The 72,089-nt window shown below is 41.6% G+C and overlaps 2 protein-coding genes across 3 annotated transcripts in view; one reads left to right on the top strand and one right to left on the bottom strand.

The window, feature by feature from the left end:
* Positions 1-36,224: 36,224 nt before the first annotated feature.
* On the top strand, positions 36,225-61,112 carry LOC133136880 (trafficking kinesin-binding protein 1-like). 2 transcript variants are annotated; one of them, XM_061254713.1, is made up of 16 exons: positions 36,225-36,393; positions 42,041-42,235; positions 46,662-46,738; positions 47,435-47,551; positions 47,646-47,746; positions 48,896-49,004; positions 49,820-49,898; positions 50,829-50,959; positions 51,236-51,310; positions 51,885-52,022; positions 52,739-52,815; positions 53,298-53,516; positions 54,426-54,718; positions 56,739-57,023; positions 57,812-57,917; positions 59,203-61,112. In XM_061254713.1, exons 3-16 carry the CDS (start codon positions 46,688-46,690, stop codon positions 59,918-59,920), a joined length of 2,499 nt encoding a protein of 832 aa, XP_061110697.1. In that variant the 5' UTR covers positions 36,225-36,393; positions 42,041-42,235; positions 46,662-46,687; the 3' UTR covers positions 59,921-61,112. The 2 variants fall into 2 exon arrangements, with proteins under 2 accessions (XP_061110697.1, XP_061110696.1); XM_061254712.1 differs by lacking the exons at positions 36,225-36,393; positions 42,041-42,235 and adding an exon at positions 43,691-43,844.
* An 8,271-nt stretch (positions 61,113-69,383) lies between these two features.
* The window catches only part of LOC133137295 (cholecystokinin-like), an 8,577-nt gene continuing 5,871 nt past the window's right edge, over positions 69,384-72,089 (bottom strand). Inside the window, exon 3 of the mRNA XM_061255478.1 lies at positions 69,384-69,781. Coding sequence (XP_061111462.1) covers positions 69,645-69,781 — 137 coding nt within the window. The 3' untranslated portion in view covers positions 69,384-69,644. The remainder of the gene's footprint in view (positions 69,782-72,089) is intronic.

The raw sequence follows: 72,089 nt of genomic DNA, 5'->3' as shown, positions 1-72,089 counted from the left end.
GGAAGGAATGTTCAGTTGAATCATATTTATAGTTTGTCCTGCGCTCCATGGAAAACAGGCTGTAAACTGGTCTAGTGTGACACGGTAAGGCTGTGTGCCTATATGTTCATTATGTGCTGTGACAGTGGGTGACAGCTTTTGTGTAATTGTGATTGTGTCAGCACAATGCAGAAGCACAATTTATGTTAAAGCAATACCAGGCAAATAAAGCCTCGGTGGAGTCTGTGGAAGCTGGAAAATCATGCTTCAATGCAAAGATGGCACTCAGTCACACCTCACTTACTCCAATACAGCAGTCACACCTACAGTAAGCTTAGCTGTTAGTAACAGCACAATAGGCATGTGGGCCATTGCATTTAAATCCTATGGTACCTGCAGGCCACAGTGGGAGTAGGCATCATGAAGTCAGAGACTCAGAACCTCCCAGGTTGGTGCAGGTACTGTCAAATGCTTGATTCTAAATCCTGGAGTGAAAAAATAAAGAAAATTAAATTAAAAATAAATAAATGTTGTAACATTGATGTACCATTAATGAGCTGACTGTGGTCATTAGGGCTTCAGTGGAAGTGGCTGTGTTGTACTGTACTGTATACATTTATCTGTATATGTTTGTACAGCTGGGCAGAATACAGAATCCTCTTGCCACTTCCTGGACACAATTGGATAATGCTTTAGCAGTAAAAGCACAGAAATTGTGGACCGAAAGATTATCTGCTGGCAGTCTGTAGGATGGAGAATACTGTTGGTGTAGGATAACTGGTTGAAATATATTTCAGTATAATGTTTTAACGAGGCGAATATCAGTCCCTCCCATTCTACCAAGTGGAGTTCATTACTGAACCATTAGCTTTCTCCAAATGCCATAGTGATGTCAACAGCAGCATGAGCCATGCTTGTAGATCACCGCAGAGTCAGTTTCCGGTGTGTCTGGCTGCTAACCGATTCGTTAAAATTGTAATTCTCTGTAAGACAATGCATGGGTAAACACGTGGCTTACGGGGCTTATATCCATCGAGGGAATTAGAAGTAAACACGTTTAGCATTTTACTCCCCTGTACATGGAGTAATTGGCGCCACAGCAAAATTTTCTTTTTCTCCCAAAGAACTGTTTTCCGTATTTGAACTGGAAATTTATATGGAAATGAATTCAGGTCAAGAGAAATGAATTAGCTGAAGGTAATTTTATGTAACCTCATATGCACCATTCTGTGCCCATTGTAATGAATTTCATATGCTTCATTTCCCAACTGATTGACCCATTTGACAAAGTGTTAATAGCATTAGTGACATCAGGCGCCTGGCAAATATTGGTAATTATGCCATTCTGTGGAGAGTCATGTGATTGTTTTAGAAATATGATGACAAGATTTAAAAGCCTAGTAAGAATGAGGACACTGAAAACAAAATGTGTAGTTAAGCAAGTGTGTCAAGCTTCAGTATGCTGTGACTTGCGCCTTCAAATTTTTATGACTATTATTTCTCTGGGATAATAGATTCCTCTTGGAAAGCTTAGCTTGCTGCATAAACAAGGTAAAATGACAGAAGAAACTGATCTAATTAAAGTCACAGTGAGGCACACTCCCACTGAAATCCTCCTATTTTTAAATTTTGCATTTCTCTGGTGCATTCTTGCATGCACAAACTTGCCAGCCCCAAAGACTGTTTCCTCAAATTCATTCATTCAAGGTTACTTCTGCCATAAACATTTTTCCAGTCCAAACTGGTAGGCTTGGGACCAGAATCAAAGAGTTTAATCAGTTCGGTATTGTTTCCCATGTTTGTCGAGGTACAATACATTGAGCTCAGTTTCCCCTGACAAGGATTCAGTATCCTCTGGTTTTCGTTTGCTCTACATCTTTAGGCCATTATGAATGAGGTGGAATGTAGCTAATGTTTAGAGGAGATTATATGGATAGTGCACTTGCATAAAAAACCCAGGATATCAGAGGTACTGTAAGACTGACTGAACAGATTACGACAGGAAATGACTGTTTTGGTATGCCAGCTTCATCTGTAGAGTACATCCGCCCCAGAGATATTCAATCCAAGCAAAAAAGCTTTTTAAAGCAAGAAATACCCATTTCCTCTCCTACTACAAAGACAGAGAGAGAGAGAGGGGACATCTGAATGATCTCCCTCCCCAGCATCATTTCATCAGTCTTGTCTGCATTACCTCACACTCAGGCGCCTCCCCAGGGTAGTGGGTGATAGATCATAGCTTGTCTGTGCTTACGAGAGGGGAGAGTGGGGTGTTAGACTCCTCGACTGTGGGGACCTAGGCATCATCACCGATGGCCAATTAAGCCTCGAAGCAGGTATGGGGGGGGGGGGGGGAGGAATGGGGGGGTCCCGTTTCCCCTCAAATGCCTGACACACTCATCTCTCAGCCGGACATTCTTTAACTCCCCCTGGACGAAGCGTTGTCTCATAGCTCTCAACCACAGCGTGGACAGCCGAGCTCTCTCGTTGACACAGATTAGTCGATCATCAATGGAGCAATTTAATTAAACGGTAAGGGGTAGACAGGCGTCACCGCTGTCATGGTGATTAATCTTCAGGCCGCCCCCATCCCTCTTCACGGCGTGAGGGGGAGGAAGAAGAAAACCTAGGTAGAATGTGCCACAGACTGCTATGCCGGTTTCACGAGATTACATCATCTGCAGCCTGTTTTCCAACTTCCTCAAAAACTCGGCTCCATAAGTCATTTCCCGGATCTCCGGGTTTAGATTCTTTAACTGGAGACCAGCGACTGATGAAACTCCAAAGCGTGGTTCACCAACGGAACCTATTTCGGGTGCCTTTCAGCCACTTAATATTCCCGTCTGTCCGTTGACATACTTTTTTCCGTTGTGTGCACCCAAAAATAAGCTTCCTTCTTGATTTCATCCTCAGAGCTGCTGTCAGGAGGGAGGAGGAATTGCTGGCAAGGCCTGATATTTCTAAAGGATACAGTCACCACACCCAAAAGGCTCCCAAAGACTTAAGACAAGAACACATATGTTTTTTATAATGGTACCAGGTGTACACGTGTACCTGTCACACTGCCTTTTGTAATGGTAGAGTTGTTTCTGTCTAGAATTGTGCAATGGAGCCAGAGCCAACTGTAGGCCTGCATCTAAAGTTTACATGTTAGAGAGTTGATTCCGACTGTGCATCACCATCTCAATGTAGCTATGATTCTGAACAATAAAGAGCCAACATATAAACTGTGAAATATAATGAGACATGACATTAGACTTGATGGATTCATGGATAGATGGATGGATTGATTCATTGATTCATTGATGATTGTATGGATTGATTTGCTGTCTTCTACAGTCCTATCTCTCTATCTCTCTCTCTCTCTCTCTCTTTTGCTATGCTTTGCTATGGAACATTACATCACTGAGTGATGATGGTCCATCTTACAGGCTTGACTCAAAAACACTTGCCAGTTTGGCTATAGGACAAATCTAACAAATCACACTTCTTGGATGCTGGTGGGATCAGCTGCCGAAATCATAATGTGTGTAATCCATTTTTGTTTAAAGATTTTCTAATGCTTTTTTGCAAGTACTTACATTTGAATATGTTTATATTAAATTATTTTGTTGTAAAAGTCAGAGATGGACAGCTTCATGATGATGGGCATGGGAATTTGCTTCAATTGCAATTGTATGCTTGAGGTTAACGGCAAAGCACCATGTTGTAGCTGAAATGCAATTCTCTAATAAGCATCAACAGCTCGGATGCATAACGTGGTAAAATCATTCTCGTTCCTCGGCCCTTGCCGGCTGTCACCAGCCACATTGCCCCCTAGCTGTGCAGTACCTGGCCTCCAAAAACACCTAGCAGGGAGCAGTACCATGCTTATGTGTGAACTAACTCTTCATGGCCTACATCTCAGTTATACAGGATGCACGGAGGCACACATTTTCCCACATATTTGGCACATTGATTCTCCGGATTGTATTGCCGAGAGTTGAATATGAGCCATATTTTCATTGATTATGTTATGCTACGCATTCACTGCCTGTGTAGCCACTGTGACACACATCCATCTTCCTACTGTTTCATAAGCCTCATAGGACTGATGAGAAAAAAAACACCACAATAACATGTCCCCAAAATAAAGTACAGTTGGCAAATATGGGAAGCATTGAGACCCTTCCGTCTCAATATGCCGTTTCAGAGGTGACTGGGCTTCTGGGAGAAACAAAAAGGCTCAGGCCGGGGTTTCTGTGTGTGTGGAACTGCAATCACTCACAATGCTGGAGAGCCAAGAAAAAATGCAAGCCAAGGAAGTTCTCACAATCAATCCACTGCACCAGCACCTACTTTTATAGAGTTTTGTTTACCAATCTAGAAATTAAACCTGAATTAATATTCATAGGATTTGGGCTTCTGAAATACAGTGGATGAAGAAAGTATTCAGACCCCTTCACTTTTTGCACAATTTGTTGTATTGTAGATTTTAGTTTAAATTGATACAATTGCTATGTTTGCCCATCAATCTACATCAGTAACTCATAATAACAAAGTGAAAACATGTTTTTAGAAAGATTTGCAAATCGAAAACTCTCTCTCAAAAAAATCTATCATTTATATAGTAAGTATTCAGACACTTAATTGAGTACTTTGTAGAAGCCCCTTTGGCAATGATTACAGCTTTGAGTCTTCTTGGATTAGTCTCTACAAGCTTTGCACACCTGGATTTGGGAAGTTCATCCCGTTCTTCCTGGCAGATCCTTTCGAGCACCATCGGATTAGATGGGAAGTATCTGTGAACTGCCATCTTCAGGTCTCTCCACAGATGTTCTATGGGGTTTAAGTCTGGGCTTTTGCCTGGCCACTCAAGGACTTGTCCTGAAGCCACTCCAGCGTTGTCTTGACTGTATGCTTCGGTTCATTGTTGTGCTGAAAGGTGAACTGAACTGTTGCCCCACTCTGAGAGCAGGTTTTCTACAAGGACCTCTCTGTATTTGGCTGCATTCATCCTTTGATCAATTCTGACCAGTGTCCCTTTCCCTGCTATTGAGAAGCACTCCCATTGTTCTTTAAATGTCGCTTAGCAAACTCCTAGAGGGCTATCATATGCCTTTTACTTCTGACTAGCCACTCTACCATAAAGGCCTGGTTGATGTACTGCTGAGATGGTTGTCCTTCTGGCAGGTTCTCCCATCTCTGCAGAGGACTTTCGAAGCTCTGTTAGATTGACCGTTGGGTTCTTGGTCACCTCCCTCACCAAGGAACTTCTTGTCCGGTTCCTCAGTTTGGTCACATGGCCAACTCTAGGAAGAGTCCTGGTGGTTCCAAACTTCTTCCACTTTGTCATTATTGAGACCACTCTGTTCCTGGGAACACTGAAAGCTGTAGAAATGGTTGTATACCCTTGTCCTAATCTATGCCATGCCACAATTTTATCGCGGAGGTCTACAGAGAGTTCCTTAGACTTTATAGTTTGGTTTTTGTCCTGACATGCAGTGTGAATTGTGGGACCTTATACACTCAGTGTATATTATTAGGTAGACTTGTACACCAGCATGTTAATGCAAATATTTAAAGACCCAATCATGTGGCAGCAACTAAATGCATAAAAGCATGCAGACATGTTTTTAAGACCAAATGTCTGAATGGGGAAGAAATGTGATCTAAGTGACTTTGACCATCAAATTATTGTTGGTGCCAAACAGGGTGGTTTGAGTATTTCAGAAACTGCTGATCTCCTGGGATTTTCACTCAAAACATTCTCTAGAGTGCGAAAAACAAAAATCATCCAGTGAGCAGCAGTTCTATGGGCACAAATGCGTTGTTAACTCTTGTGTAGTCTGAATATTCGGTATACTCCCCTTGTCCAAAAATGACCCGCCTTCACTAAACCCCTAAAATAAAGCAGCTTCATTGAATTTTAAACCCCAAATCTATTTTGCATGAAGAAGCAACCTGTCACTCATCACAAACTTTGTCATCAAATTTCAAGTTGGTTTTCTCTGCTGCTCTCTGCTGTTAAACATAGTGGTGAGTCAATTTGACCCTAAAGACAACATAAGGGTTAATGAGAGAGGTCAGAGGAGAAAGGTGAGACTGATCAAAGCTGACAGGAAGGTGACAGTAACGCAAATAACCTGGCATTACAACAGTGCAGAAAAATGAATAGACAATGCAGCAAACCTCTCAGTGAATAGTCTACACAAAATGCTCACTGAGTGTATACACAGGTGTGTGCCTTTCTAAACTATGTCCAATAAATTCAATTTGTCACAGGTGGACTCCATTCAAGTTCTAGACACATCTGGAGGATACTTAAAGAGAACAGGATGCACCTGACCACAATTTGGAGTGCCACAGCAATGGGTCTGAATACTTATATAGAGATTTCAGTTTTAGATTTTTGATAAATTTGCTTTGTCACTTGTCATTATGGGTTATTGAGTGGAGATGGATGGGCAATTTATAATCTACAACACAATAAACTGTGCAACAAGTGAAGGGGTCTGAATACTTTCTGAAGCCACTGTATGCATATACTACATCTGTCTAACTATGTATATTTTTAGCTTCTTGCTAATACCTAAAAAAAAATATTTAGGGCATTTCTACTGATGTGTTATCTATAAGAATGAATAATTAAAAATAAATAAAAAGCTATTTTTCTTAGAAATTTTATTCTCAGTATAAATGTGTTTATATATTGACTACACAATAAGGCCTACTTTTAAAATAATATATCTCTTCAGGACCTATCTATCCAACTTTCTTTGTCTGCATGTGTATTTGTGTGTATGTGCATACTGCGTATTATGTCTTTCCATCTGCCTATGTGAAATAGATCAAGGGCTCCGTGCCTGTTCTCCATTTCAGGTTGGGCTTAGCCTTTGGTCAGAGCAATGTTCCCTTACCACTATTGGATACTGTCCACAGAAAGGAGGGGAAAAAGACCACCAATCTACTTTTAATTTGAGAGAGAGAGAAGGAGAGAGAGAGAGAGGGAGGGAGAGAGAGAGAAGGAGAGAGGGAGAGAGGGAGAGAGAGAGAGCGAGAGAGAGAGAGCGAGAGAGAGAGAGATGTCTGCCAGGGTGGGACTGTAACTAATTCAGTCAGCATGGAGTACTCCTCCCACCTCTTCCACACAGAGAGAGCGAGAGCAGTGGGATAGCTCGTTACGACACAACGCGGCACACGCAACAGGACGCTGCACTAATTAACACACAAGGGAGTGTTGTCTTTTCATTATACTGCACATACGGCACATTAGCACCAACATCTTTTTTTAAACAGGAATCTGCATCAGTAGAATAATAAAACAGTCCCAGAACTCCACCTCATTAATGTTTTGTATGACAGCTACGTTTCGACCAAATCCATTATTGCGTTTGTTTTTGTAAATACGGGGTGTTTTGCCAAATGATTTCTGTCTCTCCACCGTACATAGACCCCCTCTCCAGCAGTATGCGGTGGAGCGTTTAGGAGTTCTGCAGGCAGAGGCAGACACTCTACAGACACGCAAGTTTTCTACCGACATTAGAAAGCCATTCTCTGGATACTCAGACATTCCACATACAATCTAAATACATAAACAGGCATACTGCAGACATCACCCTGCATTATTTATCATCTTATTAGATCTCTTCATCCAGGGGGAACTCCCTCACAATGGCTTGCTGTTTTTTTAACATGCTGTTCATAATGTATCAATATATACAGCTGGACATTTACTGAAGAAAGTCAGGTTAAGTACCTTGCCCATAGGCACAATGGCTAACTTCTGGTGAGAAGCCCATTTCCCACTAGCTGCCCCGGACTGCCAGCTGACGTAATGCAAATGGGCAGGCAGGAACACTCATGTCGAAGGAGAGGGTTCACATTGCATCATGCATATTTTGTTTGTATGGCAAATCTCTCAAATTCAAACTTTTAAAAGCCTCAGACAAACCCTCATGAATAATGCATGGGAATATCGGAGAGATGAAAACATGAGCGGTAAATAAAGAGATGCATATTAAAATGCGGGCATGAAAGCTCAGAAAGTACCCGCAAGTCTATTTTTTTAAAAGGTCAGGTGTTTTTTTGCATTCGGTCATTGTTGTTTGTACATCCGCAGGAGATGCAGAGGGGCCGGGGGGCTCTTGCCTGCCCTGTCTCTCCTGGCAACAAGTGCCCTGCTGCAATTATTCCCTTTTGAAGCAGCCGCACACCTGGAACAGAGAAAGCAGTGGAAATTCTGACCGCAAGCTGCCATAGCACTTCATTTCCTTCTCTCTTTCCAGCCAGGCTCACTGTGATTTATATCTGATTTCCTCCGCATGTTTCAGGAACAGTGTCAATTAGATTTGAATGTTTTTCTTTTTCATTTTGTTAATTCTTTGTACATTTCAGAGATAAATAATGGGGGACAGTCTCTGACAGCAGCAGAGATACTGTATGTCTTTGTAGCCATTCAAAATGAAATCAACTACAGAAACACTGTAACATCCAGGCCATGCCACTGTTACAATTTATAACAGAGGAAAAAAGGCAATACTTTAGACATGCACAAGCACCGTTGTGACACATGATATCAGAGACCAACCACCATCACAACATAATCCCTGAGTTACAAATAATAAATAAATACAGAAATAAATATTTCATAGCTATACTCTCTCATGCTGTACAATATGTTTCACACTCCTGCTGTTGGCTGCTTCTAGAATATCCCAAAGCACAAAGCTATAAACGAGATGATCGTTGTGTCATGACCCATGCAGAGATTGTAAACTTGTATTATGTCACCAGCACAAACAGTAACCCCGTTTGCCTTGTCTGGTCAGAGTCTATGGGATATAGTGGGTGCTAGTGGGCTGTTACAGTCAGAGCCCACTTGAGAGTGTTCACCCTCAATGACTCCCAATGCTCGACGAAGCGCAGACACATCCCATTTTCAGCCTAATTAACTCCCTGCTATAGAATCTGGTGTAGAACAAATATTTACCCTAATTTATTCATGAGCCCTTTCAGTGCTGTAAATTATTCAGAGGAAGGAGGAGCTGTCCCATCAGGGCTGCCCTTACTAGTTTGGGGACTGGGCTTCAAGCTACGCCCAACACGCATGCGCGCACGCACACACACACACACACACACACACACACACATAGACATACATGCACATGCACACACATACACAGACACACACAGATATGTATAGAGAGTAAAAGAGAGATAGCAAGAGAGAGAGAGCGGAGAGCTGTCAAACTATGAATTTAATATTTATTTCATTAAATTACAGATAGCCTTAGGCAAGGATGCATTTACATCTGGTTTAGCCTGAGAAAAAAAAAGAAAATAACAGTAATGCTGTATTTTCAGAAGTTTGTTTCAGACATTCAATCCCAGTGGTTGGATATCGCTGTACCCTCTTTTCCTTGGATGGCACTGTTCAAGTTGGGCCCCCAAAGTCATTTGTCTGTACATGGGGAAAAAGGCATCACTTTACCCATGAAGGCAGAACAGAGAGGCAGGGCGGTCTGGTATTCATTTAGCTTATTTTATGGTTATTTTCATTTAATTTGGGCGCCATTCATTGTCATTCATTCTAGTTGATCAAGTGCAGTGATCTTCAGTTGCACCTGTTAACATTCAGCTGCTGTTTTGTCCTTTAAATTGTGTGCTTCGTAATGAAAGTCTGTGGTGCTTGTCTTTTTCGGTCAGTTGGGGTCATACCGGCTCATTTAAATATGCTCAAAAATCTAATAAATAATAGACCCGCAATTTATTCGCTGCCTTGTAACACATAATTCTAGTTAGTTACAGTATATTGGTTTGGAAAATGATTTTCAGATATAAAGTTGTTTCACATTTGATAAATAAATGATAATTTATTTAATTAGAAAAATATTATTTTAAAAAGGGTGACCTTATAAAAAGTAAATCTTTATTTGTAAAGCTGATTTGAACATTTCAAATGTTGATGTTACAAATAGGCCACTTTATATTTCTTGTTTAAGAATAAAAGTCTTTATGGTTCATTTGTTTTATTGAAAAGAATGTACTTCAGGCCTATTCAGACATTTCTGTTTGTTATTTCATAGTGTGCTTTAAGAAAAAAATATGTTCCTGCTACATCCAGGATGTATCTGGGGTGACATGGCTCAGGCAGTAAGAGCAGTCGTATGGCAGTCGGAGGGTTGCTGGTTTGATCCCCCGCTGGGGCTGTGTCGAAGTGTCCCTGAGCAAGACACCTAACCTCCAAAATGCTCCTGACGAGCTGGTTGGCGCCTTGCATGGCAGCCAATCGCCGTCGGTGTGTGTGAGTGTGTGTATGAATGGGTGAATGAGAAGCATCAATTGTACAGTGCTTTGGATAAAGGCGCTATATACATGCCAACCATTTACCATCCATCCCCAGCAAGTGTTACAACTCACCCCAGTGGTGTGGTAGGTTGTAACAGTGGAACTCGAACCATTTAACATTAACTCACACATTATGTGTTATTGTAATAGATGTCTAAATGACTAGTATTTGTAACAACAGAGAGCTGCTAAATTTGAAATTTGAGAGCTCTAGCATGAACTCTCATTGAGTTATAGATGCTGGAGCAAAAAGTGTTTCAGTCCTCCCTATAGTCCCCTAGATGTGCACAAGTGTGAATTCAGTTGGCAAAAACAGTATTCAAATGGAGAGCATTTCCTGCAGGGCTAGTACCTTGTAATTAACAGATGGTTAGAACCTGCCATTTAGAGGCTAGGTCAAGTTATGTTTTAACATAGCCACATAATTGCAGAACTCTATTTTCACACAAACAGCTATCTAGCCAACGTCACCATTGTTTTTTTAGCCATCTTGTAAGAGGACTTCATTGCATCATGGACACAGAAAGACTTTCACTTCTCTAAGCTGTTTCTTCAAGTCTTCCAAAGGGTTAAATAACAATATGACAATTACAAGCTAGACTCCTTCATTCTGTACTTTGACAGGCACTTCTCCCAGCTGTAACGGGAAGCAAAGATGCTGCAATAACCCCTGCAACTTTAGCGCTTTCCACCATACCCTCAACTCCACAAAACTGAAAATACAAGTATGAGATTTTTTCCCTTCCTTTGCGCTGATGCCATCGTTAGAGTTGTGCGGAGGTCACTCGGTAACGAAGGGGGGCGGTGGGCCGGGGACGTGCCGGCGTGGTGTTCCGGGGGTTCTTGGGTGATAAATGTTTAATGGGCGTGGAGAGATGTCCGGGAGTTGGAGGGTTGCGACTCCCTGGTAAAGAAGCGGCGCGATCGCTGTGTTCCCGGGCTGAGCTTTTAATCATTGGTGCTGGGAACATCTCCTTGGCGCTCATAAATATTTCCCATAGACAGCCCGAGGCCGCGGTGGAAACCTCTTCCCCTTGCACTCTGAAGCTCAGCTGTTCTGCAGCTGGATCGCGTAGCGCGTTGTACCGACGAAAGAAAATGTTTCTTACTCTCTATCAGTTTGGGTGGTAAACACACTAAATTCCGAGTGGGAGGGAAGGAAAGAATTGATTACATTCAGTACGTGATCGACCACAATCCCAGACCAATTTCAAGAAGAAAAAAATAGATTTCGAAATGATTTCCAAAGCTTGCTTCGTCGCCATCTAGTTACATATAAGTATGCGGGGTGTTCATCAAATTTAGATTCAAAAAGACATTACAATTTGGTGAAATACTTTAAAATATGTTTTGAGCTCCAGAACCTGCCCAATATCCCATATAATTACAGACATTTCCCAAAAGAAAATTGCTTTGGCACTGAAGCGCTGTGTCGCACAGCAATAAGAAATGTGATTGATCATCTTTATGAGGTATAGTGTTGCGCAGAAGAAGAAGACCGATTATCATAAGGCATATCCCTTCACAGATGAATGAGAAAGTGGTCTGCCAAACACCTGTCTCTGTCTCTCTTAGTAGCTCTTTCCCTTGTAATTCATCACTTATGAAACCCTATGCATACCACCTACTGGGAGCGAAATATAATTGTTCAGCACAGTGGAGTCATGAGAACAATTTGAACACGACTGTTAAATACAGTTTTTTAACCTGAAGTGCTGTACTATGTCTTACATTATAAGTGGTATATTTTGAAATTGTAATCAGATTAATGTAAAACCAACATCTGTATGGTCAATAGGCCCATTGGAATGATGCATATTAGGCCTATTTTTTTACATTGCACACATTGGAAACATCGCTTCAATATATCTTCAAACTAAAGTACATTCAGGCAATATATATATTTTTCTCTACAGCAATAGGAGTTAGACACTTACTGATATACAGTAATAAACATGCTTGCTATATAAAATTAAATAAAGTTTTCTAGCAGGCAGCCCTTCCAATATATTTATTACAAGGGTTGTGTATCTTGCAACTCAAAGATTTCAGGTTCACTTAATTGCAGTTTCTACCAAATCCGTGCTCTCTCTGACATTTAATTTGTTCAATTTACAACATGAGGTGAATTATATTGGTTTTAATGAGGGCCATTTAGTACATGGGGAAATTAAGTATCATATTTACAACCACAGCAATATTTCAAGAGAGGAAATAATGTGGTGATCTCTACTCAACATTTGAGTGATATTATTTTCAAATATTGAGTGATATCTGAATGATGTATAAGAACAAAAACTGTGAGACAAACTTTGAAGCATGCACATTTACCATCCTTAAGAATCAGAGGATGGCCTTGATGGGAACACTATGCTTAAACGATAAATATACCCACATGGTAATTTTGTCTGTTAGCTAGCTTGACCTTTGTAAGTTAGCTTGACCAAGGCACCTGTACACATCCAGCGGCGGGTTTCAGTTAACGTCTGAGCCAGGGGAGTCAACGAGGCGACCCCGGCGGCTCAGCCCGCCTGTGTGGCCCCGTGGCCCCTCCTCCCCCCCCCGGGGGAGGTCAGGTGACCCCGTCCCGCATAGTGCCGCCTGGGTGCGTGTATGCAGGGTTGCCGAGGCGATCCGCCGCTCGCCCTCCTTCCGCGGCTGGCGAACAATGGCTGCAGGGCCTGCGAGGAGCATCATTAGCGCCCCCCGCCCGCCGGGCGCTGGAGTCTCACCCTCTCCCACAGGTACCTCATTAGCACCGCGTAGGCAGCAGCAGGAACCAGCCGCAATCCTCCAGAGCTCCGTCTCCTCTCCTCCTGTCAGGAGAAGAGAGGGGGAGAGAGGGAGAGCAGTGCGAGGCACGGGCTGCCGCCGCCACTGCCTCTTTGTGGGGAGCGCGGCTGGGTGGGGCTCGGGGGGGGGGGGGGGCGGGGGGCAGCGGGGCTGCACAAAGCTGTCATAATTACTGTAAATAAATAAGGCAGCCCTGCCCCCCCCCCTTCAGTGTGTGACCTCATTCCATTGCTGGCAATGTCACGCCCCATTATTATCCTAAATGAACATTTAATAAGCAAAGCTTGAAATGATTACCAACAATACGGGAAGAATGACATTGAGTGACTAATGACTGAAATCTCAGAATACAAAAGAAGGATATCTCTAGTATGCTTTCCTTTTTTAATGGATTTTTGTAAAAGTCTAATTTTTTAAATTTCATATGTGTGGAGCTGCTGAAACTCTAAATAAGGGATGTTTTTGTTGATGATAAAAGGATGATGGCTGATTTCATCAAGGTCTGATGGAGCAGTACACACGGGTAAGCACAAACACAGGTCGAAGCTGAAGGAATAAATGTATCGTGGAAGGTCAGAGGTTAGGTTGGCTCAGTCCAACTTGATTGGTCTAGAGTTCATTGCTCGAGATTCCCCACCACCCATTATGCTTGTTAGTATCAAATGTTTCTCTGCACGCCAGAATGAACAATTCATTCCAAGCCTCAATGTATTAAGCAATCTTCATCATTAAGTAATAACCTGACTCAGTTCACCCACAATGGGAATTGTTTACACTACTTCAATAGTTCTGTGTCATTGGGCTCATTAAATAGAGATATTATAAATGCAGTACGATAAGGACTGTGGAAAAATTCAATTGAAGAACCTTGAACTTCTTTGCTTCGCTCATTTGCTTTAAACACGCAGGTAAACTGCATATAAGGTAAAGAGTGTGAGCTCGCTAATCTGTTAAATCAGCTGTGCAAATGTTATCCATAAGCCTATTGATGCATCCTATTGATATCCACCAAGATACACCACATATTCTATTTAACAGGCACTCCCGTGAAACTCATCTTAGACAGATAATATTTAGTATTTCCCTTTATGCAGCTGGGTATAGACTAAAGTAACTTGAGTTAGGTCTCAAGGATGCAGATCCAGACTTTGAACCTCTCCCAAGCTCTGAATGTGCAGCCTTGTGGTGTCAAGGCCTTAACCAACAGGTTATCCATCGCAAACCCCTCCATCCAGCAACCATATCCTCTAAAGACCCAGCAATTTATTGTTGTCCCTTTGGAGTTGCTGGTCTTAATCTGAAGAACCATATATTCTGCTATGCTGAAACCTACATAACAAGGGACATTCAATAATAAAAAAAAAACATAATATTTTTGAAGGTATGTTTCTGTCACCCAAGACGCATACAGTGGGCTCCAGAATTATTGGCACCCTTGATAAATATGCACAAAACATGCAAACTAAAAAATAATAGTTGACAAACGTTTTATTTTCCAACATGCGTAAAGTAGTGTGCTTTAGTAATAATTCAATTAATCAACCAAATAAAAACGTTAAAAAAATATATATATATTTCTGTGTGGATTTTGATGTATGCTTGGAATCATTTTTCCTGATTTCCTGGTGCTTTTTTGGATGAATTATGCCATTGATCTTAAATAGTGTCCCTACACCACTGGCAGCAAAGCATCTCCAAAACACCAATGACCCACCACCATATCTGACAGTAGGTATGAGGTGCTTTTCCTTGTATGAATTCCATTTTGCCGCCAAACATGTTGATGGTGTTTATAGCCAAAACGTTCAATATTGTTCTCATCTGACCATAGCACTCTCTTCCAAGTCCAATGAGGTTTGATGTGCGCCAAACTCAGGATGCTTGGTTTTGTTTATTCTGCTGTCAATGTGCCACCCTTCCAAAGAGTTTGCTGATATGGAGGTGCCATTTTATGTTTTTTTCTCTTACACTTTGTCACCCCAAGACACAACCAATCTCTGCAATTCTTAAACTGTGATCCTTGGGTTACTAATGGTCTCCCTCACCATCCTCCTTGCCATCCGTGGGGATAACATGCACTTGCATCCTCTTCCTGGCAAGTTTCCAACCATTCCATATGTTTTACACTTTTTATAATTGCCATTACACTGCAATTTAATAAATAAAATATTAAAGTGGTATGTTCAACTGTTTATAAATCTTTTTGTACCCATTACCTGACTTGTGATGGTCTTCTGAATTGACAGCTCTTTGGCTTTTCCCATGTTGATGGTTTTTATTAAGGGTGCCTATAATTCTGGAGCCCACTGTGTATGTCATTATGTCAAAAAAACAAAACACTTAAACTTTTTTTGCCAGGAGGACATAGAGGCATTCATGGGTATTTGTGCAGAAGCTGGAGGGAGGCCATCTTGAAGAAGTATTCTGATGGAGAAAGCGGGGAAGGGGGGCCACATACACAAGCCAGTTTTCAGATAGCCACAGCCACAGAACTCCACCTTATTACACCCTGCAGTCTCTCACAGGATCTTGTTCAAAAGGTCGCCCTGCCAGGTGTGTCCGGAAGTATTCACATTCATGGGAAATGGCATTAGGCTTTACATAAAGAAACACCCTCCTATAAACCCGGTGACCCTTGCCAGATCCCCGCCCTATGGCAGATACAGTCTGCAGAGGCCTCGCCCAGCGTAGTCACTCAGTGTCCCACAGCAGCGCTGCGCTCCTGATCTATGGATTACAGCACGAGCGCAGGCGCTTGCCATGTCAGCGTAAATCAGTGACAGGCTGCTCCATCACCCGTGCTCAGATTTATACCGCCACGACACACCCTTGAACACAAAGTCGGACATCCTTCATGCCTCCAGAACACAGGCGTCCAATCTGCTCCGCAAATTACCATCACCCTCTACCTCTAAGTCTCTCTCTTCTCCCCTTTGTCCCTCCTATATCTGTTTATGTCTCTCTTTCCCCGTTTCTGTCCCTTCTGGTTCTCTCTCCCTCTCTCATCTCTCCTTCTCTCTCTCCCTCGCTCCCTCTCCCTCTCTCATCTCTCCTTCTCTCTCTCCCTCGCTCCCTCTCTCTCTGTCCCTCTCTCTGCCTCTCTCTCCCTCGCTCCCTCTCTTTCTCTCTATCTCTCTTTCTCTCTCTCCCTCTCACCATCTTTCTCTCTCTTTCTCTCTCTCTCTCACTCTCTCCATCTCTCTCTTTCCCTCTCTCTCTCTCTTTCTCTCTCCCTCTCTCTCTCAGGCGCTGGTTCACTGCGGCAGTCCTCTCAGCAGGGTGCCATGCAAATTGGCCCGCTCTCCGCCGGCTTCCCGTTGCCACGGTAAACATAAATGACTGCCTTGGATGGAGAATATTTATATTGGAAGGGTATGCTTTCTGATGCAGGGCACGTTTGTGCCACACTGAGAGTGCCTGTCCAAGGGAAAGATTTAAAATTAAACTCAATAAAATGAATAAATAAAAACCACCCCACCCTGAAATGGTCCCCTCTGTCCAACAAATGAGATGCCATTGAATAAAAGACCTGGTTATATCCAGCATGGGGTGCAGGGCATGGGTTCATTACGAAATGAGCCTGAAATGGCTTTAAATCAGGCCATAGCACAGCAAGTCTATGGGCGTGAAATGTAGTCCACCATACACAAAGCTTCATTCAAATTCATTCAAAATTATGCCCATGTGTAGCATCTGACAGGTTTCAGCTTTGAGGACCCCAGGAAGACTAGCCTGTCGCCTGTGCGTCGGCTAATGGGGATCCGAAATAAACAATAAACTGTTGACAAAATACCAAATAATAGCTACGCGGACACACTTTCCTATTAACACTGGTTCAGCCTGTCTTGCCTGCATACACCATTTTAAAAAAGTTTGGCGCACATAAAAAAAGGACTTGACGCATATTAAAAACAGACGGGGAGCCCTGGTAAATCAAAACACAGTTTTGCGCGCTTCCAACCAGGAGCGCGGAGCGTCGTATATCACTGTGAGCACCTCCTCCCCCATCTTTACCGTGAGAGGAGAGTGCGGCCTATCCACCAGGCCTTCCGCATCATTACCGCCCAGAAACGCCTTCATTTGGGAGCGCGTCTCGTTTTACTGCCCTGGCAGAACGACAATCGCGCTTTAACGTCCCCGTCTGCTGCCTCGTGTCCTACGCGCCATCCCCAGGGGGGGAGCGATCGCCCGAATTAACGCTGTTTTTCAGCGCTAAGAGCCCATCACTCCAAACCGCTGATTAAAATGCACATAAATCATACATCTCAAATTGATTTCCTCTGCTTGGCCTGAGCTGGCGCATGTGATTAGCAGCGTATCCTTGACCAACAGACACTGTTTCCATCTCCATGGTTGGCGTTGGTTCTTTCTATTATTATTGTGGTAAATTATTTTCAATCCTTCCCTCACTGATAATACATTTTTACTGTGCAAGACTACTGCAATATAATCTATTAGTTATGAATGAGTGTTATGAACCGGCGTTTGCGTTGCTGTTGCAAATGCCGGTTCCACATAGTCGTCTTCTGGGAAGCCAGACTGGTGTGGTGGACATTCAAGAGTGTGAATTTTGTATCCAGTCTTTAATATTAATTTAGGAATAATGTACATTGACACAATTTCATATATTTGAAAAACATTCAAACACACCTCCGCCAATCCATACACATATTCCTGGTTTTGTATTTGTTTCATATATTAACATATATTATGCTTTTTAAAAGCTAAAAATGTATGACAATGGCTCACAGGTGCAGAGAGAATGCCCTTCCTACAAAGGAGTCTCTATCTTCAATTAAAAAGATATGAATTTAAAAGACATGCTAATCAACAATCCAATTAGATTTCCCTCAAGTGTTTGTTCAATAGACTGCATAACTGCAAGGAAACAGTTTGCAATGAATATCAAAAAATGCAAAGGAGAAAGAGACTGATGACTGTAACAACTGAATTATGGGATATGAAGAAGAATCTGATTGATTGCTACTTACAAATAATTGCTGCTAATTAACAAAATTGATGAAAAATGGCCCTCTGGTTCAACAAACACTAAAGTTCTCTCTTGATTTTTGCAACACACATCTAGCACACATACGGTACAGTATATACAGACAATGTGTTCATGACAGTAGGTGTCCTTTCTGTGTGTGAGAGTATGTGTGTGTTTTTGTGTGTGCATGCATGCTTGCGCCAGACAATAAATGTCACCATTGATGAATGTACATGTTTTGTATACAATATGAACTACAATTAATACATAATGACTGCACACACAAGCACACACAGGCATGCACACAGGCACGTACACACACAGGCAAGTACCCACTCACATACACACATGCACACACACATTCACGCTTTCACGCAGGCACACACAAACACACACACACACACACACAGACACACAGGCCAGCATTTCAGTTCCAGTGTTATGACTACCAGGGGAGGTATTTTGATCACCATGTCTTACATCATCCTTGATGTGTTATTCCTCTACATTCTCAGGACATTGCCATAGCCATGTACCCCCGCAAGGATATAATGTGCATGCCAGGCACAGGGAATGCTTGAAGGCTGTGTACTTTGTAGATAAGCTCCATAATTTTTAGTTTTCATCCTTAAAAAATATCCTATTCATTTAGCAAGGTTAGTTTTGAAAACTGTGAAAATGGAGGAAGTGATTCCTTGAAGTAAAAATCAATAAGAAAATAGAATAGAAAATAGAATTGGAATTCAGCGCCCAGGCCTGAACACTAAATGAAAATAGTCAACATGACTTGTGTGTTCTCAGGCATGATTGGCACAAGCCTGCCTACTGTAAAATTATATTTTCAAAGAAATGCCTGTTAGGACAATTAGTCCCTACAGGCATGCTATTTTGGTTTGCATGCTATTTTGGTTGAAAAGACTTAGATGCCTATTAATAAATGAGCTGACTGCTATACATGTTAGCCTATTCTATACAAAGAAATGTACAGACAATAAATAGTATTCAGCAAGCTATATCTTGCTACAAGTTTGCTTGTTCCCTGATCAAAGAAAGTGGTGTCAAGTCAACTGATCAAAAAAGTTCACTGAAGTGGTGTCAAGTGCTTTCATTTTGATTGACCTTTTGCAATTTTGTTGGTGAAAATGCAAAGGAAAAGCAGTCAAGGGCTGGCAGCTGGATTCTGATCATTCAGACAAGTGAACCATGTGACAATTTTCTGTGAACTGATTGGTTGTCTTCTCAATACAGCCATGCATGATTGAGTTGTGGATTTGCTTGCAAATTAGCCAAGTTAAGCGTACATTGTTTGGTGTAACATAGATCTAATATAAATTGTTGCGATCTCACAGTGTGTCAGTCAGGCGACCTATCTAGCTCGCTGACCTTATTAGTGGAAAAAGGTTTAAGCCCATTGTTTGTCACATTGCTGCTTTCCGGTGGAATACAGAATGGCTATGGTTGTCCGGAAAGGATATAACCAAGGAATTTTCTTTCCAAGTTAGCCTTTGGATGAATATTTGTGAAATAATTGGCTTTAAGAACATGGACGATATTAGTTTTAATGGCTGCCATGACAACTGTTAAGGGTGGTAGAGATAAAATATGCAGTGTTCTCTGCATTGCGTTGCCCAGTTTAACCCATGAATACTCACACGTATAACAATCCGCTGACTGTATGCCAGGATCCAAAGGGCTTTCCTACAGAGCAGACGTGATCGACAGAATTTGACTTCCCTTATTGTAATACAGCCGCCTTTGACAGAGAGCCAAAATGACATTTGAGGCTGGTTCCAGACACTCCAGAAACACAATATATCAAAGACATCCTATATGAAGCCATATGATAGAAAGCCTTCAGGACTCATGGGCATGTGCACCGGGAGTGCACTGGGTTTATAGAATTGCCTACTTGACATATTGAGTTCATTTTCCGGGGTGGAAAATGAGACAGGGCTGTTTGTAGCTGTGGTGATTGTAATTTCCCAGTTTGATGGGACACTACCGGTGCCACATATTGATGGCTTCAGGATGATATGACTCCCTGTCTCTTGCCTCAGCACATGAAACAAACCACCTTCAAAAAATCAAATTTCAGCAACCAGTAGTGCACCGATAATAACGTTCAGTCTAATTACTCGAAGTCCTATTTCATAGACAAACATTCTGCCACATTAGCCACTGAAAACAAACTCATTTGACTCATTTGAAATTGAAATTAGATTTTTTTTTCTTCATTATAATTATTTGCAGAATAATTAGCTAATTAAATTGACCGTGAAAATCTAAATATGGTGCATACAGAAAGCAAGATCCCCCAGACCTCACTCTCTCTTGCTCTCCAGCCACTTGGCTTGGGGAGGGGGGCGGGGGGGCGGTGATGGAGAATTGGCAGGGCCCAGCGCACCACCTACAGGCGGACCTGTGAAACAGCAGGCGCACCATCCTGAGGCGCACACCGCCACGGCAAACAACCGCGGAGAAGGAGCCAGCTCTCTCTCAGGCCACAATTACAGGCAATAGATAAGCAATAATAATTATCATAATTTTAATAGAAGTAGCAACGATTTTGAAAAAGGGCGAATCCGTGGTCCTTCTCTTCAGTGGACTGGAATCGATGGCCCAGTGTGGAGACAGATGGATTTCAATCTTTTTCGGGTTCGGGTCCAGAAAATTTGATTAATTTGACACATAATTAGGAAGGGCTTTTTTAAGTATTCCTGGTCATCCCAAAGATGAAGTCTCAAAGAGGCTTATGCAAATGATATTGAGAGGAGAAATCCATTAGGAAGAAGAAGTAGATGAAAAAAAAAACTTTTTATAAGCATGAAGCAAAATGACTCTAAGCCTGCGTCAGCTTAGTATTGATATGATGCAATATTCCTCAAACATTAAACAACAGCTAAGATAATTTTCAAAAGATGGCAATATCTCTTTCAGTTTTAATAGCTGGCACAATGAACTTCAATTCAACCATCTCTTTATATGGCACAATATAGGCTGCAAAAAGCATGCATTTAATCTGTTGTTTTCATCTCATTCTGGTTTATGTCTCCTATTTTGGCGAGTCCTTTGCTAATGTTTAAAAAGTTATGACATATACTGCACATAAAATATAGTGATTCTAGTTCTAATGGCTTAGATTCAGAGAACTAAGCAACATACAGCAGCAGTCATAGAACCTGGAATTACATATACATGTTTTATTAATCCTTTTTACATTATTACATGTAGGTTGCTTTCCATATACTTACATAACAATTTACCCATGTAATGACCTTCGATCATTAGTATGCCTGGCCAAAACTCAGTAGGGGATGCAGTGAAGATTATAAATAGCTAGCAACAGCTACAAAATACTCTATACTTTTTGTTACCTCAGATTTCACTATATGAATTAGAAGTTGTCCCTGGCAGCTATTCTGTCAGCAATGAGGGGAGAATGTTGCTCTTGTTCACACTGCTACTATGCCTGATGCGTTTCCCTAGAGATGTAGTTATTTCATCTAGCACTACTGTTGGCAAGTGCCTGTCTCCTCGCAGCGCTAAATACCTGAGCGGAAAGGGTTGTTCGCAAGGACTACAAGAACTGTGAGAATTCTGGCTTCCTGGAATGTACCATGTGAGAATGCTTATGTTGATGCCTCCTTGGTCAAGCTATTTCAGCCTTTGGCCCTTGATCCTGAAATGGTTTGATCTCATACGAAAGGCCGGAGTGAAAGGCCCTTAGGGCTGCCCGATCTTATGCCCGTGTCGCTTATTCAACAGAAGTCAGCCCCTAGCATGGAAATAGTTTCAATAGTTGCTCATATGTTTGATGCCACATTTAACCAAACCCTGCAAAAAAATTTCCCTAACTTGACCCACCCATGCTCTTTATCAAGAATGGATTTAAATTTTTTCCTGAACTAGTAGCAAAAAAATTAATTACTATTTGGCCTGTGTCAATATGAAACAGTTGGCAGTGTGCAACTGCAAAGCTGTAGTGACATCCAGTGGGTTTGTCTGATACTGCAGGACATTTATAATACGATTTAACAAATGAGTCGCGTTACTTTCCTGTCATTCACAGTGTGTGTGTGTGTGTGTGTACACAAGTGCACTATAGCTTAAGTAGTATCTATACAGGAATCAGAAATAGTGATATGGATATATAAGGATAAATGGGCAATTTGTCAATGTTAGTCTAAGTAAGCTGAAATCATTTACTCGTCATTTCTTTGTCATTATTAATGCATTCCATAGGTTCTAAATTGATCTGTTTTCTTTCGCTGGCACATGAATGTGGAAGAATTATCTAGTTAGAGCACTCTGAAATTTAGTGTTGTGGATTTGAATTGAGGAAAAGTACAGCTGGTGTGCCCTTGAGCAAGGCACTTACTTTGATTTTCTACAGATGAAAAACCAACAACGTATTTGTCAGTTTAATTGCTAGTAATGTAAGCCTGCACCGACATGCATGTCAGTACATACCCAGGTTTTCAAAGAACGGGGACAGACCTCAGAACCAAAGTACAGTTCCTGAACACACCTCAATTGCCATTGTCCAACTTCCTCAGGATCCTTGCTCATTAGAACATCTACTTCCTCAGGCTTGGGCCCCAGCCCCACCTCTTATACAGCACCCCTCCTTCCTCAGCAGGAAGTAGTACTGACAATGCTACATGCTAGCACATTCTGTGCCATATAACAGCACAATAACAATGAGGGGGAGGCTTGCACACTACTGCACTTTCCCATTTATTCTCAGATATGCTACTGCTGTATAGTGCATATATGCAGGGGGACACTAGAGCTGCCATACGTTTTGGTGCATGCAGCCATTGGAAACAGGCATTACTGACATTTTGTGTTGTAACTTGAGATTTTATTTTCAATGAAAGCCGCATAATAAAGTCAATGTATTATTACTCCAAAACTGGAGGGTTCAGCTAGCATATAAAGATCATGTATTTGTGGCTACATTTATGCTACAAGTAGAGTGAAGAAAATGTGGTCTGTAGTACCTTGTCTGGATAGTGCAGCTAAAGTCTACCACTCAGCACAGTATGGTATTCATATTCAGTTTAAGCACCAACTGAGTAAAACAAAAGAACATAGTTTGTTCACATTCATTCTTGGAGGGGGAAAAGTAATAATCCTTTTTTGGTGCTAGTAGAAACCATAGGCTACTATATAGCAGTGAAACAGCAATGAGGAAAAAGATAAGCCAGGAGAAGATTAATTTCACATGGCATTTTAAATCTGAGTAGGGGCACAGACCAGGAGTATGAGGGAAAGAGTAGAAAGCGAGGGCATTTGGTAATTGTTGGCTTACAGCACAGTACATTCCAGAAACATGCGGCACAGTCCAGCTGTAGTTCCAGAACTAACCAGCAGATGATTTCTGGCAAGGGCACACTGTATAGCACATGCATGCACAGCCACGGACGCACACCCACAGTCTTGTGAGATTGGGTCTCAGGCCAAATCTAATTGCATCTGTTTGCAACACATGTATTGTGTTGAAAGTGGGCTGTTTCGTTCAACAGCTCATAAATATTTCCATCTTCAAGCCTTGTTTGACCCTGTGTGACCTTCATTCAAGAATGGTTGCCAAAAGATTGCTGCCCTAAGAAATGGAGCTATATTGTCAAAACATTTATGCTTATTTTGCCTTATATATTTTTGGAGATATTGCTTTATTTTCTCTTCTAAAACAGAGTAATATGTGCTGTACAAGAAGTATTTGACATTTTTCTCAGAAACCTTCAAAGCCTCTTCATTAAAACAACTAAAGCTGCCATGTTCAAGGCCTGAAAGATCCTTAGTTATTGTGGGCAACAAAAGCTTTCACCATGAAACCACATTATGCTCTAAGCTATGAGTTTCTTATGTTTCAGGCTTTCATGGATAGAGTGTGGTTAGTGTTCCCATCCCTATAATCTGTTGGTACAGTACTATATGAGTCATGCAGATGCCAGGGCCACGCCCTCCGGAAGAGGATTACATCACAAGAGTGACTTGTTGAGAAACCGGTAACCTGTTCGTCCCTCCATACCCCTGTATGGCCTATTTTACTAGATTATCCCTGCTTGTGAATAAACTGCAATGCAATATTTGGATAATTGTAATGTATGTAATCGACCAGTCTGCATCCTTATTGAAACAATGTTTTTGTATTATCGTGGGACCATATCACTAGTGAGGAAGACAGATGTCATTTTACATTAATTTGCATATCCTGTAAAAACAACATCCAAAATTATGAAGAAGAGTGACCAAATTTGAATAAGATGAATAAAGGGCTTGGCTTTTCAAAGAAAGATTGCATGTAAGCCTATCGGACTATGCGATTGCAGAGAGAGTGAGAGAGACATTATAAACAGTATAATTAATATAAATTCATTGACACTGACTAACTGAATCGACATCTCTTTGTCATTATAGTCCGATGTGAACACTCGGTGAGCAAATCATTCAAGGTAAGCTCAGACTGTCACCGAGGTGGAGTAACTCTATTTGCTTCACTTATTCACATCACACCATGATGTCTCTCAAGGTCACACATTATGTGTTCACTCTTAGTAAATTCAGTCTGGAATTAGCATCAATGCCTTAGCTGTATTACATGTGTTGACTATTACATAGAAAGACATTTTATGGATCTGTATGATTCTGATATAGACAGCGTGGATTTTCCTTAAAAATGTTCCTTTCCTCATCATCATATGAGTTCACACACACAGATATTAAATAACCCAGACCACAAAATCAATCAATACAAATATATAATACTCATAGATGGACAGACAGCAATTTACACCTGGTAGGCTACACCACTGTTTCTTTTTTACAGCACATTGAGTTCAGTTTACAGTGGACAGTGTTATGGAATGGCATATTTTCCTCTCATAAAATTTGCAGCTACGATGATTGGCCAGAGTCTTCTAACAGACATAATACAGATGACAAGCAGACACGATAGTTGCTATTCTCCTCCAGTTGAAAAAACAAAACAAAAACAATGCTGCCTCTGTTTCTAAGAACATGGTACATGTCTGCTTCTATCAGGAACTTAGGACTTCAGCGCAGAGAGACCTGGTCACCCTTTTGCTAAATTTTTTAACATTTTTATCTCAGGCTATAAACCACATCCAGTGTACTATCTTTGTTATTCAGCCCTGTTACTTATGCTGCAGTAAAATGGGACAATGATATTACCATTTTGGTAAGATTGCACGTGTTTGCATAAAACATTAAAAAGGTGCAGCAAATTATGATTACATATAGTATAAAACAATAGTATAAATAAATAAATTGGACAGCACAAAGTGAACAAGACTATTTACAATGTTGAACAAATAGTTGTTTGTCTGCAGTCTCCTTTCTGCAAATAGATGAATAAAAAAAGAAACATTATGCATACTGTACAAGACTCAGACTCGGTTGTACCCTACATTTTTTCGCTTTGCAGGCTTTCTCCAGCTGTGACCGTGAGTGACGTCATTGACAGTGCCTTCGGTGTGATGCAGAGCAAGCAAAACAGAGAGGGCAATGGCTAAAGGAACGTGCAGTGGGTCTGAGACCGGCCTCTGAATCAAAACAAGCCCATGGACTTCAGTTCGGCACGACCGTCAAGCTTCGCTACAAAGTTTCTAGCTGGCTTGTTTGAACGGGCACAGTTGGGCGCGATTGTCGCTGCATGTTTAACGTTACTGCATTGTAGATAATTTGTAGTTCGCATTATGCAGTAAAACAAATCTCTCTTCTTACGTGTAGCTCAAACGCCGAAAAAGACCAACCTTTCAGCTAACATGCAAAATCACTTGACTTGGCTTTAGGATCGCGGATATGCTGTGTATCTAACTATATAAATAACGATTTATCATCGAACTTCGTGTGGTAAGTAAAAAAAACTAACATGTTTCTTATATCGAACATGCACCTTGCCGAATGTCACCTTCTATTTCATTGCCCATGACTATAGCAGTATCGCAGGCTAAATTAGGGCATGTGCAGTCAATTAATGTTTTTGGATTTCACTGAGCATAATTTTAGAATACAGGAGTCCTTACGTGTGACCAATGTGACTTTGCCATATTTAACAGTGGTTTTGCTTTTCAAGGTGAGCGGCATCCGTGACATAGCGTCATCATGATGTGATGTGCATATAGTCACACCCCTCTGCTCTGTGCTAACTGCTAACCCCGCAAGCACATCACTGCATGAGCGAAACTAAGCTTGAATAAAATAATTGACAGTTATGACATTCTGGTTATTGTGTTTATATGACACAATTGTGTTTATATGACAATAACCGTAATGCAATAGCGGAATACTTCTGCAAACATGTTTTAAGAAGTCTCTGACATGAAATTGCTTGATAGACTCTAATTTTCGAAGACAAGCAGAGTGCATTGATGTTGGACTTGGAAATATTACTGTGCTGCATAATTGCTGACGTGAGCAAGCCAAATGCATAAGGCATTTGCCAAATACTTGCCAAAGAACCATCTTAAGTAATAAATTACAACACAGCTTGTAACACAGTATGGTGTATTATTGCATTGTAACTGTTATAGCATGTCAGTAAACAACACAGAAAGAAATACATACCAACTATTAAGTTTGGTAGCTGGTGAATATCCATTCTTTACCATGTAAATAGTTTTTCAACTTTATACAACAACAAACTGTTCTCATGCTCATTGCTCATCATGTGCAAGTGGTCACCATATTCCACTATAAGAGCTGGGTGGGCATGACCTCACTTTACTTACAGTTATAGGTACTGAAGTAGTTACTGTGTAAACATGAAAGCTTGTATTGAACAGGTGCAAAGCACAGATTGCGGTTTTGGTTTTCTTTCTGTCTTTATTTATTTTGTTGTCTTTGTACAGCCATTTCCTGAGGTACTGTTATGGTAGGTCTTTTCACATAGGTATTTCATTGGCAACGCAATTGTTGAACCCAAACACAAATGTTGAACCCAAACTGAAAGTAGTTCTGAATTAAATCATACTATTTAATATATTTAGTTTGTCCTTGTCAATCTTTCCAAAGTTAGCAGAATCATTCTAACGCAAACTGCAGACCCACCTCTCCTGACTGCATCTTATTCCCACTTCATAGCAATCTCCCTTTTGCACTAATTTAGGTTATAATAATAATAATAATTATAATTATAATAATTATAATTATAATTTTTTGCACTTATATACTGTAGCGCTTTTCTCACCAGCCATCGATTCAAAGTGTTTTACAGTGATGAGTGGAAACTAGCCTCAATCCCCACCAATGTGTAGCACCAACCTGGGTGATGTAAGCCATTTTGTACCAGAATGCTCACCACACATCAGCTGAGGTGGAGAGGGAGATAACTATTTTTCAGCCAATTAAATCAGGGTATGATTAGGTGGCAGGTTGAGTGAGCCAGGTCAGAAATTTAGCCAGGACACTGGGGAACCCGCTACTCTTTGCGAAGAGTGTCATAGGATGTCATCAATGTCTCTCAACATCTCATCCAAAAGATGGCGTCTCCTACAGCACAGTGTCCCCATCACAGCAATGCAGCATTGGGATGTATTTGACCAGAGGGAAGACCGTCCCCTACTGGCCCACCAAGACCACTATATTGCTTATTATTTTATGTTGGCTGGGTGTCTTATTGTGGCTTCGCTGTTTTGTAGAAGGTCTGAGGTGGCACGGCAAGCAAGCCTGCACATATTTTCAGAGCAAAAATGATTTTTGTAGAAATGTTGTGGAGAATGGTAGGTGAAACACAGTTGAATAGTGGCAGGAATACACTGGGGTATGGTAGGGCACACGCCATAGAGGAACAGTGCAGGAAAAAGCATAAAAGCATACCCACTATGGCACTGTGCAGCCAGCATTAACCAGTTGGCTGTTCTCTTAATGCAGAGAATTTGCTGTAGTGAACTTTTTTTTATACTGCTGTAGCCTATGCACTTAGAGGTTTCACGTATTGTGTGTTCAGAGATGCTCTTCTGCATACAACTGTTGTAATGTGTGGTTATTTGCATTACTGTCACCTTCCTATCAGCTTTCACCAGCCTGGCCCTTCTCCTCTGACTTCTCTCATTAACAACGTGCTTCTACCCATAGAACTGCAGTATCTAAGATACTCAAACCACCCTGTCTGGCACCAACAATCATTTCATGATCAAAGTCACTTAGATCACATTCACAACCTCTTGACCATGTCTGCATGCTTTTATGCATTCAGTTGCTGCTACATGATTGGCTGATTAAATATACGCATTAACAAACTGGTGTACAGGTCTACCTAATAAAATGATCACCCAGTGTAGTGTCACTGTGTGCTGTGTATTTGCATATAGTAGAACCTGTGATGGGGCACGTGTGATGTTTAATCTCAATGTTTAATCTTCAACAGATTGTAGCCAAGCTGAACTGTATTTTCATCAAGCAGACATTGCATTTGTGTAATCCCACGCGGTGGAGCGTTATGCTGTTTCGGTAAGCTGTCGTCTTTTGTCTCGCTGTACAGTGGGCACTGGGCCGGCGCATGTCCAAGCCCTCGCAAGACAAGGACTCCATTATCTAGCTTCTTATTCCTGTCTTGGGACAATGAAGCCCTGTCTGTCACTCGTCCCTTCCCGATTTCCAATGTGTGTGCGTTTGCTCCTGATCTGCACGGACAACTGTATCCAGCCTATGCTAGCACTCCTGTCCCCATTCTAATTCATAATGCATATCTCCTGCTGTCATTCGCTGCCTGCCTGCCTGCGTGTCGGGTCCAATCACCTTAATGCATGCGAGATTGATTCGTTTGGCCTTCCGCATCCATTCTGGACATGGTTCAGGCATAAGTAATGGTTGCCGGGATGTCTGTGTCCTTTAATGGCTTCTGGGACCATTCTCACTTTTGACAATTTAAGGATTATTGGATCACCCGTTCTAGTTCCTTATGATGAGTAAGTGGTGTACCTATTGAGTATGTATAAGAACCTGAGCGGGAGAGTAGTTTTAAGTGAAATACATGAAGACAACTTAGCAAACCTCTTTAATGACTGGTGTTTATTATATACCATGTAGCTAATGGCATTTCTAACAAAACAAAAGCAAAACACCTGGAAATGAATTGAATATTATTCAAATATTTTATATATTTTGTGTTGCATATAACCATGCTAAAATCATGTGACAGTACTAGAACATGATATTCTAAACATTTTTCCAGAATTAGAAATAAACACATTACTGATGTTGCTGAGCATTTTCCTTGATTCTTTTTAATTGAAAAAGATCTAAGTTGTGGTGAATAAATTCTGTGATTACCGTTTTTTTCTTATGTCAGGAACCGTAATGTTTCAGACCCTGCTTCTGTAAGTGTGACAGGGGCTACTATCTTTCCCTGCAGACAGAGTTAAGGCCTGGTCAGAGCCCAGGATATGTGCTTGAGTGGATAATGCCTGATGCACTCTTGAGGCATGATCATAATTTAATCTGTACAGTTTTCCATTGGGAGAGTGGGGGTTTACTGCTGTGAGAGCGGTGGGGGAAATTCACAGGATCCAGCCTCTTCTGTTATGGTTCATTCCTGCTCTGTCAATAAGAGCCACACTCACACAGAAGTCGGTGCTGGAGCACTTTCCAGCAGTATGCTTCTGGACATAGGGTGTCTGGGGTTGACCTTTGCACGTGGGTGTTCAGTATTGGTTTGTCAGCGGTTAAACTCATTAGGGATGATGCAGTGGTGCTGCATTAAGGGCCATGAGCCAGAGGATAATGGATACACCCCATCACTGCACTCGCTAGTAGACTGTTCCCACAGAGAGCAATGTTGCAAATAACATATCCTTGGGCCGTTCTGTCACTGCCTCCCTCATTTTAATAAATGTTTTTATACACGTTGACCTGTATGAGAGAGTGTTACAATGCTGTTTGATGAACCAAAATAACCCATCATTCAGGAGGCAGGGGCCCTCAAAGTTGACCCATATTGGACCTCCAACCCTGTAGATATCATCTTCAAAAATGAACATAATGGTTTGGTTCTCTTATTATCGGAAAGCTTACAAACAAATTTATCTGCAAAGTCAATACTTTTGGTCCAAAGTAAATAAAAATAAATATTTTTGTATGTTTGAGGGTAGACTCTTCTCCTGAAGTTGTCATTCTGCTTGTTAATGAAACTACTTTCTAACGTTATCTCATATAGATTAACATTTTTCAAATATAAGGGTGAGAAAAAAATGGATTGATTTCTGATGGAATGCCCCTGCTGCATTCTACTAGTTTGGACATTTAGCTGTGCTATTCTGTCTATTGTGAATGGCAAGTTCATGTTGTCCTTGGAAAATGCATGGAAAATCTGTAGGCTAACGACTTTAGGAGTTTTTGAATCTTGTTGGGAAAAACACAATTGGTTATGAAGAATTTGTTTTTTGTGTTTTGAGGGACTGAGGGTGGGTATATTGTGCTTGTGTAGCCAAAAGTTCCATTCTCTGTGCCTGGATCCATATTTAAACAGCGATGTTGGCTGACTTTGCCTGACTGAGGATGTAATTAAATGCCTCCACTTTAAACAGGAGTAGAGGGCACTGCAAGGGTGGTGTGATTTTTTTTCTATTTACTGGAATGGCTTTGATAAGACAAGGCTGTGTAGATGCAGTGATACTCACTGGTCCCTCTTGTAGCATCTGCCCTTATTGTTGAGATGTCTAGACAGCATCAAGTCCTGGATGGTGGCCAATGTTCTCATGCAGAGTGGCAAAGCAACTGAACAGTCTTTGGCTTCAGTTCTACTAAGCGGCTTTGAACCCACTATATTGTTGAAAACGTTACATTTTTGAGAAAGTTGCAATGAATTCTGTGTTAAATTTAACTACCACATAAAACAAAATCTTTAAAGTCAACTGGTATTGAAGATGGAGAAGACAGCTCGACAGTGCTTTAATTAGTGCTCATACTAGGTATGGTGTAATATACTGCTGTAGGTGTCTTGTTTGATATGATAATGTTAGAATTAAAACTCAATTTTAAACATCAAGAAGGTGTAATTTGGACTGTGTAAAAGCTCTGCAGTTACAGGTACATATCACTTTGTGTCAAATCTGTGTTTAAAAAGATCTCCAAATCACAAGTTTATGTTGTTTAGACTCTGTACTCCAGGCAACACATTGGACTTGAAATGAAACAATGACTATGAGTTTAAAGTGCAGACCAGCTGCTTTAATTACCCGTATCAGGTTAACCAAGTGGGAATTTCAGCCATCTTTAATATAGCCCCCTCCCCCAGTTGGCTGCTCAGCTGTTTCTTGGCCAGCTGTGTGTCATTGCATCAGAAGTTCATGCACAAAACGAAGCTAACAAAGAGTCTAGAGATGATTCTATGATTCTATGTAAGCCATTTGCATTTGTTGGTATTGTCTGTGAACATGCGGACCAAAGACGTGTCAATGCCAGTAAAGCAAGCCATCGTAAGGCTGAGAATAAATAAATCAGAGACTTAACCACAAAATTGAATGTGTCAAAATCAACTGTTCAGTATATTGTTAAGAAGCACAAACACACTGGTGAGCTCACCAAACATAGCAAACAACCTGGTGGATCAGAGAAGACCATTGTAGTGGATGACCGAAGAACACTTTGTGAAGAACACCCCCTTTCAAATGGATCAAGAACACTCTCCGGGAATTTAGCATAGATTTTAGAGCATATGTGTACAGCTTGACCGAATCCATTCAGGTTAAGTACCATGGTACACAATTACAGCAACCTATCTTAAAACCAAACTTGCGTCTTTGTCAGAAGTCAAGGTGAATTTATAGGTTGGTCGTGGTTGAGGGAAGTTTAATCATTTAAAAGCTCTATGAGTCATTAGCTGGCAAGAAAAGTGCTGTATTATTGCAAGGAATAAATATAATAAAATAATGCTGTAGTACCGTAGCCTTTTGTTTGAAGTCATGGATGCCAAACAGGGTGAGTTTAAGCTGTATTGTGTTTTACACTGCAGTAATTCTGCTGGTTAATACAGGTTCCAGAGGGTTCTTGTCCTGCAGTGTGTAGGAAAGGTTACAGAGTTGGATATCCTGCAGTGTGCTGTGCATTGGAGGTTACAGTGGAATGGGTCATGTATTGTAGTATGGATTGATTTTTAATGCAATTGAATTGAATCTTATTTATTCATTGTTATAATATTTTGTGACATAGTATGTACTCTATGCAGACAGCATTGTCTGTTTGCTGAAAAAGGAATCTTGCACGCTGTGTTGCCTGACTGGTGCCCAGGTAGAAGATCTCCTGTAGTATGTGGACAGGCTTCTAACCAGGGAGGGATCCAGAGGTCATGGTCCACGTACAGACCCATGACATAGCAAATTTGTGGAATTAGCAGAAAAGATTAGGAGCAGAACCTCCACGGTAGTCTTCTCCGGAATTCTACCTGTACCATGTATGAGCAGAAGGCCACAAAACTTTATCTGGAGGAATAACACGTGGCTACAAACTTTGTGTAGGAAAGAGGGGATTATGGGATATTGGGACTCCGTTTGGGTCAGGGGTGAGCTGTACAAGCGTGATCGGCTGCACCTGATACATATAATGGTGAGAGCTGTAATAAAATATTTGTAATTTTACAATTTTAGTAATGGTGGCTTGGTACAGCAGGGAGTGATGGAATGGGAGTGGATGTGTATAAGCAACAGTCTGAAATGTCTTCGTTTAAATGCTAGAAGTATAAAAAATACATACTTATTTAGTGTGGGGGTTATAACATAGTAGACAGTACAGATACATGGCTTGGGCATGAAGATAGGGATGAATATAATATAGAGCGGTATAAAATTATTAGGAAGGACAAATCCTGTAAGAGAGGTGGGTGTATGGCTGTTTATGTAAGAGAACATCTTAATTTTCAAAAAATTCCAGAAATTGACCAATTCATGCCCAGTGAGGATATTTGGATTAAGCTTATTGAGGAACAAGAACTGGGTCTGAAGGTGAAGGTTAATTTTCAGAATTACTTTTGGCACAGTATGTCAATCAGCCTACAAGAGGGCAACTGATTCTAGATCTGGTATTTTGTAATGATTCTGACAGAATTTGCAGTATAGAGGTAATGGAGCCACTTATGATCATTCCACAATAATTTGGTTGGTAGGCTGAGTATATCCCTCCTTGGAAGAATAATAGGAGATATAAAACGCCACCATGGATGGAAATTTGTTGGAAAAAGTGGGGAAAGGTACTGGAACCATAGTAAGCCTGACTGTTGCCCAGAGGTAGCCTATAGGCATCAGTGCTGGTCAGCATATCTGCGTCTCAGAGTCCAGGCCTTGGCGCCAACACCCCCCTCTGGCTTTTTCTTAGAGGTTTGGGCTCTTGTTCCTAGCTTAGGTCTGGGATTTGTTGCTGGTAGTTATTTCACAGCTCCAAATTGCCAGTATATTGGAAATTCTGAGGCCTTTGGTCTTGGCATCAGATTCTAGAAATCAGGGGTCATAGGCTGTGTAACTGACTCAGAGGTTGGGTGATTTGTACACAGCTCAGAATTTGAAAGTGGTGGCCAGGCATCTGAGACTGAAGTATGTACCACAGTTCCCAGGATGCTGTTGCACCTCATAACATATGCACTGCCTCAAGTAACTTCTTACAGTATAGGTCAGGTTCTAAGCATTTCTGAAAATGGGCTAAAAGGAAAATGAAGATCATTAACATAATGGTTAGTTAATTAACATAACCACCTGTGGATCAGGTCTGTGGATTCTAAAAAAAGAACACATTCAGTACCTCAATGCCAATGGTTTAACACAAGATTTGGCTGGTTAAGGCTAATAGACACTCATGAGTTTATGAACAGAGCACTTATCCATGTGATTCCAGAGTCAAACCTTCGGGTCTGCAGAATAGAAAATTCCGCCTTACAACGCCCAAATGACATAAGCTATACATTGTAACAAAAAGGGAATTCTCAACAGAGACTGCAAGCTCCTCTGGGTCTATGAAAATATCTTGTAGGGTACCACTGCTCTCTGTTAACATTGGAGCTATAGTCAGAATGGTAACTGCATCTATTGACTTTTACTGTATTGTTGAATTAATAATGCAATATATGCTTTATAGTATGTTGTTTGCTAGCATACATTAGGCTTTACTCCTTGAATCCTCTTAATGGATTTGCATTTGAGTGGTTTCCTAACTGTGCAGATATACAGCGGCTTCAGAAAGTATTCAGACCACTTCACTTTTTACACACTTTATTGTGTTGTAGATTTCATTTAAAATTGCTGATCTATACTCAATAACCATAATGACAAAGTGAAAACATGTTTTTATCATTTTTGCTCATTTATTAAAAATCAAAAACTGAATTTACAGTGCCCTCCATAATGTTTGGGACAAAGACATATTATTTCTTGATTTGCCACAATTTTAGAGTTGGAATGAACAATTAACATGTGGTTAAAGTGCACATTCTCAGATTGTATTAAAGGGTATTTTTATACATTTATGTTTCACCATATAGAAATTACAGTGGTGTTCAAAAATAGTGTTCAAAAATATGGTGCGTTTCAGGGCACCATAATGTTTGGGACACATGGCTTCACAGGTGTTTGTAATTGCTCAGGTGTGTTTAGTCTTTTCTCTAGTCTTTCAATGACCTTTGGAAACTATTATTGCTTACCAAAGTGCCAATGAAAGTCAATGAAGCCATAATTAGACTGAGAAACAAGTGTAGACACATCCTATCTGCTCAATTTCAAATGAATGCCTAAAAACTCATTGGCCAGAAGTACATTCAACAGCAAGACAATGATTCCAAACATACTGCTAAAGCAAATGCGTTTTTCAAAGCTAAAAGATGATCAATTCTTGAGTGGCCAAGTCAATTTCCTGATCAGAACCCAATTAAGCATGCCTTTCATATGCTGAAGAGAACTTAAGGGGACTAGTCCCAGAAACAAGCATGAGCTAAAGATGACTGTAATACAGGCCTGGTAGAGCATCACCTGAGAAGACACCCAGAATTGTGTTCAAGCGGCCATTGTATGCAAAGGATATGCAATAAAATACTAAACTTTATGGTGTGTTCCAAATATTATGGTGCCCTGTAATTTCTCCATGGTGAAACCCAAATGTATAAAAATGCCATTTATAAAAATCTGACAATGTGCACTTTAATCACAAATCTCAAATTGTGGACTACAGAGGCAAATAAAGAAATATCCCAAACATTATGGAGGGCACTGTGAGTATTGAGACCATTTGCTGTGGCTCTCCAAATTGTGGTCAAGTGCATCCTGTTTGCTTTAATTATCCTTGAGATGTGTCTAGAACTTAATTGGACTCCATCTGTGGCACATTGACTTGACAAATTGATAGTTTAGAAAGGCACACATCTGTGTACAGTGCCCTCCATAATGTTTGGCATACCCATCATTTATTTATTTACCTCTGCACTCCACAGCTTGAGATTTGTAATATAAACAAAAATGTGGTTAAAGTGCACATTGTCAAATTTTAATAAGGGCATTTTTATAAATTTTGGTTTCACCATGTTTGGGATCATCGTCTTGCTGTACAATGAACAGCTGGCCAATGAGCTTTCAGTCATTCGCTTGAACTTGAGCTGATAGGATGTGTCTATACACTTCAGAATGAATTTTGCTACTACCATCAGCAGTTGTATCATCAATAAAGATAAGTGAGCCTGTACATATATGACTATGTATAAATACCGCTGTAATTTCTACGTGGTGAAACCAAATTGTATAAAAAATACCCTTTAATAATATCTAAGAATATGCACTTTACCACATGTTAAGTGTGTGATTCCAAATATAAAATTGTGGCAAATCAGACCTAATGTGTCTTTGTCCCAAACATAATGGAGGGCACTGTATACTGTATATGGTACCACAATCCACACAATGTCAGGACAAAAACCAAGCCATGAAGTCCATGGAACTCTCTGTAACTCTCTCAGTATCCCTGACTCTTGTGCAGGTGCGTGCACACATGTGACGCTCCTCTGTCTCTCACCCTCCGCAGGTAATTCCCAGGGACACAGGCTGGCCCAGGGCCCAGACACGCTGCCACTCTGCCCGCCTGACCCCAGTTGATTGGCACTGCGCCTCCCATGGCACGCGGTGCCCTCCTCCTATGAAAAGCTGCCAAGCTGGACGTCACCGCCTCGCTCCACTCCTCCACGCCCCCCTCAGAGCCCGGCGGTGAGCAGCCAGAGCTCGCCGGGGAGGAGCAATATGTGAGCGAGGGCGTGCCATTGGAGGAGGCACCTGGTGACATCATCTACAGGGACGCCGGGACCATTACAGGTACTTGGTGCCGGATCTTTCTCTCTCTCTCCCTCTTCCCTCTGTGTACACTGAGCTGGCTGGGCTTGCAGTGTTGAGCAAGCGCTTCGGTGTACAGTTGTTCAGTACAAAAGAGTGACCCATCAGAATCCAGAGGTCTGGATCTCATTGCCCATTCCCTATTGTATGTGTATGAGTGGCCCATACATGTCTAGTGCATTTCTATTCCTGCTGCTCTCCACTGCATCTCTATTGCTTCTTCTGCCTACTGGTCTCAGATTAGGAATACTACTGCTATGGTACACAACATCTACAACCTCCAAAGAAATTACAAACAAAGAAAATGTAAACTGACTGTGATTTTTATGGCTGTTGTAAAATCTATGGTAGTGTTAATTAACAGATTATTCATTATTATTAATGAATCAATCTGTTTGAATGTGTTTCTGTGTCCCGCATTTGCTCACCTTCATTGTTTCTCTCTGCTGGTTGTCTCAAGGCATCTTTACAAATAGCCCTGTTGCACCATCTTCTGGTTTTTCAGTGAAACCGCACCGTCTGATGAAAGGGCTTGAATATTTATTGGCCTTTTTTATTTCTGAAGGACGTAGGACTCATTAGACCTTTTTGGCAATTTTCAAGTCAAGTCAAGATAAATACTGACTATTATATTTTGATGCTCAAGGTTAATTGTGTTCCTGTCCAAAGTGACTTCTATATGTTTGTACTGTTCAAATTCAGTAGGAAATGCAGTAACCCAGACTCAATGCCATAAACAAAGGCTTTAGGTATTTGCTGCACATGTAGCAAATGTATTTTTCAAGTAATTGTATCCCCTTAAGTCTCAGGGCTGGTCCAGTGTGGGTTTTTCTGAATTCATTCCTTTTTTCACAGTGAAATTTCAATCACTATGGCAGCTTGGTGTCTACACTCAGTGAGCACTTTGTTAGGTCATATTCAACTTATTTTTTAGACTTATTATGTCTTCTGCTGCTGTAGCCTATCCACTTAAGTGTTGTGTGTTCAGAGATGCTCGTGTGCATACCAATGCTGTGTGATTATTTGCATTACTGTAACCTTCCTGTCAGCTTTGACCTGTCTGGCCATTATTCCCAGACCTCTCTCATTAACAAGGTGTTTGTGCCCACAGAACTGCTACTCCCTGGATGCTTTTTGTTTTTCGCACCATTCTCTGCAAACTCTGGGGACTGTTGTGTGTGAAAATCCCAGGAGATCATCAGTTTCTGAGATAGTCAAACCACCCTGTCTGGCACCAACAATCATTTCATGGTCAAAATCAGTTAGATCACATTTCTCACAAGTAATTTTCTCAGGGCTGGGCAGGTGTGGGTTTTTCCAAATTCATCCTTTTTTCATAGTGCAATTTTCAATCACTATGGTAGCAGGATATACGGTTTGAATGGTAAATATAGAATATACATGTAAAATAGTTCGGAACATAATTACCTTTGTTTTAGTATTTAGTATTTTAGTATTCAGTAATTCTGACTCTTGAAAAACGAACCCCATAGGGGTTCATTTCAGAAGAGACCAGAATTATGACTGTAGTCAAAAAGGTTCAAGAATAGTAACCATTTCATTTTGGGTATGTCATTTTCAAGCTTGTGTCAAGAAAAGGGGGCGATACTTAAAGGTACACTAGGTAAGATTTTTGTGTTAAAATATTGTTACAATCCCTTCCGATTATTGGAAAGGAGTCACTGACGTGTTGACTCACCCTCTGCCTGTGTTTATAGTCTTTAATGACTATAAACGACAAATTTACATTTGTCGTGCCCTCACTCTGTATCAAGACATTGTACAGCTGTACAACAATTTAAGCTCATTGGTTGAAAATTGCAAATTTGGTGGGGGCTTTAATTGCTTATTATCCAAGCGAAGACTATATATCTAGTTATAAAACAATACCAGTTCGCTATCGGTAGCAACAAGCAAAATAGCTATAGTTAGCTTGACAAATTTACAAATATCCACTTACGATAAAATAGCTATAGGCAATACGAACATGCATAGTGCACAAGCGTTGTGCCTCTGGTGGACATTTGTAAATTCGGGAAGCTAACTAGTAATAGTTAATTTGCTTGTTGTTATTGATAGCGAACTGGTATTGTTTTCTAACTAGATAAGCAATCGTATACAGAGTTTCAGTGATCGCTTGTTTGGTGTGCAGTTTGGGCAGCTACACGTTCCTTTATTTATCTATTTACGTGTTCAGTCATCCGTGTTGAGCTAAACCTTTATTCCTCTCAAATGATTACCGTATATACAGCATCGTTTGTGGTAGACTATCATATCTTAGTTTTATAGCCAGGTAGTTACATAGCCAAATAACTTGCTTCCTCATAATATAGTTGGTTAGTTAAAGTGAAAAAGACCAAAAATATAAATAGTGTTGTGTAGCAGAACAAAGTCAAGATTTTATAAATCTTTCACCCGTCCTGCGAACATTTTCTTAATAGAGCACTACGAAAGGACGGCAGGCTCTGTTGCGTTTGTCACTGTCAGCCTTCCAAAACAGTGCATGAGTACACAAGAACGCTTTATATTATGCGTTATATTCATAGACTGTGGGAACAGTGTTGTGGTTTGAGGTTGTTTGCTGCTGCAATTCCTATCTTGACCTTTATGAGTCCAAAATGACCTATTGTACCTTTAATGGGTTAACGTTTATGGTTAGCCTTTAATTAAGTTAGTTATTTGGACCTAGTTTAAATCATTTCCAGGCAGTGTATGGGGGATGAATCCAGAGGAAATATATATATATATTTTTTAAACAAATTGTACAACAGAAATAATAGCATATTATGGTATTTCAATTATCAATCAGCAGTTGGTAAAAACTTTAAAATGACGTTTAGACCTTTCCTCTGACATACTTTTCCATCTTGATCCCCTGGGTACAGAGATACAGGACAGTGCGGCAGGCCAGCCTGCTCACTGGCCTGGCAATAACCAGTCTGCACTTAATCAGGGCGGCTAATCATGTGACCGCTTTTGCTGGAATACTGGGCGACTGCTGCTGATTCCCTCTCTGTGCCTGTTTCCACACCATCTTCCATCCACATACTGTATGCACACAGACACACACTCACAAGCACAGAAACACACACCCACACACAGACACACTCACGCACCCACATGCACACACACACACACACACACACAGACACACATGCACACATGCACACATGCATGCACTCGCACATACACACACACAGGCACCCACCCCCACACACACACACAAACACACACACACACAATATCTTTGTGTGATGCTTCCTGAGTGATTCCCCTTCATTTTTCTTGTATGTGCCATATTTGTGCTGTACATGCTATATAGGACCATTAGATTTAATGCAGAAAGTAATTCATCTAATTGTTAAAACAGTGTGTGTCGAGTTAGTGTGGAGGTGGGAATAATGCAAATAATTAACCCGCTCTCTGGACTGGGTAATGACTCTTAATGGTGTTTTTGTGAAGGAGAAGAATGAGCTGTGTGCAGCTGTCCACCATCATCAGTGTGAACGAATAGGACTGGGATAACATCCTGTGCTATTACTTTAATGACAGGGATTATCCTGTTTCCTTTTATCTGACAGCACTGAGGTCAATACAGCTGTGATCTCCTGAAGCCAATAGCCTGGGCCTTCTAATTCAGGCATCGCCATTTGCAACCCCGATCACCATCTCTTCTTTTCTTTTAATCTCAATTAATAAAAGTACAGATTTTCTATATTCTATCTCAGTGTTTTATCTGTTTCTCAGAGAAGTGTAAAGAAATTACTCTCGGCCCTATCTGAAGCAGCTGTTTGTTACTATATTGATACTATGCCAATTTTATCAGAGAGGTTTATAACAATGTTTATCGCCTATCTCCTCTCCTGCATAAATGTCTGTAATGGTCCTCGTTAATAATGTTAATATTCTCCCAGATGTACAGTGAGGTTTGGGCAGTGGTATAATTTCTGTTCTTTTGGTTCTAATCCAGCATATTGGAAATTAAACATTGAAGATAATAATAATAATAATAATAATAATAATAATAATAATAATAATAATAATACACTTTGAATTCAAAGTGCTTTACATTAAGCCGATTACAAAGAATTACAGAGACAAAACAAATGAACATAATAAACACTTTGGAAATATATCCACATAACAAAGAAGACAAACACTTTGGGGCTTTTCCCCTGTGCCTCCCTCAAGTGAGACGACACTGATTGTGGGAATATATACGGTAATTCCACACAACAACCAGCCAAAAAAAGACATTTATTTGACTTTAAAGACCACCAAGTTCTAAAGGCCTGCTAGACAGTTAAGAGCAAGACATAAAAATAAGCTGCCAGATATAGCTCAAAGCTTGACTAAAAAGGTGGGTTTTCAGTTTAAAAATATCCACTGAGCTTGCTATTCTGATATTAATTGGCAGGCTGTTCCATAATTTAGGGGGGGCAATGATTAAAAGCAGCATCCCCAATTTTCTTTTGTGAACCATGGTGAACAATTAATAAACCAGCTGCAGATGACCTGAGGGCTCGTGAAGGGACATAAAACAACAATGAATCTGAAATGTAAGGAGGAGCTTTCAGAGCTTTGTAGACAAGTAAAATAATCTTAAAATTCTAAAAGATACAGGGAGCCAATGCAGTGCAGCTAAAACAGGAGTAATATGCACTCCCTTCCTTGTTTTTGTTAAAGGTCTCGCAGCAGAGATCTGAATTAATTCTAGTCTTTCAAGATGGGGAATTTGTCAACACAAACTTGTGCCAATGACAGCCAAGCCATTATGAGGCTGAAAAATAAGAACAAAAAGCAATAATTTTGGTAAACCTATTTTGGCAAACCTATGTTTCATAGGTTTGGTAAACCTATGTTTCATAGGTTTGGTAAACCTATGTTTCATAGGTTTACCAAAATAAACTGCGGAACATCATTAAGAAGAAAGAGCACTGGTGAGCTCAGTGATTGTAAAGGTGCTGGTGGGCCAAGGAATACCGCAATAGTTGATGACCAAATAATTCTTACCATAATGAAGAAAAAAACCCAAATGTCTAACAGATCAGAAATACTCTTCCAGGCAGGTGTGGAGGTGTCAGTGACTACTGTCGGCAGAAGACTTCACACACAGAAATACAGAGACTTGTCCGGAAAATGCAAACCAATAGTAAGCTGCAAAATCAGGATGGCCAGGTTACAGCTTGCTAAGAAGTACCTGCAGAGTTCTGGAAAATGATCTTGTGGCGAAACTGTATAAGACCAAGATTTACTTGTATCAGAGTGATGGCAAGAGCAAAGTGTGTTGCCAAAAGGAACTGTCTAAGATCAAAAGCACCCCCAGTGAGGCAATAATCCCAAACATACACCAGATTGGCTAATTCACTAAGCCTATTGTTTGAGATGTGTCTCTGACAGTTTTTTCTTTGCCTAATAATGGCTTCCTTGTCTTTCACTGGCACAACTCTGGTCCTCATGTTGACAAACAATCAACATGGCAATCAAAAGCACAATTTGACCTCATATTTCATTTCAAATCCACTATGCTGGAGTATAGAGCCAAAAGAACAGAAATTTAGCTACTGTCCAAATACTTACGGACCTCACCGTATGTGACAGCACTGATGCTTTGTTAATTCCCCCTTAGATGTGTGTAATAGTACTGACCTTCCGGAGGTGGAAATCATCAGTCTCCTGGAGGAGCAGCTGCCTCACTACAAGTTGAGGGCGGACACCATTTTCGGGTATGACCACGACGACTGGCTCCACACGCCCCTCATCTCCCCCGACGTCAATATCGACCTCACCACAGAGCAGATCGACGAGACGCTCAAGTATTTCTGTGAGTCCTGTCCTCTTTGTCTTTTCCCAGCGGACACATACAGTAATACTGGGATAATGTTGCAGTTAGCTGAAGATGGTGAAGGTGCATTGTTCCTGTAGTAATTCTTCTACAAAAAGTGTTGTATATGGCTGTAAGACTCTTCTGCTTTTATTTTTGAGGTGAGTATATTTATTATTCATTACATCAATGTTCTGGCCATTTTGGACATCTGTATTTAATTGGCTTTATTGATACCTTTCTGATGGATTGAATGCATTTCTGATATGGCAAAATTTTCCTACATTACAGTTTTTAGATAATTTCACTTGATATATTCCTTGGCTGGTTGTCTGCAGTGTTTCCTTGGACAAAACAGTTAGAATAAAGTCTGAGAAGCCAAGAGCTCTCCACTCTTCTTCTATAGTAGATTTCCCTGTAATGAGTCTCAGCATTGCTTTCCCGAATATGGCTTTTGGCCACCACCTTACAATTAGTTTCTTGAAGAGAAGCTATTAAAAATGTATCTATGTGATAATTAAATATATTCATTCAGACTTGTGTGTGTGTGCACACCTATTTTCGAAAGAAGGATTTTCATAGCTGCAGCTATGCTGTTAGTTGCAGCTTCAGAGGTTAATGCATTCACAGGAAATAGTTGCTGCTTCTGTTGCTCTCAATTTGGTTAAAACGAAACAAAAAGATTTAAAATAGAACACAAAGAACTTTGAGTAACAGCAAAGACAGTGTGACTAATGTGGTAGGTCTCTATCGAGTCAGCAAAAGAGAAAACGAGTTTTCAGGTGTGAATGCCATTGCTTTCCTGAGATACAACATTTCTCACGGTTCCAGTAAGTCATCTGCTATCATTTATGTACAGACTATTTCCTCACACCCATTCCCATGCCTGGTTGGAAGAGAATATTACACCTGGTCAGCAGCTTTTTCACAGCTGCTTTGAAGAGACAAAGTGCTTGTCAGCATTCCTGGTCTAAATTGAATAGTGGAAGGTATATAACTGCTGCCTATTTTCCAATATTTTATTCCACTGTCCCTCCATGCTGTAAATCCAGGCTGAAGTAAACTGCTCGCTGAAAGTTAAAAGGAGCGTTGAGCATTCATATCCTTCAGCTGGAAGCAGGAGTCAGAGCTGGTCTCCATAGCAACCAGAGAGAGGGAGGGATGGGCCGTGTCCTCGGGGAGAGAGGGAGAACGAGGGCGGAGGGGGGAGTGATGGTGCCGACAAAATCTCAGGAAGGCGGGACTTTCTGTGACACAGCCCTCCCAGATTGGTTTTGTCTCCCCTCTAACCCTCCTTGGGCGGTCTGGCCTTGAAACGAGAGCTGCTGATTTGGGAGCCGCCTAACCACACCCCCCTATTCTAGCCAGTAGCTGCGCATTTGCGAGAGTTTTTATTTTATCCGGCCCCTCCCGCCTCTCCTCCTGTCTCCCACACTCGAGCTGGAGTACCAGGGATGCGACTCCGTGCCCCAGGCTCTGTTATCGTTAGACAAGCATGAGGTGTGTGGGAACCGAGGAGCTCCTCTCTACCGAAGAGCCCTGAAGATGAACAGATTCGTGGAGGCGGATTATTACGACCTGGACTGGTACTATGAGGAGAGCACCGATGGTAACGCCCCTGGTTTTGCTCTTATGAGAGAGGGAAGAGTGCCTTTCTGATGGGAGAGTGTGTGAGTGCCTGTAATCACGCCACGGTGCGTGAGCTGCTATCTGAGGCCTTGTCTTGCTTCTGTTGCTAGCCCTGCTTTTATTCTCGGGGGAGAGCTGCTAGCCAGCTGGTTTCTTATAGCGATAGCAGCCTTGTTCCCTGTGAGCGTTGTGTACTGTATGTGTGTGCTTGCATGGTTCAGCAATAGGCCTGCAACACTGAGCACCCTGTTTCAGTTGCTCTTGGTGGTTATGGTGAATATTTAATGAAAGAACTGCTTCTGGGGCTGGCAGAATTGTGAGGCTGGCCGAGTGGAGATTAAAATGGGGATTATTTTGATTTCTAAAATCATGATTGGGCGTTCTGAATGTCTGTAGAGTAAGAGAATCCCTGGTTTTGAATTCATAGACAGAGCAGGGAGGAGAGCAGGTCCCAGCATGCAAAGTCTCCTGCCGCCCCCGTCCCCACACACTGCAGTTTGGTTATGTCACACTGATGCTTTGGGACTCAGCAGGGATGTTTAATAACAATCGACGCCAGGCTTATCGTCTACCTGTGCTAAACGCTGTGGAGTCAGTACACAATCCTACCTAAAAGTCCTGGTTACTTTGAAATGACCTTCCTCATTATATAATGCAAATGAGTTGTTGTTTGAAAAAAAGCAGGTCTCAAATTAACTTTAATTGAGGTGTAGATGTTTTTACTCATTTATATTTGAGTTGGGCACAAACTGAGTTCCTTTTTATGGAAAATTACAGACCAACCCTGGCTGATAGGGTTATCTTCAGTGCTATAATGTCTTATAATTACACACTGTGTGTTTGTCTATGTCGTTGAATATGTCACTGCAACTCATTTGCAGTTTGAAGATAGTAAGAAGTTACAGAGCAGTTGTGCATGTTGTCCTTTGGTATGTTTTGCAGTTTTTTCAAACTGATTGATCTAAACATGGGCGTCAATACTTGCTGCAGGCACACAACACCAGTGTTAATGGTGCATGAAAGTGTGCGGTGAAAATTACATCCAGCACCCCCTGCCCTCCACCCCCACACTACAGCTCTTATGTGCTCCATTAAAGTCAGTCCCCCCCTGGACCAACAGTGCCCCCCGCTTCAGCTCCTGGGGAAAGGTCAGGCCTGTGTATGCCAGAGACCTGATTCTTTATTAATGACTTGCTTGGCTGTGATGCAGCACTGTGTTCATCATTGCACTGGGTGTTGGGTAGAATATTGATCACTTTCTGGCACTGCGGACGGCACATGTTCAATGTGCTCAATATTCTAGCACATTCTCAGCATGCATCTACATGCACTCATACCTAAGGAGCCACACAAGCCTGCAGTCATTTCCTGTTCTGTCCGTTGTCTTTCGAACGTCCTTTGTCAATATCAGGACAATATGCCGTCCTGCCTGGCCTCGGTGTACGGTGTCACTGCCATCTTTAGTTTAGTCACTCTGCCTGTAAGCGATTCTTGCCGTCATACTCCCTCCCTTGACTCACCTCAAGTTTCTGTAAATGGTCTGAAGATGGAGCCCAAACAGTGCTGCTGGGAATTGTAGTTTTGGTTCCCGGTGGCATTTGTACAGGGATCATAATGGTGTAGTGTATAATTGAAATTCTGACGTTTGCTGAAATATAGTCCATTGGAATCCGATTGACTTATTTCTTAACCCATTATGGACTAAGGTGCCCTATAGAAAGGCCTAGGAATCACAATGCATTTCAATGGTCTTTAAAAATGGTTATATGATCAAACACTGGCATCGCATCCGTCTGTTAATGGGTATGTAACGCGCAGGTCGTATCCGTCTGTTAATGGAGATTTAACATGCAGGTCGTATCCGTCTGTTAATGGAGATGTAACGCACAGGTCGTATCCGTCTGTTAATGGAGATGTAATGCGCAGGTCTTATCCGTCTGTTAATGGAGATGTAACGCACAGGTCGCATCCGTCTGTAAAGGGAGTTGTAACGCGCAGCTCGCATCCACCCAAAAGGGGTTTGCTTTCCTTTGGAACCCCTGTGCAGAACCATTGTCAGTGGCTGTTGTCTTAGTCCATATTGTTTGCCTTGAGGAAGTCCAGTGATAATTTCTCAATGAGCTGTTGGCACATTCTGTCCATCTCTGTGGGTTCAGAGAGGTTTTCTTTTTTTGATTGCTTGATGCTGTATCTGGAACAGTTTTCTTCCACTTTACTGTTCCTGCTGCTAAGACATTCTGAGGTACTGAGATTGGGTGCAGTACTGCAGATCAGTATATCAGACTGGTTAGATATGTCTACCTTATGCAGGATTAAACATACTGTTGCCATGGGGCAGGAAATTGCAAAGGTGCTGTACAATATTATGACCTCAATTTATTAACTTAATAAATAAAAGAAATCATGCTCAGGACTCAAACTTTGACCCCTCAAAGCTCACAAGCCAGTAAATGTTCCTGTCTGGCAAATGTCTGGCCACCCACCTTCTTTCGATTACTGGCGACTCTGGACTTAGGAGCAGTGATTTGTGACCAGATGTTGGGTGACTCGGAGGGGTGTGTCACCATGGTAACAGTCTCGTCTCATCTGCGAGGGCAAATGGCATCCAGGCTGCAGTTTAAGAATGTCACTGTGTTAGCGCTGCTGTTGTGTGTCTTCATCGTCTTCATTCTCCAAATGTCAGCCTTGGGCAGAGAGCCTCAGGCTCCCTTCTGCACCCAGCATGCACCTGTAATTCGCTGTGATGTACAGAGAATGAGCTACAACTCACACGATCCCCCCCCCTTTCTCTCCGCAGTGCTATGTGCTGAACGAGTGGGCCAGATGACTAAGACATACAATGACATAGATGCTGTCACACGTCTGCTTGAAGAGGTAAGCTTGCGTCAAAAGACGACGATGACAGTGAGCAATAATGCGACTTATCCGGAGAAGCGGTGCAGCTGTAAATGTAGTGCCATTTTTCAGACTTAAAGCTTTGTGCGTGTTTCGGAAAGCGAACCCCGCACACGTAAGGTGTGCAGTGCAGTGTCTTCTCAAAGTTGACAGCTTGTTACAGCACTTCTGCACGAGAGCCTGCTCCAGTCCCTGGAGGAAAAGAGTACTGTGCAGGATAACAAGGAGTAATTAAAGCAAAAACTGAATGTTCTTGAGCTCCGTTTCAGTGCCCACAGTCATTTCCTTACAAATGAACAATGTTTTGTCCTTAATCATTCTTCCTCAGGATTGTTTTGACCTATTGTACACAGTCTTCATCAAGTTTGTGTTAAACTATGTAATCTTTATTATTTTTGTGTTGACCTACACAGTCTTCATTAGGTTTGTGTTGAACTACGTAATCTTCATGAGGTTTGTGTTGACCTACATAGTCTTCACAAGGTTTGTTTGGATCAGCACAGCCTTCCGCCTGATGAAATGCATGCATGTTATTTGTACATTAATCACTCTTGGCATTGTGCAGGTGTATTCTTACTTTTTCGCCTCCAGCCCATAAATTGTATCGCTTTTAAGTCCATATCTCTCAGCAATCCTGTCTGCTGACTGAGACCCCTTGACCTGTTTCTCCTGCAGAAAGAGCGGGATTTGGAACTGGCCGCTCGGATCGGCCAGTCGCTCCTGAAGAAGAACCGGACGCTCTCGGAGCAGAACGAGTATCTGGAGGAGCGGGTGGGGATCGTTCGGGATGAGGTGAGCGGGAGAGGCATGGCCAGATGGGACGCGGTGGTTTGAAACGCACCTGGGTGACCTTGTTATTAACTCTCTCTGCCTCTCTGCCCTGCAGATTGCACAGCTGCGTCACGAGCTCTCCATGAAAGATGAGCTCCTCCAGTTCTACACCAGCACGGCGGAGGAGAGTGAGGGAGACTCCGCAAGCTCCACTCCGTGAGTGCTCATCCCCTTCCCTCCAACCCACCTCTTCTGTACCTCCAACCAACCTCTTCTGTACCTCCAACCCACCTCTTCTGTAGCCTAAATCCAACCCTCCTCTTCTGTACCTCCAACCCACCTCTTCTGTAGCCTAAATCCAACCCACCTCTTTTGTACCTCCAAACCACTTCTTCTGTACCTCCAACCAACCTCTTCTGTACCTCCAACCCAACTTTCTATACCTCCAACCCACCTCTTCTGTAGCCTAAATCCAACCCTCCTCTTCTATACCTCCAACCCACCTCTTCTGTAGCCTAAATCCAACCAACCTCTTCTGTACCTCCAACCCAACTTTCTATACCTCCAACCCACCTCTTCTGTAGCCTAAATCCAACCCAACTTTCTATACCTCCAACCCACCTCTTCTGTACCTCCAACCCACCTCTTCTGTACCTCCAACCCACCTCTTCTGTACCTCCAACCAACCTCTTCTGTACTTCCAACCAACCTCTTCTGTAGCCTAAATACAACCCTCCTCTTCTGTACCTCCAACCCACTTCTTCTGTACCTCCAATCCAACTTTCTATACCTCCAACCTACCTCTTCTGTACCTCCAACCCAACATTCTGTACCTCCAACCCACTTCTTCCGTACCTCCAACCCACCTCTTCCGTACCTCCAACCCACCTCTTCCGTACCTCCAACCAACCTCTTCTGTACCTCCTACCCACCTCTTCCTTTCCTACTTTTTTCCCCTGCCACCTACCTGCCTCTTACCTCTGCCTCCTACTCTCCTCTTCCTCCTGTGTTCACCTCTCCCATCCTTCTTCCCACTGTATCCATGTCTCCCCCCTCCCTGCTATATTCTGTACATGCCCTTATTTTCTTTTACAGTGTGCCTCCCTTGCTTGGCCCGGCTTCCTGTTAATACTAATGGTGTCTTCTATTTATACTGACACTATCAGACTGACACTGCTGCCATCTCATGGCTCTGCTGGCTGTGGCAAATGGATGATACTGCTGCCATCTTGTGACAGTGCTGTGTGCATTTCATCTGGATGACGTAAAGGCCATCTCCTAGCTACATGGCTTCTTATATTCCCTGGAGTCTTCTCTAGTCATCCGCTGTTCTGTTTCTTGTTTGTCTCCTTGGGGTTGGTGCAGATTACGGCGAAACAAATCCATGTCCTCTGTCCCAAATTACTTCCCCATGGACTCACTGCAGAGGAAACTCAAAGACCTGGAAGAGGAGAACATTGTACTGAGATCAGAAGTAAGGCTTGAGTGGTTGTGCCCCTGCGGGTGATGCACGTGGCATTTGGGATATTGTATGTGAAGCTGCACCCACTGTCATATTTTATTACCGTTGCTTCTAGATTTAAGGCCTCTGTGTCAGTTTATATAACTGAGGATCCCCTAGTCACTCATTTTTATCATACAATTCTGCCTCCTTGGGTCGTTTGAACCAGCCAGATTAAATGTGTCTGTGAAGGTAAATTCTGGTGAATGTGAGTTTGCACATTTAATGTTCCTCTTGTGTGCAGTATTAAACTATAATTTTCTACTGCTCCGACTATTGAATGTATATACTGTATTATAAAATTCTTTAAAAAAATTATAATTAAAAAAATATTATTTGGGGAGAATTATTTCATTCTTCGTTAGGTAGACCTAACGAAGAATGAAATGCATTATGTGCATTCACTCTATCCTAACTTATCATTGTATTACACTCAGTGATCACTTTATTAGGTGGGCCTGTGCATCAGCTTGTTAAAGCAAATATTTAATCTGCCGATGTGGCAGCAACTCAATGCATAAAAGCATGTAGACATGGTCAAGAGGTTCAGCTGTTTTTCAAACCAAATGTCAGAATGGGGAAGAAACCGTGGAATGATTGTTGGTGGGCGGTTTGAGTATCTCAGAAATTGCTGATCACCTGGGAGTGTATGTCGTCGGTGTCCTGTATAAAAATGTTCACCCGTTTAGCAGAATGACCTAGTGATAGTTTAGGCAGACACTTGTAGACTGTAATGTTACTGCTGTGCCTTGTGTTATTTAGTAATTTCTTCACATCACTCTCCTCAGGCATGTCACCTGAAAACGGAAACAATCACATACGAAGAGAAGGAGCACCAGCTTGTGAACGACTGTGTGAAAGAGCTCAGTGAGTAATAACACCTAGTGAGCAATAACTCAACTCGGTGACTAATAACACCTCAGCCAACATTTTCCCAACATCTATTTAACATGTCACTGATGTATAATTCATGCGCTTGTATTTTTTCATTCTTCTTTGTGCTTTTGTCAGGGGTGTCTTTATATGCTAATTATGTAGTTTTAAATCTTTTTTAAAATAAATGAATAATCTTTCACAATCAGTACAGGTCTTTAGGCCATGATGTATTTTAGAGTAATAAGTAGTGAATGTTTGAAACTTTGTACCTCATTTTTATCTGATTTGTTGGTTTTCAGCTGCAAAACACCCTCTTATTATTGCATTAGACTATACGGGATGTTTATATTATTTTTATCAGGTACACTGTGTACTAGAGATGAAAATATGATTAAAGCCTTATACTTTCAATCTGTGATTTTAGGCACACAATTCAGAATTTGATATTCTGTGCGGTAGCTTCTACATGGATTATATCTTCATGATTGTCTGTTATCTCTTTATAATCATGAACAGTACACATTTCTGTGTTTTTTGGAATCCATCTGGGATCCAATGTATTCTCTCAGAATTGATTTAACACCGAAAATTCTAGCGTGTAGAAATCTAGCAATGTTTCCAAAAGTGGGTGAATCTTCACTGCACATTTTAGTCATCCTAACCCTTTCAGTCCATATGGCACTCTCGATCTTATACCTTTTCTACCAATCTGCAATACTATTGTTTTCAGCCCCTATTAAATTTTCTCAACTTTCTCAACCAAAGCCAAAATCCCATGGTATTTGAGTGGAGCCACTTCATACTGGGCTTGGGACTGAAAGGTTTAATTTGAGAGGCCTGAGATGGTTATCGGTCCCAGTGGAACTGGCCTGCCTCAGCCTGACAGTTTGAACTCCTTTCTCCCTTGTTCACGGCCTGAAGGACAGTCTACCCTCCAGATCTCCTCCATCGCAGAGGAGCTGGCCAGGAAGACGGAGGATGCTGCCCGCCAGCAGGAGGAGATCACGCACCTTCTGTCCCAGATCGTGGACCTTCAGAAGAAGGCCAAGTCTGTGAGTGTCCCATTGCTGCTTCACCCTAGTCATGTGATCAGGGATCTCATCGTCCACTTCATCTCTGTTAGAAATTCTGCAATCACTTCCTGTGCTTTGATTTTAGTAACTGCATTCAAACATTTAAATGCTATAACATGTCGTAAAATGCATTTTCTGGTAACAGAAATGCCTCATTTGCCCCAGGCATTATGGTTGTTCTGGGCATTGTTTTGCTTTGTGTCTAGTCTTTAAAAGCCTTTTCATTTTGTTGTGTGATTTCCTGTCTCTCTGCAGTTTTCAGTTGAAAATGAGGAGCTCAGCCAGCATCTGGCGGCAGCAAAAGATGCCCAGCGACAGCTCACCGCTGAGGTAAGCGATGAGGCATCAGAGGATTCAGATCTGGCTATGGAGAAATGGGCCAATCAGGGTTTCCTTTAGGGCTGCTGTTATGAAACTGCTAAATGCCGTTGCACTGTGTTGCATTTTGGTGTGCATTGTGTGAGCTGAGAATTAGAAGGTTCTGAGAGTTTTGAGATGTTGAGCTTCAAAGATTCCTACGTGAATGGGCTCCAAGCAGATACAATTTTAAATGTAGCATTTTTTTCATACTTTTAAACAGTATTTTTGAATAAAACACAGTAATATAAACAACATATTTATGACACTATTTTTTTCAAAGATTTCAGTCAGAACCTTCTCACATAATTCTCAGCTCAAAAGTCTCTTTATCTTACTCCATTTCCTTGAGTCTGTTTTTCTCTCCCCTGTATAATTACCCGCTGTATGGCGTTATGATTTGTGTTCACGCTCACTCTGTCTCCCCCCCTCTCTTCCTAACTGCGATAGAGCTGAGAGACCTGGAAATAGCAGTGGGGGCAGTGTTGTAGAAGTGTCCGGAAGGTGAGTGGCTCTGGTGTGATGTGTCTCTGTTTCCCTGGAACAGCTGCGGGAGCTGGAGGAGAAGTACGCCGAGTGCGTGGAGATGCTCCACGAGGCTCAGGAGGAGTGTAAGAACCTGAGGAACCGGGCGTTCCCCCACAGCACCTCCCGCCGCTTCCACCCCCTGGGACTCTTCCCCCTGGTGGGTGTGCGACCCCTTCACCTTCCGCTGTCAACACTGCTGCGGTAACCTAACACAGTCAGGTTACAGTGAAAGACTTCACAAGGACTAGCCCGAAATAAGGAACGCTGGAGTGCACAGAGCTCAGAGTGATGCACTTTAATAGAGAGGGGAGACTGTCAAGGTGACATTTTACATGTGTGGCTAGTATTGTAGTTATAGTAAAGGCATTCAGACCAAAATCTCCAAAATCAAAGTTTTTTAGTTTTTTTTTCCTTTTTATAATAGGATTTGTGCTTGAGTTTCTTATGCATTGAGCGATATCATATACTCGATAATGTGGATACTGTTGTAACAATGATGTGAATAATGTGAATAATGTGTCTGTGGTACTGGGGGTAATAATAGATGCCATGGAAACTGGTATGGAGACTGTAACTGTTTTTTTATGGGGTACTGTGAATACCATGGTATCTGTGCCGTTGTGTTACCGGGGCGATACCATATTAACTGTGATGGTGTAAACTGGATAATATGGATACCATCGTGACTGTATGCCGACATACTGTATGTGGTGCTTTTACTACCATGGTATTGTGACTACCTGACTAATGTAACCCTGAATTGAAACCTGTGTGTGTTATAGGGGTAATGTGAATACCGTGGTAACCCTGAATTGAAACCTGTGTGTGTTATAGTGGTAATGTGGTTGTAAAAGTCCTCTTCCTGTGCCCCAGGACTCGCTGGCTGCAGAGATTGAAGGCACCATGAGGAAGGAGATGCAGCTGAATGACCCTGACATGGAGGAGCAGAAGTGAGTAACAGGTCTTTTAGGATCTGTCTTTTACATACAGTACATTTCAGAACTCTGCTATGCTGGAGTAGATTCAGTGTGTTTCAGGTTTGGGTGTTTCTGTAATTCTAAACAACTAAGGTGGTATCATTTTCCCTGTGTGCAAGGGAATAGTTTAGGCGAGTTCATGAGGCCATGTTGATAACAATAGAGGCTACGCCATAGTCAAATGTAGCAATGTTTCCAAAAGTGGGTGATTTTTGACTGCACATTTTAAGTCATCTTAACCCTTTCAGTCCCAAGAGTACCATCTTATACCTTTTCAGCCGATCAAAATGACTGCTATACAATTGTTTTGAGCCCCTGTTAAAACCTTACTAAATTTTGCAAATACAGTGTAGGAGTGTGTACAACAGAAGGTGCCAGTGCAGTGTGCAAAGCCAGGCATCGCCTCTCCTGATGACTGTATGAGAGAAAGCTATTCATGTTGTCTGTTTTTTGAGGACCCACCACACACGTGTGTTCGAGACTGTTAAGAACATAAACCAGACAGTGAAGCCACGTTCGCCGGCCCCTTCGACCGCGAACATTCCCGGTTCGAACCAGTCGTCCTCGCTGAACTTGACCGGCACGCCCCAGTCCCTCGGTTACGGCAGTGACTTCAGCAGCATTGGCGTCGGCAACCGATCCAGCAGTACAATCCCGGAGTCACCCGAGAGCAGGTGGGCAGAGCAGAACTGGAACTTTCTCCCACTTCCTTATCTTTTTCATTTTCAATATTCAAAGTTGTTAGGGTGTTTAATCTCTGAGTAAATGTTTCTATAATGCACCCAGCATCACTCCTTTAGTATGGTCATTTGTGCTAGTGTTTCAGTACTGTGAACCAAATCTGTGGCATGGCTAGCAAAGTTTTATGGAGCCAATGGTTATATTTTTCATGTGCACAGTTTGTAATAATCAGTCTATTTCTTATGGTCTAGTTTTTCTGTTTACAGTGTATGTGAATGTGTTTGAAGTTAGTCAGTCATAGTCATATTCTTCATGTTTTTCTTATTCAATATGGAATAAAGGAAATGACTGTATCTTTGAGTTTGGCCTCATTATGCGGGTGATAATGAGTGAGAACATCTTTTTCACACAATAACCGGAAGACTGACTGAAAAAATATAATTTTTCATTAACCTTGCAAAAAGGCGACCCTGTATTTTACGCGATTGAATTTTCTTGACCCCATTTATTGCATTATCATTGGGTTCATGAAAATTGCATTGCTTGTACTGGTGGCAATTCAAGATCAAAGTTTTTTTTTTTTTTTTTTTGATGAAAGTATATCACCACTGTTAAATGTATCTGAAATTAGGGCTTCGTATGTACTCTGTTATGAAACCGAGGAAAGGTTTTACTTGATTGTTTTGTTACTTAAAAACTGATGAGTTTTTCTATAAGTTACAGTTAGGGAACTAAGTTTGGGGTTCTAATGTTAGGTATTGAATTTACATTTTGAGTGAAGCATTTTGATCCCAAGAATATAAATTGACAGTTATGTTTCCCATAATGTTTGAATGTAAATATAAATTTTGCGACATCGCGTCTGCATGTCTGTCTGTCTTTTTGTCCGTCTCTTCGGACAGCGGCATGGACGACTCCAATAAGAACCCGAAGTCCCCCGGGGCGCAGGGCTCCCGCGACCTGGAGCTGGCGCTGCGGAGGCTGTCCCTGCGGCGGGAGAACTTCCTGAGCGAGCGGCGCTTCTTCGAGCAGGACCGCGAGCGCAAGCTACGTGAGCTGCTGGGCACCGGAGGGGGGGGGAGCGGCAGCCTCACCCCCATCGAGAGCATCATGTCCCTGGGCACACACCACACCTTCTCCCTGGTCAACCGCTCCTACCTGCCCGACAAGCTGCAGATCGTCAAGCCCCTGGAAGGTGACTGCGGCAGCCCCCAGCGTCGCCCGTGCCCTCAGCCCTTCTCCCTCCACCTCTTCCGCTCTGTCTGGTCTCTCATGCACCACAGGAAGTCCAGGGGAATGTCCGCACGGCGCTTCTGCTTCAGAGACGGCCAGCCGCACTGCTGGTTCAAGTCTTGAAGTTTAGTTTGTGTACTTGAGTATATAAACTACCTTCAACCTCATGTTTATGTGATCCTCTTTGCTGTTAGGGCCGTCCCCAGGTCTGTGTAAATAGGCTAGGCTAACGCTAACGCTAAAGTATATTCAGCCAGACCCTGACTCCATTTTTAATTTTCCTTTTCTAATATTTTCAGTGTTTAAACTTAAACATCAGGTTTTGAAGTCTTTTATCATCTGTGTCACGTAAACCAGTTTTATTTAGTTTTTCCGTACGCATGTTTAAAGACATACTCATTCAGCACTCTATTATGCCCATCTCAGTATTCAGCCACTGTTGGCTCAAAAATCCATATGACTGAGCCATACAGTTGTGTTAGTAAATGACATATTTCTGATACTTTGTAGTTGATACTGTAGTTGACCTATCAGCTTCACAATGGCAGATATAAGGCCTCTAAACCTCTATATTTAGAGATTTTTTGCCTTAAGCAGCAATTCAATGCTCCAGAGTATCTCCAAAGAAGCTTGTACAAATCTGGACCTCAAATCCCGCCCTGGTTTTATTTTCTCTTGCGTAATTAAGTGAACTGTTAGTGCTATTGATTCTTCATACCTGACTCCCAGGTAAAGGGAGGGTGGAAAACCAGCAGGTCTTTGCCCTGGAGAACCGTGATTTGATGATCCCTGTTGTACAGTGACATTATGTTTCTGGAGGTCCTATAGGGTATATATAAGCAGATTTTGAAGTCGGGTTGCATACATCATTAGAAATGGCTTCTCCTGAAAAATAACTTCAAATTAAACATACGTTTTTGAAGAGTAATCAGGTAATATACAAATGTACAACCTCTGGAGACATACTGTTACAAACAGCTTTGGAGTTACAGTACTTATACAGTACTGTATTTCTTTGCTTAAACACAATACCTGTGTCCAAGTGCCATATTATTTTTTTCTAGTTGATATCTTAGATTAGGGTCCTTATTCTGATTTACTGTTATGCATTTACCTCTCTGTGCTCTGGAGGTTAGGTCATTTTTCATATTTCTGTTCTGTTCTGTATTCTCTATTATATATTCTCTGTGCATCTCATCTCTAACCTAAACATCTGCATTGCTCTGCTTTTCTTTTCTGTCCCTTTTGGTTTTATATGACAAACAATAAAATTCTCTGTCTCATCCTTTATTTCTTATTCATTTTCTTTACTCATTGTTTATGTTCGCCTAGAATTTTGAGTGTCATAACCAAGATATATTATTACTAGTACTAATACTAGTAGTAGTAAAATGAAAAGGACAATTAGATGTCTTTAACAGACCTGTATTAACATGCTGATTATGAATTATACATATGCTGGGAAATCCTCATCCTATTCTCCATGTTTTAAATATTATTTGAAGTATTTGAAGTACACTCAGTAAGTCAGAAATCTCATCTACATTCAGAAAATGGAATGGCGATTCCATTAATTGGATAAATATTCATATAATTCCTAGAATTATTACTCTTATAATCTGAATAATATATTCAGTCAAATGTAGGCCAGATGTTTTAAGATTATGTATTTGGCTAAGGGTAGTACACATACACAATAATTTGCAGTGTCCTTGAAGACCTCTGAAAATTCTTGAATGTTTTCACACAGGTTATGGAAAAGCTGTAGAAAGTGAGAATCAACCAAGAAGAGCTATTATTAGCTTGCAAATAGACATACTCAGTTCATTTTTACTTCATTTAATGTTTTTATATTTATTGTAAATTAAATATAATATGTATGAATGTATGATTTAAAAAGGAATCTCTGTGGTGATGTCACTGCCAGCTGGCTGTGGACTGGTCTAACTCGCTGTCTGTCTGTGGTTCTGCACCCCTGATAGGCTCAGCCACTCTGCACCAATGGCAGCAGCTGGCTCAGCCCAACCTCGGTGGCATCCTGGACTCCCGGCCGGGCGTGGTCCCCAAGGGCTTCCGTCCGCTAGAACTGGACCTGGAGGAGGTCTACCAGTTCTCCGACTTTGAGGAGGACGAACCTGATGAGATGTTCTTCCAGAACCTTCCGACCTCTGGCCCCGTTCCCCCGCTCTGCCGCAGCCGCGCCTCCTCGTGCTCCTCCTCCTCCAGCAGCATCAACAACAACCTTGCTGTTTCTCTCGAGGCTCCAGGTAAGCAGTTACCATAGGAATACCTAATCCCCAATCACTCAAATCTCCAGGGCCGAGAACTGCTGCTTTTCTACCCTCCCTTTACCTGGGAGTGGGGTGTGAAGACAGACTGGCCAGTGAGGAGCTCTAATGTTTCAGTTAATTACCTGGGAGAAAAGAAAACCAGGGGCAGATTTGGATCTGAGGGCCAGATTTGAGTATCCATGATCTAAAGAGAGGCAAAATGTCTCCCTCTACTGGCAATTCTGCTAAACAACCTGTAACAAAAAAGCAAAGAAGCCCTTTAGTACTGTAGTACTTCATGAACCTTTTCTCCCCTTTTCTGGAATATCTCAGTTCCTGCATTTTAAAATTAAAAGTTAATTTAAATATTTTAATCATAATGGGATAGGTGTGCCTGTTTTTCTCAAGCAATATTGACACCAACTAGTTGCTATGGATGTCTGTGAAGCAATTTAAAAAAGAAAGTTGCCCACAGACCGGACCATAACAAGAGTTTTCATAGACCACAAAGGGTTAATGGACTACGGCTCGAGCAACTGCTGTAGACAAATACCTTTATTGAAATCATTGTGTCCATTTATTGCACCCATATTTATTTTCTATGGAGATAATAATATGGAGTGTATGCCTTACTTTTTTTTTTCTTTAGTCTGCATTCACTGTATATGATGTCACATTAATACAGTGTTCTCATTTTTTTGTGTTGTGAAAAAAAGATGCGGTCTGTCGGTAGGTTGGAGAAAGTCTAGTTTGTTTTCACTGACAGAGTTGTGTTGTCCCTGCAGTGAATTATTACCCTGGAAAATGCATGTCTCACACCAACTCCACCTACACCTTCACCACCTGCCGCATCCTGCACCCTTCAGATGAGCTGACACGAGTCACGCCCAGGTAAGACCACACACCACCCACATTCTCACGTTCTCACACCACCCACATTCTCACATTCTCACATTCTCACACCACCCACATTCTCACGTTCTCACACCACCCACATTCTCACATTCTCACACCACCCACATTCTCACATTCTCACGTTCTCACACCACCCACATTCTCACATTCTCACACCACCCACATTCTCACGTTCTCACACCACCCACATTCTCACATTCTCACATTCTCACACCACCCACATTCTCACGTTCTCACACCACCCACATTCTCACATTCTCACACCACCCACATTCTCACATTCTCACGTTCTCACACCACCCACATTCTCACATTCTCACACCACCCACATTCTCACATTCTCACGTTCTCACACCACCCACATTCTCACGTTCTCACACCACCCACATTCTCACATTCTCACATTCTCACACCACCCACATTCTCACATTCTCACACCACCCACATTCTCACGTTCTCACACCACCCACATTCTCACGTTCTCACACCACCCACATTCTCACATTCTCACACCACCCACATTCTCACATTCTCACACCACTCACATTCTCACACCACCCACATTCTCACATTCTCACGTTCTCACACCACCCACATTCTCAGATTCTCACGTTCTCACACCACCCACATTCTCACATTCTCACACCACCCACATTCTCACATTGTCTCCCATAGAGAAGCAGATGGCATTTGGAAACAGTGCTATCTAGAAGTATGACAGGTTTGATTCTGGAACAGTGCATTCTGTTTCTTGTATGTAACCAAGCAAAGAGGAGCACCCTCTCTCTATCGAACTCTCAATATATCATAAACAGTACATATATGCAGTTCGTTTTGAAAAAATAGTAAACACCCTGCAAAAAATGCTTGTCCTAACAAGCGTTTAGTTTGACTTAAGACTTAAGACTTATTTCTTGGAAGAAAATGTTAGCTTGCTTTAAGTTAGCAAAACACACAAGCTACAAAGTATAAATTCAAAGAAAAACAAATAAAAACAAGCAAAAAGTCTAGTCAGACAAATAAAAACAAGCAAGAAGTCTAATCAGACAGAAAACAAAGTAGATCAAATAGATCAAACTAAGCACATATAGAAATGAGATGAAAAAAAGAGAATAAAAATGAAGGAGATGGCTCCTAAGTGGTACTGTGTCACACAGTCTTTCAGGTGTCTTTACATTTAGGAAGGCTGGGTTGGAAGTAGACGTGTGAATGGGAGTTGCTTCAGTATGAGGCGGTTCTGACCGGTTCTCTCTCCCCTCAGCCTGAGCTCGGGGCCCACATCCTCCTGCATCATGAGCAGCAGCCGGAGGTCCACCCCCGCGGCCACGCCCTGCACCCCCCGCCGCCTCAGCCTGGCCGAGTCCTTCACCAACCTGCGCGACTCCACCAAGACCACCAGCACCTCCCTGGGCCTGGTGCGCCTCCTGCAGGAGAGGGGCATCTCTGCCGCCGTCTACCACCCCCAGAGCTGGGACCGGGCGGGCAGCGCGGCCCCGCCCAGGCCCTCCCTGGCCCCCAGGGCCCCCGACACCCTGCCCTCCACCCCGCCCAACTCCCCCACCAGCCAGCTCCCGGCCGGGGCGGACGCAGACTCCGAGGGCCCCTTCGACTTCCACGCCTCCGGCCCCCCCTACGACAACTTCCTGGCCTCCAGGCCGGCCCGCTCCATCCTGCGGGAGGTGACGGCAGACTCCCGGGGCCGCTCCGACTGCGAGAGCCAGACCGACGTCAGCGTCTTCAACCTCAACCTGGTGGACAAGGTCAGGCGCTTCGGGGTGGCCCCGGGGCCCGCCCCCATGCTGGGGCCCCTGAGCGGACTGCACCAGCCGGGGCCCCCTTTCGCGCTGAACGCGGGCATGCGGCGGAACCGCACGTACCCCGCCATGGTGGGGGCCAGCATGGCCATGAAGGACCCGGGGCCAGAGAGCGGGGACATGATCCTGGACTCCAAGCTGCACAAACAGACGAGCCTCAAGTGACGAGTCCCCCCCTCCTCCCACATCCACGCACTTCCACTGACCTCCCAGCTCTGTGCCTGTTACAGACGCTCTTTATACGGCTTCTTTTGTATGAACCCATTCCTCTCCCACTCCCCGACCTGCAGTATAGAGCGCCGTGACGTATTCCTGCTGTTTGATGCCGTTGACGGATCAAGAGGCTTGGCTCTTGAGGGGCGCATACGAATAATAACATAGTCCTCTGAAGTATTTCCCTGAACCTTCAAGAAGTTCGGGGTTTGTGACACGTCCAATGAAAGCACTTTTATTCCCATGGCCTAACGCAGAGAGGATCAAGCTTTTCTTTGGTTCAGTTCCATCCAGCTACTGCTCCTTCCGTCTACAATTCAGTCATTCACACACAAAAATGTTATTATATGTATTATATGTATATATTAATTAGGAGGTACTGAGAGTCACAAAATAAATAAATAAACAGTATATAACTTTTATATGGTGTGGATAGTGCAAAGGGCCTGACACTCGTCACCCAGATCAGTGGTGGTCCTGGTTGTGGTGGTCTCTGCTGGGATGGTTTGAAATGGTTTCAAACTATTTCAAATAGTTTCAAATGAATCTTCGGTTTAAATGTCGACTGTTAAATCCTATTGCAGTTAAGGGGATGGCATGTGGAGACTGACCTGGCGCAATAGTGCCTGATCATATCAGTAGTTTATACCATCCTCGTGTGGATGCAGTCTGGTTCTCTGCCAGGCAAAAACCATTTGCACTGAAAAGTGGCGTTATGAACACCCCTGAATTGATTTGACCAAAGTCTAAATTACTTAACATGTTATATTAAGTTCTGTAACTAAGCAGAGCAACACACATGTAGTGTGCAAGTGTTTTGCTAAATGCAAAATGAATGGACTGATTCTCTGTTACATGTGCACTCGATAGCGATGACCTGAATTTCTGTTTTGAATGCATTAGTGACAGCACGTCCCTGTACTGCATTTTAACTGACCAGTTTGGCCACATTTCTCAGCCAAAGGAATTATTCTAATCTTGCATCCTAAATCGTAAGTATGCAATACATTTTCAGTTAGAATATAAGAAACGAAATCAAGCAAGACCTGTGCTATAATGCTGACGAAAAGGATTGCATTGTAACCTTCAGGAACTTTAAATGCCGTCCTTCATAAGTCATCATCAATAAAGAATATGGATACGGCTTCCCTCATTCTCTCCTCGTTATTTCCACACAGTTTAATTTCGCTGTTTACAGATGGGGTTTCTTGTCTCTACCTGACACCTGCTGTCTCTCTGCAGCAACTGTGCATGAAGCGTGCTTCTCCGATGAAGTGAGCGTGCCGCTTCAGAGAATGCACTTTGAAGTACAGGATACGGCAGTGATAAGACAGACTTAAACATAGGGACAGGCTCTTCACACTATGAGAGAAGTTAAAAAGGAAAATGATGGGATAAAAATTAAAAGTTAAAAGAAAGTCAAACAAAGTAGAGTGGCAGCAAACAAGTAACTCTTAATAAGAGTTAATAAAGAGATGAGGGCTGGGGTTGGAAGTAATTACTTTGAAATGTATACAGTGGCAAGAAAAAGTATGTGAATCTAAGCCACAAGTATAGACAAACTCAATGTACTGAAGCTAATAACACACAATTCTAATCTGTCATGTCTTATATTTATATTGAACACACCCATTTAACATTCAAGCGCTGGTGGAAAAAATAAGAGATCCCTTGGATTTAATGACTGGTCGATCCTCCTACAGCAATAACCTCAAACAAGTGCTTCTGGTGCATACATTCACTGAGCACTTTATTAGGAAAACCTGTACACCTACTTATTCATGCGATTATCTAATCAGCCAATCATGGGGCTGCAGTGCAATGCATAAAATAATGCAGATACAGGTCAGGAGCTTCAGTTAATAATCACATCAACCATCAGAATGGGTCGAAATGTGATCTAAGTGACTTTGACTGCGAAATGATGGTTGGTGCCAGACAGGGTGGTTTGAGTATCTTGAGTATCTATCACACAACAGTCTCTAGAGTTTGCAAAGAATGATGCAAAAAACATAAAATGTCCAGTGAGCAGCAGTTCTGCGGGCAAAAACACATTGTTAATGAGAAACAAGGTCATAGGAGAAGGGCCAGACTGGTAAAAGCTGACAGGAAGGTAACAGTTACACAAATAAAGACACATTACAACAGTGGTATGGAGAAGAGCATCTCTGAACACACAATGTGTCAAACGTCTAAGTATACAAGCTACAGCAGCGGTTTAATATAATATAAAATAAGTTTAATAAATGCCTAATTAAGTGCTCACTGAGTGTTTTGTTTTTTTTCACACAAACTATGAACCTCAGTGAGCACTTTCATGTTTTGTGCCACAAGATGGCACCATTTCACAGCATCCTTATCAGAATTGCGTGGTAATTTGTCAGAATGCAAATGGAGACAGCATGAGTAGTCGGTCCAAGTTTAATGCACTTTAAAATCACTGGATGTCGATAGCTATGAAAATAAAATATATCTTGTACCTGCTGTTTTGTAGAATATCAATTGAAATGATCATATGAGAAACTTGGAATTATCAAAGTTTAAAGAGACAAAAAATAATCCAAGAAAGACTTCCAAAGTGGACTGATTCATGGAAATGGTGAAGTTTAAATTAAAGACTGACAACAAACTTGCTCTTGCGCTCTGGCGTGAATCCATGTAGAGACAGGAAACTGACGTTTGGAAGTCTTGTCGTCTTGGTATTTTGCCACAGTTGTTGCACAGCCCTCCTTCTATCATTTGCTGTAGCGCACAGGCACATCTGTCGTGTTGTCTCATAAAAAGTTTCATTGTTCTGTGCCTTTCAAAAGAAAACAAATATATCAGCAATGTAAAACCACTGAAACCAGGCCATATTCAAGAAAGCAGGCAACAGCTGTGGTGCTGTCTCTCATTTATTTATTTATTGCCTTTGTTTTATCAGGGAATTTCCATTGAGATAATCTCATTTTCAATGGCGTTCTGGCTGAGAACATGATACAAATGATGCAAACAATGAGCAGATCAATAGTAGCCTATTAGTCATTAACATATGACCTGAAACATGCACATCAACTGTGAGTGCACTGGAATATATTAAGTGTTGCTTGTGTGCTCATTTACAGAGATTACTTAATCAAATTTCAGTAGTCTTCTTCCAGTCTTCTTCCAAGATAACCGGAATCAGTACCAACTGGCCTTTTATCTGGGTCTCTTGGTAAAGAGAATACAGGATGGTAAATGCAGATTTAGAGCACTCCAACCAACCAATTTTGCACTGCCGAGATTATGTTTGCCTTAAACAAAAGCTAAAATGTCATGACCAGCAAGTGTGCAGTTTTTCATACATTACACAGGAGTATGTTTGAAGTTCGAATAGCAACTTGAATTCATTTATATAGTATCTAACCTATCTGTATATACACTGCAAGACCTAGCTGATTTTTAAATTGTGTCTGAGAATCATTGTCAGAGTTTCACAATGTCTTACGTGTTTGCTGCGGTGGCCCACCATGCCCGATTCACACGGTAAAACCCCCTCCCATTTACAGGAGCAATCGTGACAGTTTAACAAAGTGAGCAAGTGGCTTCCCTATCACTGCATGTGTGACCTGAAAGAGAAAACCATTATAGTGGCATTACATAATTTGCTTTGCACACACCCTCATCCATAGTGACTGGAATAGCCTGCACTATTCTTTTGTGTTCCTATTGAAATGTACACAGCTTGATGTTTACTGTCGCATGTCAGGTCGATAACCACGCCCAGAGGTAAACTGGAGGCGTCACAACTCCTAAATGATTCAGGTATTTTCCCAGCTCCCTCACTACAATGCTACATGAGTCACCGTTCAGTGTCACACACTCGCCACTAACAAACCTTTGAAGTATGAGAAATATTGGGATGCAATCAAGGTTATGTGAGGTTTAAAATTTAAATGATGATACAGATTGTCTTAACATGATGCTTGTAATGATGAAGCACAATTATTCGTATGCTTGTTAACCAGAAATCCATAGTAAAATTCTGGGGAAAAAACTGGAAACAAGCTGACAAGCTGACAGTGCTAACCAGCACTTTAATAAGTCCATAGGGCATAGCCCAGTCTAGTGTAGGTGTGATTACCCAGGCAAAATGCTTTCTTCATTGTCAAGATGTGACACTGAACCAATACATGGTTAATCTCTTCATTATCTCTCCATCTTGACAAATAAATTGAGCGTCATTCAAACTTTTGTGTTGTTCTGTAATGTCTGAAATGTTAAAATAAGACCTTGTTGAATATTATAGATGTGCTGCATTACATAGGGCTGGAGAATTTCAATAGAATCTTGTGTGAATCCTAAATTGTGGGCTGAGAATTACTGTAGAAGTTTCTATCTGCGTTCTGAGTAGTTTTCAGATATTAACATTCAAGGACTCCGAAGTGAAAGGGATCCAAGCAAATACGACCTTACACATTTTCATTAAAAAAAAGAAGAAATTTCTAAACAGTATTTCTGTATAAAACTTCACACGTACTTTGTGCCCTATAAACTCATTTTTGAAAAACATGTCAGAACCTTATAATTGACAGCTCACAAAATATTATTAATTCCACTGTTTAGGTGGATAGAAAGGATTGTTAAGGATAAGAGAGAGGCTAGACTGCTCACAAAATGCATGGTGCATGGACAGATTGCTTTCTAGATGTTTTTGCAATGACTGTGCAGTTGCATGCTATTTCTCCTGCTCCGAAATGTTAGTTTTTAATTGGAACATTAATTTCCTCTGACCTCACTGTGTCTTACATGGTAAATAATTCCATTCACGTAGCACGCTCTAGATGGCAGTTATAAATACAGACAGCCGGTAAATGTTTGCCCCGATTTGATTTGCTTTAAAATATGATTTAAGCAGAGGCCGTCCACTCTTCTGTCCCTGGCAGGGATCACCTGTGATGGCCTCCATATCGGCAGGGGAGCAGATTAGAGGCCACCTACTCAATCTCCATGTGAGTCACTTGAGAACCGCCATTCTCCCAATGATGCTCGTACATTAAAATGTTTCGGGAAATTGAAGAGTGCCCCTGCCTTGGCAGCTCATAGCCGGGAAAGTGAAGAACCTGACCCAACCAGCTGGAGACACTTTCATGGTTTCCCAGAATGGATGTCTGCCTCTAGGCTTTTTTCTCACCGGTGCAGCCCGCGGTTTGCAAGGTAAAGGAGCACTGAGTCCATCTGTCCACATGGGAGAGAGGCACACGTGGGAGAAGGAGGTGCACATACAAACAAAGGAAATATACTTGTGTAGCATGCAGGTTTTTTGTTTTACTATGTCATTCCTTAAAAGGATAAGGCATAATTCAATAGCGTACTCAATCCTATGCAGTCAAATTTGACCATTGCCTGCCTGATGTACCTCTAACTAATCAGAACTTAAATGTGGCATTTTCCACGCACTGCTGGAGAGTACCACTAGCCACCTGCATGTACTCCTCTTATTGGCATAGCTCAACAAGGGAACCTACCTGTAATGAGATAGTACATCCATATGTGCTTCGATATATTATAATATTGATTTTCGGTCTGTAATGGCTTCTTTGCATCAATATGTACCTCCAATTATGGTTAAAATGATCTGCTCCTAATTATAATGTTTTCAGATAAACATTTAGAATGTGTTTGTTGAGGAAATGCAGTCTCACAGCAGGAAGCTGTCAGATATTAATGGTGTGTGCTCCCTACTGTTTGTTTCACGTGTGTTGCATGGCTTTGGTTGGTCTTCTGTGGCATAACTCTTGTTCTGTAGTTTGTATGTAATGGAAAGGTTAGGCAGAAAACCACTCTTCTCTAATTCAATGTGCACAAGGTCTATTCCGAAACAGGACTGGGACCAATCAATGGGATCCTCAGGGTAAAGATCGCTAGCATTTCACTGTAGGAATGTAATGATGTTTTGCCGCTTTCCGGGAAGAACCTTCCGGCACTTTCTAGTGCATCCTTGAAAAGCTCAAATATTTCTGAGCACTTTTGCTGCTTCCGTGGCCTTCTGGTTGGACACTCAAACCGGTAATTAAAATTAAGTCCTCCCCATTGCCTGGCACTAAGTAAGGATATGTATCTTTGGATAAGACTGCAATAAACTAGTGTCTTTCCAGAGGTAATTTCGTAAGTCTACCAGCATTATGCCACAAATTTAGTTTGTAACCAGATGGTTGCAGGCTTAAAATCGGAGAATAATGACAAACACAATACTTAATCTATATTATTGTTGAATATATATCTAGCTATACAGTATGAATTAATATATCATATGTAGGAGACTGTCCTAGGGAAACAAATTAATGTAATGATATTAACCAATATCATATTGAATGTGGATGGAGGCATTACAGTTTACTTATGTAAATTAGATGTATTATGCACCTGTTCTGTAATTGTACACACGGCTGCTTATAGCATAATCGCAATCAATTTGCTGATTACTGATTTGTGCTATTGTTTATATAAAATCTTTATGTTCTCATATCTATGTAGATCATTTATATAGTCAAATTCATAATTTCATTCAACTTCTTTCCAGTCAAAGTTTATTTTGTACTCTGAATTGAAAGCAATTTCCAATTGCATCCCTAAAAGGCACGCAAAATGTTATTATTATAATTTGATATTTAATTAGATTTTCTTTCATCATACTCCTTTTTTACATTTACGTACAAAGGAATGAGATTTGAGGAGATGCTGCAATATTCTGTACCCCTCACTGATGCTAGATTAGTTCTGACACTACAAATATTGCTTCATTTGATTAGATTGTTTCAAAATTCAATGAGGGATGAGCGCTAATCGAACAATTATGAGCATGTCCATTGAAATGCTTATTACATATAATGGGTTATTAATACAAATACGCCTTTTTGGCATATGCACATATGACGTGATGATTAAATGAAGGTATTTGGTCCTTGCAATATAACTGAATGTCATTAGCAGGATGGTAAGGTTTTGAATTTTGTCAATGCGGCCATGGATTTCTCCGCCGCTGTGTCTTGAATATGTCCTTAAAGAAGACGGCATCACGTTTACTCATGTGCCACGGGTCGCACAGCTGCTTAATTTCATCCTGGCAGCTTCTGTTTGCGTCTTCCTCTTTAAATCTCATCGGGCGCCACAGGCTGAATTATTCACTAGGGCTGTGAATTCATTGATTTGTTTGCTCTATCCTTATTGTTGTCTTTCCTTGTGCAAAGGAGGCACTGCCAGCCAAAAGTTTCATCTAAATTCATGGAGGCCCATCGATCGACGGACACGCTGGCAGAGGGACCATTTTTATTTCAGGGTGAGAAAAAGAAAAAGCTCATCTTTAAACTGACAGCTTTAGACACTTTGGTCTGCTGCACATGTGTCCTTAAAGGCAGTAATAGTTGTCATTATTTTAAGAGAAGCGGTCCTGTTAAATTTGGTGCTGGAATTATATCCATAATGGGTTCTGCAGGTTTGCAGTCACCTCCTAGAGGGACTGAAAACTGCAACAGACAGACAGCTGATTGCCTTTCAAAAATGAATTGGTACATACAATAAAACGACTGATTCATAACAGATTTTCTCAGACGAGAATTTCTCCAGAAGTACAGAAATACATAGCCTGCAGCTTCTCTCTCTTGAAGTGGTATCTTGCCGCCCAGAAGTAAAATAATTAAAATTGAGGATTGATCAATGCGGATGATATGTCCAAGAAAAAGTTTTTGGAACATTTTTTCATAACTTCCAAATAGTTTGTCCAAAATATAATTACATTTCAGCTTTTCAATAGATATTGGGAAATGTTTGAAACTTAACCCCAGGGAGAGTGATGGGTTATATATTTAGGATGACTTATAAAAGTTGCTTTCCTCAAGCCAGATACTTTTCATACTGTTTTTATATTCTCATCATACCATACTTGCGCATCTTAAACATTATATAGCAAAGGTGAAAGACCTTTAGGTGGACTGGTGTATTTCTAGTGTTTAGTATTTAATTGGAACACTTTTCCCACGGTTGTGAAGCTCAGCTAAATGTGACTGAAGGTCTGTTGGTAATTTATCAGCCACTTGCAGGTAACCTGGGCGACCTGGTGTCATGCATGTTCATGGCAGTATAAGACATAGCAGCAGCCCTCCAAATTTTTTGTAATATCTGAAATTCTGAGCAATTTAATCTGAGACAGGAATCATATTTACTGTCATATCTACTTACGATATCGCAGTTCATGTTCCTCTATGTTTTTGTACCTATGAATTTATATAATTTTGCCGCACATGGGTACAGAATTTACTCCCCAAGGCTAACGAGCAGAAATACTGCAGTCAATACTAATGTCTTCTGGGAATGTCTGCAATGCCTTGGAGGACATGTTGCAAGCAAGACGCAAAGAGCATCCCTTTTCTGAGTGATGTATTGACAGTTTGCACCAATGGCACATTGTGATCCATATCTCTTGAGGCTCCCAGTGGCAGCACACCATCTTAATCCTCTCATTAGTTCAGAGCCTGATAACACCACCTGACTCTGGTGGCCTAGTTATCCCAGCTCATAAATCTATGATAACAGTTGACTCAGTTTGTTTTGGTAGAGAGTTTAATATTTATAAATTTGCTGTAATGGTAATTGTCTGATTCTTAATTAATAAATAATTAATTGATTCTTTATTGACAATGTGTGTTAACATAGAGAGAATCACGTGATTGAAAATAACCTTTTATTTTTCTCTCAAGCAGACAGGCAACCTGTGAGATTGCCTCTGGTTCTCCTAGAAGGGGGTAGCTAGCACATTCCGGTCTCTTGGCAAGGTTTTTATCTGGAGTTTATCTGGAGACTAAATAATAATAATCCGAGGTCATTAGCATCATGTCTTCCTAGTTTTTGTCTCTGCCCTTGTGGAAAAGTGTGTATACAAGTCTTACTATGTCTGATTCAAATTAGAGAGGCGGTAAGCCCTCTCACTTTGTTATTTCTTTGCAAATAAATCATTATATATTGTTGTATATAAGTATATTGTTGTTTTATTGTGGATCTGTTTCATCAGATGATGCTCACCTGTGATATGTAAGGAGGACTCAAGCTTGATCATTTGTAATGTCTCATGACTGAAGGGCCTTTAAATTGTTTAGCTGCAGTAATTGTTGCTTGTTGCAGCCAGGGTGAAAATAAGATAATGTAGACATTACATTTGTGACAGGCTTGGTCTGTTGATACATTGTGAAGCAGATGTCATCATTTGTTCTCATTAAGAAAAATCAAACAGTGTAGAGATGGCATATCTTGTACAAATAATGCTGTTCAATGACCCATGAGTCAGCCTCCATTTTTGGCTCAGTCATGCAAACGCTTACAGTATGCCAGGCTAATGTTTTATGCTGACCTGTTTTATTCTTGAATATCTTCTGTTAACAAAACAAGACTAGACTTTGCATGGGAGTATTCATAACTAAATGATTTTAATAATATTGTATCCACAATATGAATCAAAATCAGACAAAATGAACCTTGTTTCTCGCTGTTTCTGCAAAATTTGGCAGGTATATATATATTTATATATTGCATCATATAGTTTTACAAACAAATGTACATCAAATACATAATAAATATAATTTTTGAGACACTGATTTTTTTTTTTTCTTCCAAAGACAAATAATTGATGTTAGTTTCTATCCCTCTGTGGGGAGAGCTGATCTTATGAAGAATATTCGTATTCTTCGGCACTACGGCGACCAAAATCCATCCAGCCCACGTAGTCTCTGTCTTTTATTCTGTGGTTGGCACTGAGGCCACTGGACCGGCTGTTCATCGTGGAGTTCCTGCGAAAGGACCCTAGAGGGGGAGGAAGGAAGGGGGAGATGTGTGTCAGACGGCTGTGGCATTTTAAAAGCATACCAGCACTATGGTACACGTTATCCATGTATAAAGATGAAAGTCATTTGGGTTAACGGCTTTGCTCAATGCCACATACGTACACAATTTGAACCTATAACCTTCTTTACAAGTCAGGTTAAAAGCCTTCATGATCACTTCTCAGAACTGTAGAGCGGGAGATCAATAGTTATAGGACTATGGACTTGGTAAGAGTCTGGTTTTAATTCCTTCAGGGACAGTGCTTTTTACAATTAAGTAAACATAAATCCAGGGAACTACAAGTCTAGCCATATGATAAGTGCTTGCTGAGAAGAAAAATGTATAACCAAAAAATGTGGAACTGACATCTTGCATAACAGTGCTGTGTTAACACTAATATTTCTATATTGAATTTAAGGGGTCCTGTTCTGCATTTGCCAGATTCAATCACGTAACGTGGTAACGTGGCTATTGCTGGAAAATGGACGTTGATGAACGAGGGGAAAACCCTTTTACGGTGTCATGGTAGCCCACCTACACAGTCAACAGGCCTGGAAAACAGTGGGAGACATGAAATCCATCCGTTACACAGCATGTAATTTATTCGTAGGTTAATTACCCTGACACAGCCATATGAGGGGAAACAAATCAAGGTCATCGCTAACGAGTTTTAGTATTAAAGCAGGAATTGAGCACTGAAATGAATCTTGCCGCACACCTGTCTGCCTTGGGGTGGTCCTCCAGCTTCTCCCAGCTAACAGGCAAAATAACTCTCCAAATGTCACGCAGTATCATGTGGGCCCTCTGCCACAACGATGCATGAGAGTGTGGGGAGAGCGACTTGTGTCAGCCGGGATTACACAACTGCCACATCTTCCCTACTGCAGCCCGTGGCAATCAGTCCCTTTGGTGGAGACACGGTGGATAGCTAATGGTGGCTGGGTCTCCATCCACTGTGGGTCCTGAGGACTCACTGAATAATTAACATGAGGTCCAGCAGGCCAGGCATGTCAATGGGCTTGTGTCCCTGCACAGCCATTTAAGTCCTTCGATTGGCAGCAGACGCCTTCCATCACATGACACAAGTCGCCGCCTTCGCGTAGCAGATCCGGCTACACCCAGGCGTAGCATCCATAAATATTTGATCCTCTGTAGCACATGCCTTCATTATCACAGAGACATACGAGGGTAATGGTTCTAGGATGAGATGACATTTAGTCTTGAGGGACCCGTCAAGATGTGTCTTGTATTTGTTTTGTTGCCGAGGAAGTGCACTCTAGGAAAAATGAAATGCCCCCTTTGTTTGGAGCGGGCATGTCTCATGTGAACTCATAGAGGCCTTCTTTGCCATCTTCATGACTTGGTCACACCTTCTTTCATCTTGCGGATGAAGAAAATAGCCTTGGGGTGTTTATTCTTCAGAGTATGCATCTGACAGACAGGTCTATTGGGGTTCTAAGCACATCTTTATCGATCCTCTTCAAGGTTTTCACTCTTTCCTTTCCTTCTGATCATTTCAACGATTTCTCTCCCCATGACAGTGTGATATCTGAGCCAGTGCACTGACGAAGGCTGTCATTTTAATTGAGTTCAGCCAAGTGCCAAAGTATGTGCTCTAGTGAATGTGATCCACCACTGTGCAACTACATTTGTGATTCTGTCAAGCAGTTTTTCAATGGTAAATCCGTTGATACAATGGTAAGTGCTCAGTGAAACTGGCACTACATTGATATTAATAAAATCTTCCGTAATGATAATAATTGCATATTGCATAAAGAATTAATTATGCATTCATGACATTATTATCACATAGAGACAGTGGCTTCTTGTGAGCTCAAAAATGGTCAGGCACAAAACTTTCCTTTAAACTATTAATTACATTTTCATTGATTAACAAGCTGTTTTTTTGTTAGAATGTAGGATATACTGTACATGTATTTGGCTTTAATATAGACAGGGGTTTTAGTTTAGCATTGGTGGTGTGCATAATAATACAAAGAAGTACAGTATGGTCCATAGCAAAGTGCTTCATGTCTCTTAACTGTTCAACAATCTTTGGATTACTGTCGAATACAAGCCTTCCATTTAGACCACAGGTAGCTGCAGTATAACTCTGACTGCTGGTTACAAAGTGCTTCCAAAGTGAAATGTGTTGAATTGAATCATGACTCAGATATAGGTGAATCACGGCTGAATGCTGAATGGCTGACTCTAGTGTGTATTCAGTTTAAACTCTGATGTCAATAACTGTCTTACAAATAATAAAATGGTTTGTTGGGGGAAGTGC

Source organism: Conger conger, chromosome 9, assembly GCF_963514075.1.
Source record: "Conger conger chromosome 9, fConCon1.1, whole genome shotgun sequence".
Lineage (NCBI taxonomy): Eukaryota > Metazoa > Chordata > Actinopteri > Anguilliformes > Congridae > Conger > Conger conger.
This window is presented reverse-complemented; position numbering and strand designations above follow the sequence as displayed.

Coding starts and splice junctions, on each gene's coding strand:
- LOC133136880 (XM_061254712.1), top strand. CDS start 43,781: ATGAACAGATTCGTGGAGGCGGATTATTACGACCTGGACTGGTACTAT. Junction 51,311..51,884: donor AGCGACAGCTCACCGCTGAG/GTAAGCGATGAG, acceptor TCCCTGGAACAG/CTGCGGGAGCTGGAGGAGAA. Junction 53,517..54,425: donor CCGGAGTCACCCGAGAGCAG/GTGGGCAGAGCA, acceptor CTCTTCGGACAG/CGGCATGGACGACTCCAATA.